This window comes from Coffea eugenioides, chromosome 6 (assembly GCF_003713205.1).
Source record: "Coffea eugenioides isolate CCC68of chromosome 6, Ceug_1.0, whole genome shotgun sequence".
Taxonomy (NCBI): Eukaryota; Viridiplantae; Streptophyta; class Magnoliopsida; order Gentianales; family Rubiaceae; genus Coffea; species Coffea eugenioides.
This window is the reverse complement of record NC_040040.1, coordinates 36,501,445-36,573,533: the sequence shown is the minus strand read 5'-3', so window position 1 is coordinate 36,573,533 and position 72,089 is coordinate 36,501,445. Positions and strand designations below refer to the sequence as shown.

The 72,089-nt window shown below is 37.3% G+C and overlaps 3 protein-coding genes across 4 annotated transcripts; all 3 read left to right on the top strand.

Moving 5' to 3' along the window:
* Positions 1–24,205: 24,205 nt before the first annotated feature.
* On the top strand, positions 24,206–37,400 carry LOC113774799 (protein DETOXIFICATION 21-like). Of its 2 annotated transcripts, XM_027319422.1 has the most exons (10): positions 24,206–24,353; positions 28,484–28,562; positions 28,856–29,132; positions 33,129–33,670; positions 34,256–34,342; positions 34,439–34,495; positions 34,731–34,969; positions 35,209–35,327; positions 37,004–37,090; positions 37,172–37,400. In XM_027319422.1, the coding sequence occupies exons 2-10, from the start codon at positions 28,501–28,503 to the stop codon at positions 37,244–37,246; spliced, it is 1,545 nt and encodes a 514-aa protein (XP_027175223.1). In that variant the 5' UTR covers positions 24,206–24,353; positions 28,484–28,500; the 3' UTR covers positions 37,247–37,400. The 2 variants fall into 2 exon arrangements, with proteins under 2 accessions (XP_027175223.1, XP_027175224.1); XM_027319423.1 differs by lacking the exon at positions 28,484–28,562.
* A 7,289-nt stretch (positions 37,401–44,689) lies between these two features.
* On the top strand, positions 44,690–45,331 carry LOC113774123. Its single transcript, XM_027318688.1, has one exon. The coding sequence runs from the start codon at positions 44,690–44,692 to the stop codon at positions 45,329–45,331; it is 642 nt and encodes a 213-aa protein (XP_027174489.1).
* Positions 45,332–46,863: 1,532 nt separating this feature from the next.
* Positions 46,864–47,547, top strand: LOC113774122 (uncharacterized mitochondrial protein AtMg00860-like). The gene has a single exon (XM_027318687.1). The coding sequence runs from the start codon at positions 46,864–46,866 to the stop codon at positions 47,545–47,547; it is 684 nt and encodes a 227-aa protein (XP_027174488.1).
* The last annotated feature ends 24,542 nt before the right edge of the window (positions 47,548–72,089 follow it).

Here is a 72,089-nt window from a genome sequence, read left to right as displayed (position 1 = left end):
TGACTCAAAACTTTAGGCTGAAGGACGTTAATCAAGTTGCCTACACTTTGTTTAAGTCAATGAAGTTTAATGGAGTTGGCCCAATCGTTAGTCCTTTAGTCGTTTGTTATTAGTTGTTTGTTAGTTGGGCTTATCGAGTCATTAGTTGAATTGCTAGCTTAATTAGTAGTTTCATTTGGTTGTGCAAGTCGGCCCACTTTTGCCAAATTGTGGCCCGAATCTCCTTTTCTAGATTAAGTAGATGGGCCGCCAATCCGTGACCGAGATAGATTTGGTCCCTAGGTTTCTAGCCTATAAAAGGCTCCTTTTGTACGAACTAAGGGTAGTCGTTTTATGATAATAAACATAGTTTTTGTTTCTCTTACATTTGAGAGTACAATTCCATTACTTGCATTGGCAAGGGTTCTTGAGCAATCCCGTGATCGTCCTTGATTGTTCATCCGACCTATCCACTTGAGTATTCACCTCGATTGGAATCGTCGTTCTACCACCTTCAACCAATTCGTGTCATCCGTTTTGGCTTTTGGTCCTGCAATCCAAGCGTTGGACAACCTCGCTAGATCCTTGGGCAAACGTGTTACGTGTCTGGAAACGTGTTGATCGAGGAGTGTATCAAACTCCACTTGGCATGCTAAGTAAACCTGCAAAAAAACAAATAAAAGCAACTACCTCTCTTTTTTTTATCCAATATATAGATCACTCACGCTCGTGTTTAACTCACGCTCGCTGCTCTCTAATAATCTCACAAAGCAATTCCTTGGCTTGCTAGTTACTCGGGTTGAACAAACTAGGCGTCACCGTAAGGATAGTTCTTGACTAGTCAACAAGTGACACAAGATGGCAGCAATGAGTGGACAAGTATGAGGTGAACACGCTAACCAAGACTTAAATATTAAGACTAACGAACTGGACACAAGATGGACTAGCAACTCACGGCTGAAATTTTAAGAAAACCTAGACAAGACTCTAAGAAAGAGCGACTTATTGCTGGAAATCTGAGCTACGGTTTTCTTGATGTTTTTGGTCAAGACTTGCTGGGTTTTTGGTACTTTATGGTTGCTATTTTGGTGTATAGGTCAGCCCTTAAAATTCAGTCAAATCGGATCACAATGCGCTGCTCAACCGATTCAAGAATACGGGCTGTTTTGGCTCACAAGGTGTGGCGGTTGGCTTTGGGTTTTGGAAACGGATTTGGGGTACAAGGTAGGCTGTTTTAGGTCGGTTGGAAGGGAACTTGGGCCTTTGGCCGATGGGTTCTTGGCTGCTTTTAATCCCAAAAGAATTAGGATTAGTTGGAGTCAAGGTGGAACTTGGTTCACAATTAGGAAACTAGAGCCAATATCTTTCTTTCCCTTTTTTCTGTCTTTTCTTTTTCATTTCTTTTCTTTCCCTTTTTTTTTTGGCTCAACAGATTCTTTCAAGTAATGTAATTCCAGTCCCAAAAGCTCCTTGAATTCGGATCTAAATTCAAGATTTGCCAAGACAAGATTGAAGATTGTTTCAAGTATCAAGAACCCCCACGGTTTGGAAGGAAGGTTTCAAGAACTGCCCCAAGGCAGTCTTTGGTGGTCCAAGAACTTCAAGAAATCCGTTCAAGAAACTCAAGAACTTCCCCAAATATGTTTTGCTGTTCAAGTTTTGGCAAGATGCAACACAAAAGTCCGAGAACAAGGACAAAACAGGTTCGGCAGTCCCAAAAACAATTTCCAGCAAACGACTCAAGGACAATGAGGTATGTGACACTTTTTTTTTTGACTTTTGTGGGGCTGTTTTCATGACCCAAACAAGAACAATAATCAACAAGAATTATACCACAATCTAGACAAAACTAGCAGCAATTGATGAACAAGAAAATCTGGACAAATTGCAACACAAGAACAAATCAATCTTAAGGTGCGACAAGAAGAGGCCAAAACCCTAGTTGCCGCAATATTTTTTTTTTTGTTTTGTTTTGCAACTCCACAACTCTAACACAACTAGACCAGATTCATGGATGAACTGTGGACAGAATACTTGTGCAAACACGATTAAAGAGGCGGACAGCAACTAAGAAAACAAACACGACAACGACAATAAGCAAAACAGATTTCGGACTTGACAACAAGAAACCAACGACCCAACACAAACCCTAACACTGTAGCTACAAATTTTGGAGGACAAAAACAGATGCAAAAACAAGAAAAAGGGATATACGTGATACCTCTAACTAGCTCTGATTACTAACTGATGTGATCCTTGATCTACAGGAACCAAGGAGACGACGCGCGGAAGCAAACCTTAGACCTTAGAGGACACGTTGCGAAGTTGATGGAATCGAACCCAAACTTGGACCACTCGAGAGCGGACTTGACGGTAGAGGACGCCACAATTAAGTATGTGTGCATGATTGATAAGTCAAGAAACAACCTAGGATCAACTCTAGGGTGTTCAACTTAGCTTTCACAAGTTAAAGGAAAATTGCTTCAAGGAAGACAAAATTCTGGAATTTCGTTTATTCAATGTGAAAAACTGGATGTAAACATCAACTTGAGGCTATTTATAGCCTTGTCTAAACCGAATAAAACTTGGAAACTACTAAGGGAAACTCGGCCAGCCCTTGTTCTTTCCTTTGGTCGAAACTAACCTCCTTAACTAACAATTAACGGACTAACTAACGCATAATTTGGAACTAAGGCCCACATGGCCCACATGGCCAGCCCTATAAGCTCAACATGAGCTAAATAATCTCGGCCCAATTGTCAATTGCAGCTTGATCACTTGCACCTTCAATTGTAAGCAACATCTTGGTAGTCTTGCAAGGATCCTCCATGTCAATTCCGTCGATGCATGGTTTCTCTTGAGCTTGAACAACATGAACTAATGCTTGAAGCGACTCTTTGAACCTCTTAGCTCGTGCACGTGTCACTGGGCCTTGAGGGACCTTCACAGGGTCTACTTGAACACCATAGGAAACTTGCTCATTCACATCAAAACATCTTGTCAAAACTAGACAAAGAAAGTACAGGTGCGTGTGTGAGTTTATGTTTAAGTAATTGAAACGCCTTATCTTGGTCAGCTCCCCAATGAAATGCACCATTCTTCTTGATTACTGCAGTTAATGGGGCAGCAATTATGCTAAAATCTAGCACAAATGTCCTATAAAAGCTGGCTAACCCATGAAAGCTCCTTACCTCACTCATAGTTCTTGGTGTAGGCTATTCTTGGATGGCTTTCACCTTGCTTTCATCTACCTGTATTCCCTGTGCACTAATACAAATCCTAGAAAAACTAATAATTAGTGCAAAAAGAACATTTTTGCAAGTTAGCATACAAGTTTGCTTGGCGCAAGGCACATAAAACAGAACATAAATGCTCCACATGCTCGTCAAGATTTTTACTATAGACCAAAATGTCATCAAAATAAACTACCACAAATTTACCAAGAAAAAGGCGTAAAACATGATTCATTAGCCTCATGAATGTACCAGGGGCGTTAGATAAACCAAAGGGCATAACTAACCATTCATACAATCCATAGGTTGTGTTAAAAGCTGTTTTCCATTCATCACCCTCTTTCATGCGAATTTGATGGTATCCACTTTTTAAGTCAATCTTTGTGAAATTACAGCTCCATTTAGTTCATCTAGCATGTCATCTAACCTAGGTATAGGATGACGATACTTTACCATTATAAAGTTGATGGCTCTGCAATCCACACACATGCGCGAGCTTCCATCCTTCTTTGGCATCAAGATCACGGAGACTGCACAAGGACTTAAGCTCTTACGTGCCCAACCCTTCTTAAGCAATTCGTCCACTTGTCTCTGAAGTTTCTTGGTTTCTTCTAGACTCATGCGATAAGCAGCCTTGTTGGGTAATGGTGCATCTGGAATGAGGTCTATCTAATGTTCAATGCCACGGATTGGAGGCAGTCCATCCGGGATTTCCTCAGGTAACACGTTCTCAAATTTCTGCAACAAAGACATAACACAGGGATGTAAAGAGTTAGTAGAATCATTAGAAGTGAACATAACCTCTTTGCATACTAACACAAGTAGAGGTTGGTGAGAAAGTAAGACTCTCTTCACATCATGACTTTTGCAAACATGCTTTGTTTTCTCTCATTTTTTCCTCTAGGGCTGAATCATCTAATGCCTTTTTTTCCTCATTTTTCTCGACCCTCTTCACCTTATTTTGTTCCTCACTTTCTTGTTGCAATCTAATTTGGTCTTCATGCACTTGTTTAGGAGTGAGAGGAACAAGTGTGACTTTCCTATTACATTGCAAGAAAGTATATTTATTGGTGAAATCATCATGGCTAGTTCTTTTGTCATATTGACATGGTCTCCCCAATAGTACATGAGTAGCTTGCATTGGCACCAAGTCACAGAGGACTTCATCCTCATACCGACCAATGCAGAAGGGGATCACTACTTGCTTCGTGACTCGCACATCTCTACTGTCATTCAATCATTGGAGCCTATACGGACGTGGATGCTTGATTGTAGGAAGTGAAGCCTTTTCCACTAGCGTTACATAGGCCACATTTGTACAACTCCCGGGATCAATTATAAGACTACACACCTTGTCTTTTATATGACAACGCATGTAGAAAATATTTTCCCTTTGTTAGCCATCTTTCTCCTTGATTTGAGTAGCTAACACTCTTCGAACCACCAATCCAAGCTGCTCATTTGTTAGTAGCTCTTCACTAGAGTCAACTTCCTCCTCTTCCAAAGGGGGCATCCCTTCATAGCCATCTTCGTCATCTGTGGCCACTTCACCATTTTCAAGCAAGAGCATGGTTCGTCGGTTTAGACATTGAGAAGCAATGTGGCCGAACCCTTGACATTTGAAGCACTTGATCTCACGGTTACGGGCCTTAGAGGTGTCAGTCATGGCCTTGGTTTCCTTTTTGAAGCCCTCGGCCTTAGCTTCAATCCGCGAAGCTCCACCCGAAGCTCCACCCGAAGCTCCCATAGTTGGTTTCTCCTCTTTCTTGGGTGGGTATGATCTCCAATTGGAACTAACTGGTGTACTAGTTAGTCGTGTAGTATCCTTCCTCTTGAGGTGGAGTTCCACCTTTGAAGTTTTATCTACCATGTCTGTGATCTCCACGTAGTGGTGTAATTCAACCACCTCAACAATCTCTGGTCTCAATCCACTTAGAAATCTAGCCATTGTCGCTTCCCCGTCCTCCACAACATCCGCATGTAGCATGGCTATTTCCATCTCCTTGAAATAATCATCTACACTTCGAGAACCTTGATTCAAGTTTTGCAACTTCTGATAAAGGTCTCGGTGGTAGTGACTTGGGATGAATCTTTTTCTCATCAACCTGCGAAGTTCATTCCATGTTGTCACAGCTGGTTCTCCACATCTCCTTCAGCTAAGTTGCACTTGGTCCCACCAAATGATAGCATAATCGGTGAATTCAAGAGTGGCAAGTTTCACCTTTTGGTCATCCCTATAATCTTGACATTCGAAGACCATCTCAATGCGCTTTTCGCACTCCAAGTATGCATCCGAGTCGGATTTCCCTTGGAATGAAGGGATTTTGATTTTGATCCCTTTGAGGGCATCATCATCTCTCATTTGGTCCTTTTGAGCATACCTAGGCCGTCGGTCATACTCCTCTCCCTCATGAGTAGGTCCGGATTCATCCCTATTACTTCCCCCATGAACCGAATTACTCCTTAGTTGATGGTTCTCAAGTTGATCTATACGTTCATGTACTAATTCAAAGGAAATGTCCAGCCTCCGTTGGAACTCACTCATCAAGGCCTCCATGTTGAGTTTATTGTCAAAAGTGTGAGAATCCATGCTAGGGTAACCTGCAAAAGAAGTTAGCAAAGAAACAAGAATATATTCCCTTTCACACTCCCTTATGTGTTTACGCTTAACACTCGTGTTTCACTCAAAAATTATTCACTCTAATGCTCTCACAAATAGCTCTTATTGGCCTTTGTTTGCTCCTCTTGAAGAAATCAGAAAATTTCCTCCAAGAAGCTTCAATGTCAACGTTCAATCACAAATCAAACAAGAATGAAGCAAGGGTAAAACTGGAACAAATTCAGGTTTATGACACACTTGAGATGCTATTTTATGACTCAAATATTGTAGGAAACAACTCTAAGATGATCGACACAAGAGACAACACAAGACTCAAAAGCTGAAATTCAGAATCCTAGAAATACTCTACCCGAAACTGGAACTTTTGAGCTGTTGTTTTGCTGAGTTGCTGGTAAGTATTTGGAGGATGAATGGTGCTTTTAGGGTGTTCAAATGATGTAACAATCAGTCCTCAAATTTCAGTCAATTCGATTTGCAAAAACTAGCTCAACAAATTTTGGAAACTCAAGAATTCAAAGGCGGTTTGGCTAAGGTGTTTGTGGCAGTTTAGGTTTGGTTTTGGAAACTGATTTGGGTGCTATTGGGGCTGGCTAGGTCGGTTGGGATCTTTGGAAATCAATCAAGATTTGGAGACTCAAGATTTGGAAACCAACCAAGATTTGGAAATTTGATTTCCTTTGTGTGAGAGCCGATTCCTTCTCTTCTTTTTTTGTTTTTTTTTTCTTTTTCGTTTCTTTCTTTGTTCTTTGTTCAAGATTTGGCTCTTCAAGGAACACAAATTCAGGTCAAGCCAACAGGATCAAAGAACGGATGAAAGGTTATGCAAGTTTCAAGAAAACCCTAGTTCTTGATTTATTGTTTTAAGAACTTTCAAACAAGTCTTGGTGGTCCAAGAACTTCAAGAATCTTGTTCAAGAAGCTCAAGAACTTCCACAAATTATGTTGTGGTGTCCAAGGTTTGCAAGAACAACGACCAAACTCAAGAAATAGGCAAAACAGAATTCAGTAATACTCAATAGAAAATTCCAGCAACTTGAACACTAAAAAAAGGTACATGACTTTTTTTTTTTTTTTTGGACTCTAACGATTCAAACACAAAACTAACAGAATCAAGAATGAAATTTGGGCAGAAAAAACACACGAAAATGCTGAAACAATTCTGGAAAAATTCGGACAGCACACACCAACATGAACAAAAATTCAGACTTCACAAAAAACCTTTCCCACGATTTGACACAAAACCCTAATGACCTAGCAGCGAATATTAGGGATAAAAACTGACTCAAAACAATAAAAAGGATATAACATAATACCTCTTTAACTAGCTCTGATTACCAACTGATACAAACGTCGCCAACTTGTGACGAAACCCGTAAGAGACAAGCTCACAGGATCTAGAGGAATCGGAACATGCTTGGGGTGGTTGAACCTTGACCCGTTAATCACGTGGCTAACAAACCGTGTTATGGGGTAGATGACGCCACAATCTAGTGTGATTCTAGATTGATAAGCCTAACTTGAAGATCCTAGGGAATTAGTCTAAGATATTCCAGAGAAGCTCACAAGAAGCCAATGAGAGAACTCTCAAGTTTTTGTTTATTCGCAATCTGCCAAATAATATAAGTAATAGCCCTATTTATACTACTACTAGGCGCAAGACAATCAAGAGGGATTAGGCTTCACGTGAGGCCCTTATCCCTAGCTAATCTCGGCCCAAACTAGCAAGACTAAGTCGAACATCCTAAGCTCACAAACGAGCTCTTGGTTCGGCCCTATGCTCAACATGAGCTTATTGATCTAGTCCAACAACTACTACTAATTAAATACTCAAACCCTAAATAACTAGGCTATTAACCACACGACTTAATGGGGTCTGTGGCCTTCAAGCATGACTTCCTTCATCGAACAAGGCCTCTAACAAGATGATTTGTCTTTCATTCTCATACGCAAGGCCTTCTATACACTTAGGCCTCCCGACTTGCTCTTGGACAGCTTTAATTAGAAGTTGAAGCATATCCTGCAGTCTCTTGGCACGTGCTCATGTGACGGGACCTAGAGGCACTCTCACTTGTTCTACTTGCATGGTTTGAGCTGCACTTCCATTCGCATCATAGTGTGAAACTTGGTGAAAAGTTTGATTGAATCTCATTGAGAAAATTCTGATTTCTTCAAGAGAGGCAATCAAGTGACTTGAGAAGTGATTGGAGAGATTATTAGAGTGTGTAAAATTTGAGTGATACACGAGTGACAAGTGCATACACGTGAGCTTGTGTGTTATGAGGAATTTCTTTTCTTTGCTAACCAATTTTGCAGGTCACTTAACCATGCCTCGTGGAGCTGTATCATCAAGAATTCTTGGAGTACGAACCTTTCAAGAGGAGGGGTTTTGATCACTCTAGGTCCAAAACTTCTTCAAGATTGTCACATTCACAACATGAGTTTCGTTCACTTCGGGAGGAAATGGATCATTTCTGTGCTTTGTCTGTATATAAAAGGCATAAGCGTACTTGTGATGAGTATGAAGAGGAGCAAAGCAGTTTGCATCGAGTATCTAATTCGAGGTCATCAAGCAAACGAAATTCTTCTAAGGAGTTGTCATGACAATCGAGCCATGGAGCCTAAGAATTCTCGGATTGAGTCAAAGCCTCATGAACCAAAGGATGATTTCCAAAGTTGGACTAAAAACTAGGTTGATTCTATGAAGGAGGAAATTAGCCAAGTGCTGAATTCATACTTTGAGCAACTCAATCATGTGTCAATTGATGGTAATAAAGGAGATGTTCCTTCTAGTCCGCCATTGATTAAAGAAGTATCTATGAATGCTAGCAATGAACTTGAGCTTGAAAACCTTGAAATTCCATCTATACAAGTTAGTTGTCATGAGCTAGTTGAGAAGGAAGAAAAGGGAGAAAGTGCACTAACTTTGGGCAAAAATGCAAGGGCTTATTTACCTAACGAACTTACCTTTGCTTTGTTTAGTGTTTCTTTTTTTATGCAGATCAAGCAAAGTCAAGTAGAGTTGATATTGATGTGTTCCATTCCAAAGTCAATTGTACACTTTGCAAGTTTCCATGGAGTTTGTCTTCTAGGAGTTAAATTCCTTTAGTATCAATTCATTGAACAATATCAACTCAAATCTGTCCATACCAATGGACAGTTAATTCGAGCTCATTTTGAAGGGAACATTCCAAATTTTGGGGCTATTTGTGTATCAAGTCGTTTAAACAATGAGTTCCTCAATGATCATTGCCACTACAATTATCGTCTTGCCCTTAGTCCACGTGAAGCTCCAACTCCAACAAAGCTGCCTTGGTGTCTTGCAAGTGTATTCGAGCATGAGTTCGGTTTCATGAGATACACGTCACACCATTTTGACGATCCTTACCTCATGATCACAAGCGATCAAGTTGAGCATACATTGAAGCTACTTCGTGAGATTCAAGGTTCAACAAGGGTTGTTTTTCAACTTAGCAAGTGGTTTTTGCATTGGATGAAATTTGCAATCATCATAACAAGATTGACTCGAAGGCATGTAACTCTTCTTGTCATCATTCGTGCTTCAATTTGTAGGCAAATTGCTTTCAAGAGTAGGGGAATGATGAGAACATGAAGATCCAAATCCCCATTCAAACACATGAAGAGTTAGAAGCAAATTAGTCTACTTAAGTTATTTCCTTAGTAGTTGTGTCGTTTGATTAAAATAGTGATAGCAAAGGTTTAAGTGCTGATTTATTTGCTGTTTTAATTAGTTTATCTATGTAACTAAATTCGGCCAGCTTAGTCTCTCAAGTGAGCCGAATTCCTAGTTGCTAGTTTTAGGAAAATAAGTGATTCCAAATCACATTAGGATTTCTAGACAATTCTAAAGCACATTAGGAGCTGATACGAACCCGCCTGAAGGTATGAACTCGTATCCCACCAAACCCTGGATCTAAACGAAAATATCAAGTTGGGGTGCGGAATAACACTTGACCCCTCTAAACCACGAAACTATGAACCAAGAAGAATTCTTGACCCACAACCTAATAATTTAGTGAACCAAAAGTGTAGGTAGGAGAATGCCACAACCAAGGTGTATATTTGATTGATAAGTTCGAATTGAATAATTCAAGAAAAACTCTCAAGTATTCAAAGAAAACTCTCTTGGACAAAAGAAAGTGAATAACTCACAATTTTTGTTATTTTCTCATTAGTTAAAAACATTTGGAAGGACTAGGCTATTTATAGCCTTACATGGATTTAAAACCCTAATGTGTTTTGGAATTGTCTAGAAATCCTAATGTGATTTGGAATCACTTATTTTCCTAAAACTAGTAACTAGGAATTCGGCTCACTTGAGAGACTAAGCTGGCCGAATTTAGCTTCAAGCGGGTTCGTATCACTTAACATTCCAACCTCTAGTGTCCTTACAAAAGCAAAATATAAATTAAAGAATAAATCTTGTATATACTGACAGGGCATACACTATCATGATTAGCTGAATGTCGCCACATAGGTAAAATTTAGACTTGAAATTCAAATTTAGCATATATGGCATTCATCCAAGTATGACAGTGTATACACTCTTAGTGTATAGAAAATTAATCATAAATTGAAATAAAAGTATGCAAAAGGGAAATACAATCAACATGAAAAGTGAAAACATCATTGTAAAAAACACAATTTAAAACATCATTGTAACAAACACGAAATTTGAGAGAATCTTGTTTTCAACTATTGGTCTTTAGACTCCTACTCCAAGTCATGTTTTATAATTTTTTCTCTAGGAATTATTGGATTGTATTTTTTGTGACAGCGCCACCTCCCCCTAAGGCGAACCAAAGAGTTCGGCGGGCCGCCTGCCCAGCTCTCGCCGGGACTCAGTCGTTCACTCACACAAATCAGAAATAGAACCACAAGAAAGAGCAAAACGAGGATCCAAAACTTACAACAAAGCTTATATACATTGCTATCTCAGAAAGAAGTACAACCGTCGAGAATACAAAAGTTCTCAAGTCACCATACAACCAGCCCGTGCCAAGCACTAGGGCGAGAACCAAAACAAAACCAAAACTAGACCCAGCCAGTCGATATAGAGCTCTCGCCCTTACTCGTCTTCCCCTGTTAAGGAAAACAAAACTAAAGGGATGAGCTAAAAGCTCAGTGAGGTTCCGAACATAGAATCAAGCCATAAATCAAACAATAAGTCAAGAAACATTTACAACATGTACAATAAACCATACATGAAAAGGATACGTTCGTTCGTTCATTTGTTCGTTCGTTCGTTCTCCTGTCATTCCCCTTTCCTTCATTCATTTGAAAATGCACTTTTCGTTTATACATAAAACTCTCGTTCGTTCGTTCGTTCGTTCATTTCATTCACCATCTCCTGGACATTGGCCAGGCTCCACCAACCTCCACCAACCTACAAGGTAATACTCGAGTATACCAATCGTTTACCCAGGTCACCATATCGCCCGACCGAGTCCGCTTCTGGCTCGAGTCGATCGGTAACAAGGGGCAGTGGCCAGTTCAGCCAAAAGGCTTACATTCATGCACAAGTAGCATTTCAATCGTTCAATCATTGAAAAGTTCACAATCATTTAGGCTGAGTGCGATAAAGTACACAATCGCCTAGAAAACTCGTTTTAGCTAATCATTGAAAGCGTTTAACATGTTATCAGTCATATATACAAGCCATATAATCAAGAAACATAACAAACAAAGAACACTCACCGAATTATGCTAAATAACGTCCAAAATGTCCTATCGGATTTTACCCTCGGTCACCGAAAAAACCTATGATTCAACGAGAAAGAATATTACAATTCATCTAGCAAAACAAGTAAGTGGAATCAAGGAACTCGACTAGTTACGAGTACAACGGATAAAAGTGACTTTAAAGTGAAAAACAACCATGTGGATCTGTGGACGGAAATAACTAGGGTGTCATAAACCAAACTCAAAGGGTTATAACAGTTCCAATGGAAAACACTTGAATCAAAGTCAAGTCGGAATCCAACTAGATAGGCTCAGAAATATTATTTTTCGGAATCGTGTATGTGGTTCAAAATCGATATACATTCCAGTAGGTATTATGGCCTACACGTCTTGACTGAGAAAACCTTAGGTCATACCTCGATATTTTGGTATGAAGTAGTAAATAAACATTTGAAGGTTCAAATGGAAAAGGTATCATGTTTTAAGATGGAAAACGGGCATAGTATTTGCCAAACGAAAAATAGACAAGTTGAAATAGAAACTTAGCCCTCGAGCGAAAATTTGGGCAGCACGCCCTTTGTATTTTCCTATTTCCAGCCATTTATGGCTTCATTATTTTTCTCATCCAGTCCCAAAGTCACACACAAAATAAGTTCATTCAATAGCCGTTCAGTAAGCTCCAAGTAGTACAAGTACAATTCAAGTTAGGGAAAAGTCCGGAAATGAAAGTTAAGCTCTAACCATAAAAACAGTTTTTGACATCATTTTGCGGTCTTGGCACCATTGGCACTACGATTATCGGATGGAGGTGAAAGATACACCGTTTCAAAGCTAAGAGATAGGGCTACAATGTTGAAGAAGGCCACTCAGTCCAGTTTGTAGTGCAACTAGGTCAAAATTGAAATATAAGAAACCAGAATCTCACAAACAGGTTGGCTAACCGCACAATTGTTAAACAGAAACAACTCAGGCTACCGAAGTCCGATTGAAGTGTATCTTATGGTGTTTCGAAGCTAAAACACAACCCTACATTTCTTATGAAGACCTCCAAGGCCAAATCATGCATTTTCATGATCAAAAATGGAAAACTACACGAAAATAGAATTCTGGGAGCGAAACAGGTTTCATGGACAGTCAAGGGTATTTTGGTTATTTCACATGCTACAGTAGTCGGATCAAGCTGAAATTTTGTAGGCAACTACTTTATACTATTGGATACAATTTTCATGTTTTGGCCAAAATCTAATTCGGTAAGGATCATGGTGAAAAGTCACGGTCCGATTGGGTAAAATGACAACCCTGTTCGCTGAACTCCTACCTAGACCAGTCTGGGTATTTCCGTCTTATCTCAGGTTACCGAGCTCGGATTGGGCTGAAAATATACAGACATCTATAAAACATCATTCTATACAACTTTCATGTTTTGTACTAAGGCCAATTCAGCCTCTAACCTGGTCGAACAGAAACGGGCAGAACAGGGGTTAGTGAAACCCTAATCTGGATTCATGCATTCAAGTGCTAATCTTCCACAAAACAACATCTAAAACAACTAAAAACCACTAATAAGCAATTAATTGAAGTAAAGAGGATGTTCTTAGCAAAATACCTTAAAACCACAAGAAAGGTAGGAGCTTAGGCTTTGTCCTGCAAAAATCCTTCCATTCAAGTTCCTAATCTTCCTTAACTAGCACTTTGTATGGAGTAATTTGAGTTTCCAATGGTTGGAACTTAAGATTTGGCTTGGATTTGAAGTTGAAGATGAAACTTTTCCTCTCTTTCTCTCTCAAGTGTTCAGCCAAGAAGGAAGAAGAAATGGGATATTTTTGGTCAAATTTTGGTATTTAGTAAAGGTAAGAAAGTTAGTCAAAATCCAACTCCAATCGGGTCGCGACACCTAGCACCTTTTAATCGTAACACTTATCCTTTTGTCTCTCCATCATTAACCATCTAAGCAACCTCTAATTATCTCTTAACATCTAGCAAATTAATCCCAGTACACAAAACTTAACCTAATTGGCCCAATTTTATCGAACTTACTGCACTAGCGGGTCCCACGCCCGGTATACGCTCCAAAAATCTCATGAACTAAATTATACTAGACAAATAATTTAAAAACCCTATTTGGTCATAAAAATTATCTAGAAAATTTTTCAAATAAAGAAAAGGCATAAGAAGCGTGCAAATAAATAAAATAAAGCCTAGAAAATAAGAACTTTGACGGGTTCTCACACTCTCTCCCCCTTAAGAAATTTCGCCCTCGAAATTTTTACCTTCATTTGCCTCAGACGAGTCCGGAATTGTTTGGGTGCCTAACGCATAAGCTTTTGCTGGCCCACTAGTTCGGTTCCCTCTTTCATTTGCTTGTTTTGTTTTAGCTCCCTCCAGTTGCGGAATACTACCTCCGCGTGACTGTTTCCTCGGACAGTTGCTAACTTGTGCTCACCACTCCCACAAATCAAGCACTTCCGCTCCTTCCGCCAACAATCGTTCTCGGTATGATTGGCCTTTCCGCAATAACCACAAGTCAAGTAGGAAGCCCTCTTTCGACTTTTTGGAGAAGTCTCCCCATATCCGGTTTGGCTTCCTTTGGTAGACCTTTCATTTTCCGCCCCTACTGTCCATGGCGGGTAGGACAAAAAGTTCACTTTCTGCATTTTAGAAGGTGCTATTGATTCACTAGGAGGTTCTTCAATCACACTACCAACTGCACCTCTTTTCCGAGTTTGGGAGGCTTTTACTTGTGCCTTTGCATTCTCGATTCGTTGAGCCTTCTCAAGGGCCTCCGTAAAAGTATTCACTTGGATGTCCAAATTCAGTCCCTGTATAAACCGTCTTACTCCTCACCGTTCAGTGGCTACCAGTTCAGAAGCAAACTTGGATAATCTTGTAAATTTTGTTTCATATTCGGCCACACTTAACGTTCCCTGGCGTAACCCAATAAACTCCTCCTCCCTCCTTTCTTGGACTAAAGGTGGGAGGTACTTCTCGTTAAATTCTCTTATGAAGTTCGCTCATGTCCAGATGGTCTGTTCTCTTTCCCACTTTGCTCTAATTACGTTCCACCATGATCGGGCCGGTCCCTCAAATTGAAATATTGCAAAGTTCACTTGCCTTTGCTCAGTGTAGTTTAGGGCTGTGAAGATATTAACCATGGTTTCTATCCATTGTTCAGCCACGTCCGGATCGGGCCCTCCAAGGAATTTTGGCGGAGCAAATTTTTGGATCTTTCAAGAGCCTTATTCTCGCCCATCTCAGGGTTCCGATTTTGGTTTACGGGTATTTGGCCTTGTTGATCCACCAGTCTTGCCAAGATATCCGTCATTTGTTGCGTTGCCGTTGCCATTTGGTTTCCAGTCGCAGCTCTTGATCCCTGCCCTTGCTCGGCTGACGTTTCCCTTTCTCCTCTTGATTCCGGGGTCCGCTCAGTTTCCCGGCCTCGACCACGTCCACGACTACGTCTCCCGTCCATAGATATATTTTTCCCTTTCTCTTTTCTTTTCTTTTCTCCAAAAGGTATTTTAGTGAATAAACACAGTAAATTAACTAAGCACCAATTCCAACATACCAAATACACAAGTAAACATATACGCACATAACACGCCAGATCAAGGAAGCAGATAATCAAATACACAAATACATATCAAGTTTGACAGATAAATGAATTCACATGCTAACGTCATGTAGTAGCCATATATGGGTGCATCAAAAGAGAAGGGATACGTTGCCCCACACCCTGTTAACCCCGTCCGGTCTCTCACGTCATTTTCTATCCAACTAGATGTCCATTGGCCTCTTGAAATCATTCTAGCCAGACCAAGCCTGTTCATTTCCCAAAATGCGAATCTCAAATACTGAGCATCGCCTCAACGCCAGAGTACTCGGGCACGAGAATCCGAAATAAGACAATTCACATCTCGAGCTGGCCAGTCCCAAGAGTAAACTATCTACAATCGAAATTCCTACCCGACATATCTATCTATGGTCCTCAGATACCATGAGAGTGGTTTAAGGCCTATAACATTCGCAATTCATAGCTTATGCTCAAATGAGCACTTAGTCCTTTATACTCATTCACCACTTAGTCCAGGCTCACTCCGCGCAGAGACCACGCGAAGCAGGCTCTGATACCAACTGTGACAGCCCCACCTCCCCCTAAGGCGAACCAAAGGGTTCGGCGGGCCGCCTGCCCAGCTCTCGCCGGGACTCAGTCGTTCACTCACACAAATCAGAAATAGAACCACAAGAAAGAGCAAAACGAGGATCCAAAACTTACAACAAAGCTTATATACATTGCTATCTCAGAAAGAAGTACAACCGTCGAGAATACAAAAGTTCTCAAGTCACCATACAACCAGCCCGTGCCAAGCACTAGGGCGAGAACCAAAACAAAACCAAAACTAGACCCAGCCAGTCGATATAGAGCTCTCGCCCTTACTCGTCTTCCCCTGTTAAGGAAAACAAAACTAAAGGGATGAGCTAAAAGCTCAGTGAGGTTCCGAACATAGAATCAAGCCATAAATCAAACAATAAGTCAAGAAACATTTACAACATGTACAATAAACCATACATGAAAAGGATACGTTCGTTCGTTCATTCGTTCGTTCGTTCGTTCTCCTGTCATTCCCCTTTCCTTCATTCATTTGAAAATGCACTTTTCGTTTATACATAAAACCCTCGTTCGTTCGTTCGTTCGTTCATTTCATTCACCCTCTCCTGGACATTGGCCAGGCTCCACCAACCTACCAAGGTAATACTCGAGTATACCAATCGTTCACCCAGGTCACCATATCGCCCGACCGAGTCCGCTTCTGGCTCGAGTCGATCGGTAACAAGGGGCAGTGGCCAGTTCAGCCAAAAGGCTTACATTCATGCACAAGTAGCATTTCAATCGTTCAATCATTGAAAAGTTCACAATCATTTAGGCTGAGTGCGATAAAGTACACACTCGCCTAGAAAACTCGTTTTAGCTAATCATTGAAAGCGTTTAACATGTTATCAGTCATATATACAAGCCATATAATCAAGAAACATAACAAACAAGGAACACTCACCGAATTATGCTAAATAACGTCCAAAATGTCCTATCGGATTTTACCCTCTGTCACCGAGAAAACCTATGATTCAACGAGAAAGAATATTACAATTCATCTAGCAAAACAAGTAAGTGGAATCAAGGAACTCGACTAGTTACGAGTACAACGGATAAAAGTGACTTTAAAGTGAAAAACAACCATGTGGATCTGTGGACGGAAATAACTAGGGTGTCATAAACCAAACTCAAAGGGTTATAACAGTTCCAATGGAAAACACTTGAATCAAAGTCAAGTCGGAATCCAACTAGATAGGCTCAGAAATATTATTTTTCGGAATCGTGTATGTGGTTCAAAATCGATATACATTCCAGTAGGTATTATGGCCTACACGTCTTGACTGAGAAAACCTTAGGTCATACCTCGATATTTTGGTATGAAGTAGTAAATAAACATTTGAAGGTTCAAATGGAAAAGGTATCATGTTTTAAGATGGAAAACGGGCATAGTATTTGCCAAACGAAAAATAGACAAGTTGAAATAGAAACTTAGCCCTCGAGCGAAAATTTGGGCAGCACGCCCTTTGTATTTTCCTATTTCTAGCCATTTATGGCTTCATTATTTTTCTCATCCAGTCCCAAAGTCACACACAAAATAAGTTCATTCAATAGCCGTTCAGTAAGCTCCAAGTAGTACAAGTACAATTCAAGTTAGGGAAAAGTCCGGAAATGAAAGTTAAGCTCTAACCATAAAAACAGTTTTTGACATCATTTTGCGGCCTTGGCACCATTGGCACTACGATTATCGGATGGAGGTGAAAGATACACCGTTTCAAAGCTAAGAGATAGGGCTACAATGTTGAAGAAGGCCACTCAGTCCAGTTTGTAGTGCAACTAGGTCAAAATTGAAATATAAGAAACCAGAATCTCACAAACAGGTTGGCTAACCGCACAATTGTTAAACAGAAACAACTCAGGCTACCGAAGTCCGATTGAAGTGTATCTTATGGTGTTTCGAAGCTAAAACACAACCCTACATTTCTTATGAAGACCTCCAAGGCCAAATCATGCATTTTCATGATCAAAAATGGAAAACTACACGAAAATAGAATTCTGGGAGCGAAACAGGTTTCATGGACAGTCAAGGGTATTTTGGTTATTTCACATGCTACAGTAGTCGGATCAAGCTGAAATTTTGTAGGCAACTACTTTATACTATTGGATACAATTTTCATGTTTTGGCCAAAATCTAATTCGGTAAGGATCATGGTGAAAAGTCACGGTCCGATTGGGTAAAATGACAACCCTGTTCGCTGAACTCCTACCTAGACCAGTCTGGGTATTTCCGTCTTATCTCAGGTTACCGAGCTCGGATTGGGCTGAAAATATACAGACATCTATAAAACATCATTCTATACAACTTTCATGTTTTGTACTAAGGCCAATTCAGCCTCTAACCTGGTCGAACAGAAACGGGCAGAACAGGGGTTAGTGAAACCCTAATCTGGATTCATGCATTCAAGTGCTAATCTTCCACAAAACAACATCTAAAACAACTAAAAACCACTAATAAGCAATTAATTGAAGTAAAGAGGATGTTCTTAGCAAAATACCTTAAAACCACAAGAAAGGTAGGAGCTTAGGCTTTGTCCTGCAAAAATCCTTCCATTCAAGTTCCTAATCTTCCTTAACTAGCACTTTGTATGGAGTAATTTGAGTTTCCAATGGTTGGAACTTAAGATTTGGCTTGGATTTGAAGTTGAAGATGAAACTTTTCCTCTCTTTCTCTCTCAAGTGTTCAGCCAAGAAGGAAGAAGAAATGGGATATTTTTGGTCAAATTTTGGTATTTAGTAAAGGTAAGAAAGTTAGTCAAAATCCAACTCCAATCGGGTCGCGACACCTAGCACCTTTTAATCGTAACACTTATCCTTTTGTCTCTCCATCATTAACCATCTAAGCAACCTCTAATTATCTCTTAACATCTAGCAAATTAATCCCAGTACACAAAACTTAACCTAATTGGCCCAATTTTATCGAACTTACTGCACTAGCGGGTCCCACGCCCGGTATACGCTCCAAAAATCTCATGAACTAAATTATACTAGACAAATAATTTAAAAACCCTATTTGGTCATAAAAATTATCTAGAAAATTTTTCAAATAAAGAAAAGGCATAAGAAGCGTGCAAATAAATAAAATAAAGCCTAGAAAATAAGAACTTTGACGGGTTCTCACATTTTTAATCATTAACTATTAGTTCTTTAAATAATTATCCTTTATCTGAATTGATTATTCTTCTTTACATCTAATTTTGATGGAATACAATATATTGAATAGTTTAATTTATTATGTTATTGTAACAATGAACCAAGCTTAATTTGCTTGAAATCTACAATTTTTTTTAACAAAAAGTAAAACCATGTAATAAAATAGAATTGTTTAAGAAATTGATATTGATTCAATCATACATAATCTATCAGACTAAATGGAGTGTCAAGCACAATTTTCAATGCTTGGCAATGCTAAGAAAAAAAGAAGAATGGTAGAGATTTTAATTTTTTATATTTAAAATTAGACTTTGTCGCGTGCTATTGGTCCATTTGCGTACTAGTTATAGTATTGTAAATTTGAAACCATATTTGTTATTACTTCTTTGCTGCATTGTTTTATATTATTATTATATACTCAATATTCACTTCCTTCTTGAAGTAAAAATCTTGGTTTTGTATATAATTGTTAGACGATGGTAAATACACTACCACCTAGTATAGTGGCTGAGGTATATGTTGTGTATATAGTGTTTTATTTGGTTAATTTTTGCTAACACTATATTAATTGAACTCTTTTAAGCGGAACAAATATGAGAGGGCAAATATTTTGTACATTTGACGGTAACAAGGTGTGCCTATATGAAATAACATTCAGTGTACATCTATTGCAGATTTGCAAGATTTGTAAGTTGTAGCAATAGATTAATACTACGTTAGAGGTGCAATATATCAAAGTTATTGTAGTTTCGGGTGCAAAGTGGAAATTGATAAGAAGTTAGGGGTGCAAAGTTAAAATCGACCTACCATCTAATAGGCGCCTCGTGTGCACGCTTAGAATCCGCTTAGTCACCAACGGATATTGATGTAAGTGAAAGAGGTTTGCATCCCTTAACCATGAACTCTCGGGTTCGAAACCTATTGGAACATGAAGGACAATGTTAGGAGAGTTTCCCCCCGCAAGGGACCCGACTCGACTCGAACAAGATTAATCGTAAATTGTAAAATTGATGCGGACACTTGTGGGTTATACAAAAAAAAATGAAATCCGTTTAGTCCACATGACCCCGTCAACCATTGAATAAAATGGGGCGAAACTAAAAATTTAGGATAGAATATGTTTGGAATTGCTATTCTTATTGTATGGTGAGAATCATTCACAAATTAGTGGATGCAATGCGGAATTTGTCCTTCTAGAGTTACCAGCTGTAAGCTACATGTAACAATCAGTATCCCTTATTCTTTTTTTTTTTTGGTTGCTAATTTCTTTTTGAAAGTCACAATATATTTAGTAAGGCAATAAGTTTTTGTGCATATATTGACCAAAAAAAGAGTGTTTCTGCACGTAGAAACATCACGCATGTGGGCTAAATTGGGGGAAAAATCATGTGGCTCTTATTACTTAAGAATAATTTCAGAAACCTCCCCTAAGTTTTTTGATAATTTTACTAGTTTGCCTTGATGTTTGCAAAATTTCCCTGAGGTTAAGGTTTTGATAATAAAATTAATCCAATTAGTAAAAGTAATATTAAAAAAATATTTAAGGAGAGAGATGAAACTTTTATTTTACCACTTATGCATGTATTTAAGTTGTATTAGTAAAAAAAGTTAAAAATAATTAATACACACATTTCACCACTCAAAAAGTTAACATTTAATAAATTAAATAACACAAATAAGCAACAAAACTATACTAATGATCACAAGATTTAACAAAATAGACTAGGGATCTCTTTTGACATGATATTTGCTATAATTATTGTGATTTTGAACAGAAAAATTTTTCGAATTTTGCTTTTCTTTTCCTCAATTCTCCTTTACTAATATCTAATGATTAAGTAATTAAAGCACTAATTAACTATTAGTAACTAATTAATGAAAATAACTATTGAAGATTTCTATAATGATTGACTTGTATTTACGAAATAATTCAATTGATATACCTAATGGCGGAAGGAGGAAAAAGAAAGGTAAAATTCAAAAAAATTTCTATTACAAGAATTATAACAAATATCATGTCGAAAGAGATGACTATTCTATTTGTTGAATCTTGTGATCATAAGTGTAGTTTGTTGTTTATTTGTGTTATCTAATTTATGAATAGAACTTTTTGAGTGGTGAATGTGTGTATTAACTGTTTCTAACTTTTAATTATTTTTATTCTTTTACTAAACAACTTAATAATGCATAAGACTATGATGAAATATTTAACAATCTCTCTATTATCTACTTTTAATGTTACTTTTTCTAATTGGACTAATTTTGAATCAGATCCTAACTTCAGAGGAGGTTTTCTTTTCCTCAATTCTCCTTTACTAATATCTAATGATTAAGTAATTAAAGCACTAATTAACTATTAGTAACTAATTAATGAAAATAACTATTGAAGATTTCTATAATGATGAACGATGACTTGTATTTACGAAATAATATCAATTGATATACCTAATGGCGGAAGGAGGAAAAAGAAAGGTAAAATTCAAAAAAATTTCTATTACAAGAATTATAACAAATATCATGTCGAAAGAGATGACTATTCTATTTGTTGAATCTTGTGATCATAAGTGTAGTTTGTTGTTTATTTGTGTTATCTAATTTATGAAATATGAACTTTTTGAGTGGTGAAATGTGTGTATTAACTGTTTCTAACTTTTAATTATTTTTATTCTTTTACTAATACAACTTATATATATGCATAAGAGATATTTATGAAATAAAAGTTTCATCTCTCTCATTAAAGTACTTTTAATGTTACTTTTTCTAATTGGACTAATTTTGTTATCAGATCCTAACTTCAGAGGAGGTTTATATAATTTTACAAATTTTAGGAAAAACTAGTGAAATTGTCAGAAACCTTAGGGAGATTTCTGAAATTATCCCTATTATTTATCCATTCAAGAAATTTTGTTTTGCGGACAACAAAGCAAAATATATAAGGAAATGTTAGTTGCACTCCACTTTTTCTCAATTATACTCTTATCATTTGTTTTTTCACATAATCTAATAAATGAAAATCATATGATAAAAATAATAATAAAAGTTCGATTAATAAAAAGAAAGTGTAATTAAGATTTCTGACAATCAACACCTCAAAAAAGGATTTCTGAAAATATATTAGGGATAATTTCACAAACCTCCCTTGAGGTTTTTGACAATTTCACTCGACTCCCTTCAAGTTTAAGAAATTACATTAACCTCCCTTGGTGTGATAATATGACTATAATGTCTTTCACTTAATAAATAATTCACAATATGATGTAAAGGTTAAATAAAACCAAGAAAAAGAAAAAAGAAAAAGAAACCCTACCTCTTCTATTCTCTACCAACAGCCATTTTTTCTTTCTTCCTTTCTTTCACTCTTGTAAACAACGATTCTTTTTTCCTTTCTCTTATTGTTTCTTTGTCTTTTCTTTCCTCTTACCTTTTCTCTATATCAACATTTCTATTTATCTTAATGATGACCTATCATAACATAACCATTTCTATTTATTTGATGAATATGACACTATTTTACTTGCAGGAGTAGATTTCATTGTCAACTAAAGAGAAATGAGTATGTTTGTAGTGATGATAAAAAAAATAAAAAATGCAATTGATAACTAAGAAGCATGGAAGATAAGGATTGTTGGGTTGATTATTATCCTGAAAACTTGTATAGGATGTTAATAAATGTATTTTATTTTCTTTACTTGATTAATACTGTTGGTTCTGGTTTTGTTATGAATGGTTTTACTCTGTTTTACAATGTTAATATATATTTCTGTGGAGGTTGGAGTATTATTCTACTGGTGGTGGTCGGTTAGATTATTATTTGTTTTGCGACAATGCTGGGTATTGAATTAAAGTTTAGGGTGTGAGTTTAGTTGTTGGTTGTCAAGGGAGAATTGATTTTTCAAAAACATAAGTTGGGATGAAATTACAAGACAGATTTTGGGATTTTTGGAGCCGCTAAAATTCTTGAACTGTTCAAACTATTTGCTTAGTAGGTTTGTCGCATATTTGAAAATAATTAGATTTGACGTTGAAGTTTGAAGTGTTTGCTTGGTGGTGGTGCTATTGCAAATTTGGAAGAAAGTGTTGAGGAAACTAGTTTTCTTTTGTTTATTATAGAACAAGGGTGATTTAGGATATTTGAGGAAAAATCTAGCCCGATGGACCTATTTTGTTACCTAAATAGTAAAATCAAGGGAACTAGGTGTAATTTCTAAAAATTGAGAGGAACTCTCCGTAATTGTCATATACTTTGGGGAAGGTTTGTGAAATTATCCCAATATATTATACATGTGAGACACGAAATCCATCGTCACACTGCCCAAACAACGAAGCCATAAATGCTAGGGATAATTTCATAAACCTCCCCTGAGGTTTTATGAAATATCATCTAGCTCTCTTGAGGTTTTCAAAATCTCACTTAACACCTTTTGAATTGACATTTTGGTAACATTGGAAGCCCTTCTAACCAAAAGTAATATTAAAAAGTTCATGTTTGAGAAGAGAGATTATTTTAGTGCCTTTAATACCCTTAGTCTATAAAAAAATGAATATTTTACAAACCAAGGAAAAAAAGTACTAAATTGGAACAATCTTAAAAGTGAGGAGATGAAAATTGGTAAGATTTTATGTTACAACCAATAGTCACTTCTACAGTGGGAAGAGATAGTAAAAACAAATACTATTTTTTAAACCATTTCTATAAATAGAACCCTTCATAGTGTTGAAGGTAATTAGCATGTAAAATCATACATTTGAGCAAAAAAAACTTAGTAATAGATGAAATTTAACTTCAATATCATACAAAATATTTACTCAAAATAGACAGACTTTTTTATGGGTGTGAAATATGAAAATTTTATTATAGAAAAAGTCAGAATTTGAAAAACTATTTGGAGTTTCAATTACTTTATTTCTCTTGCGCTTTACATGAATAGGAATAAATAAATAGATAAATAAAGTTGTGAAACACCAAAAAAGGGACAAAATAAAAAGAACCTGCAACTATTCTTCTCCAAATGCATTGAATATTTCATTGATTAAATCCTATATTTCATTAACATTTGCAATTTAATTATACATACATATGTATATATATAGGTATGTATGTATGTTTGTATAGACATTGTTAAACAAAAGTAGGAAATTTAGAGAAAGAAAAATAAGTTTAGAAAATTTGAATATGAGGGTATTATTGACAATTCATCACATTTGATATTAGTATATGGCCCTACTATCACTTCAAGGGTACTAAGTGAGAATTTAAAAAGTTTAGAGGAGCTAGGTGATATTTCATGAAACCTCAAGGGAGGTTTCTGAAATTATCCCTAAATGCTATTAACTCCCTTGAAAGCTTCCTAAACCACCAGCTCAACTGCTCAAGACTTCCCCTGCCGTTCAACTAGTGCAGATCCCTTTTCCCCTTTCTTTTTCTCCAATCACTCCTGGAGCCTGCTTTTCAACAGCTACACCGCTGCATCTCCTGAGTTTCCTGAGTTTTGGTCTGAACTGCCTCTTCACTCTTTTCTCTCTGGTCAGTTTGAAAAGGACTCTACTTTATCTTCTTGCTCTTTTTTTTTTTTGGTTAGTTTCCTTTGTTTATAAAGACAGATTGATGATGGACCGATGGCTTTAGTACGTGTTGATGTTTGTTGATCGTTGGCAAGTTTGGCAAATAAGTCACTTTTCAATAAAGCTGTGCAAAACGTACTTCTGGAACTTTTAATCCATTTTTCTGGAAATTTCAATCTCCCTTCATGAATATCATCTCATATCGCTGCCTGTATTGAATCTAAGTTGGTGTAAATTATCGTAAATTTTGCATATGTTATACTGAATTACTAAGTGTACTCTTATCAACATGGTTTTTTTAAAAAAAAAAAAAAAAATCTCTCGACCCTCTCCGCACCGGTCATATCCCTAACTGTGAGGCATAAACGTGGAACGCTAGAGGCTGGTGCTTTTTGATTAGATTACTTGAAAGCTCTTTTTTCATATTACTATTATCTTACAAGATTAGTCTTTTTTTTTTTTTATTTTTTGAGGGAAGATAGTGGGTTTGTTTGGATAGGGGATTATTTGTCAAAATTTATTTGTTTACATAATCATTACAATTTTTATTTTTTTATATCACATATATCACATCACAAAAAATGATACAGTAAAAATATCTCAAATAATTTACAACTCAAATAGAGCAAGTATTTTTTTTTTCCATTCTCAACTTTCTACAACTACTCCATATATATTACACGGGAGGAAACTAATTTACCTCGAAAGTAGACGAGTGCGTTACGGCGCCTATTAGATTTGAGAAAAAAAAATTCTGGACGTTTGATACTGGTAAGGAAATTTAATCTCCGAGCGAACACCATAAAAAGGACTTAGGTCCTGTTTGGATTATAATTTTCTCAAATTTTTATAGAAAATGTATTATAATGATTTAATATAAATGATGTCAAAAATAATTGAAAAATATGATTACAAAATACGTATATTCTCTCTGTCTCATATATTAGTCATATTTGAAAATATGTGCCTTTTATGCATAATACATTTCATCAAAAAGTTTTTTTTTTGTTCTATCATAGCGATTTGATATATATATGATACAAAATAATTGAAAAATGTTCTATCTTAGCGATTTGATATATATATGATACAAAATAATTGAAAAATGTATTGATGAAAACAGGTGTTTGAATTGAGATGATTTGAGATAAAATAATTTATTTTACAAATTTTAATTATTTTATTATTTTTTTTAATTATTTTTTTATTTTATATACTTCGTATCATAAAAAATATTATAGTAATTATTTCAAATAAATTATTCAAATAAATTTCTATGCAAACAATAAATTTTTTTGATGAAAGATGACTTTCCAAATAAGGCCTAGAGTTCCTCCTAATTGCCACCGAACCAACCGTCGTTAGTCCGGTGGCTGGGGGAGTAGATTTTCTTAATTGTCAGTCAATGGATGTTGAAAGCTGAGGCACTCCTTGTTAGGGGTGGCAATTTTCGACACGACCTGAAAACACGACACGAACCTAACACGAAATTAATGGGTTTGGGTTGAGGTTTCGGGAATTCGGGTCAGAATCGGGTTGGACCCGATGAACCCGAAAAGAAAACAGGTCGATTTCGGGTCAACCCGTGATGACCCGATATGACCCGTTTACCCGGGATTAGCGTGTCAATTTTTGTTTCACACCACCCCTATTAAAGGCACCTCCGAGAAACGTGTCAACTTTTGTTGTTGCAGCGTTTGTCGTTTTATGTTTAAAATTGTACTACAATTTGAAAGTTTGAGACTGACCCTTTTTTGGCTAGACAATTAGTTTTGACCCTTTTCGAACCATAACGTCTAAAACGATGATGGAATAACTTTATCGGTATTGCACTTAATGTATTGGTAGTGCACAATTTTAAAAACATTATTATTCAACATTTGAGAAAAGCTATTGGCACTAAATTTTGTTTTATATTAGATGTGTTCACATTTTAACGTAGACAATGTACATGTTTAATTGTAATTAATAAAAATGAAAATGGTAAAGTTTGATAACAATATTCTTTATTAGTGCCGTTGCATATAAATTTTTGGAAAGCAAAATATTATGTTCCTAAATTTTTTTTAAATGTAAAATGGATGTATTTGGAGAGAGTGTTATTTGAAATATTATGTAAAATAATTATTATATCATTTTTTATAATGTGATACATGTGAGATAAAAAGATGGTGAGAAAGATTAAAAAAATGATTCAAAAACGTGTTTGCGATGCAAGTACAAATATTGTTTTCAATAATCACATGTCAACACACTCAAAATTTATTATTTACATATCTACTTCAATTTGCTTGAATTAAAATAATGTGGCGATCCATTTATGTTTGTCATTTATTGTCACCCCTGTTTTATGTATGAATCTCGAAAAATGTGGTTCCATGATTTTTTGGTAAAATGTGTCAACAGAAACTTTTTGATGCCAACTTTGCAAATTTAACATAGCTTATGTCTTTCCTGTTTCTTATCATTTCTTGATAAAATTGCTAAGAAAAAAGAAAAATTTTTAAATTTTTATCATCTCTTTCTTGTATATAAGATAAAAATACTGCATTGATTTCGTTCTTTAATTATGGAAAAGAATTTATCTTTTTTAAGTAAAGTTACATTTTTTATATTACTAGCTAGCCCAAACATGTCAACTAATTAACTTAATAATGTCAATTCCCAAACTTTTGTTGTAGTTGAGATTGTCTTTATATGCTGTTAAAAATAGTTTAAGGATTGGCTCTCTGCATCTTTGAAAAAAATAATATTTGAAGATGTTCTTAAAAATAGGCTTGAAAATAAATTTTGTATCAGTTATTTAAAACTAAATTAAGTTTTATTCTAAATGAATACATAAACTATTTTATACACTCGTGCAAAGCACTTGATAAGTTTACTCGTGCGGTTTGCAACAGTGTAGTCAGAAGAGGCGGCAAGATTAATTACTAGACTTGCTAAATAGTTGGTTTGCATTGAGATAAAAGTTTCCTGTCATCAGTCATATGCACTTGTATTTTATTGTTATTATTTTTGTTTACAAGTTTAACAATGTAGTAAATGATTGTTGTCCATTAAACGGAGGCTGCCTTTTAAAGAAAAAAGGTAAAACTCCTGTTAGGGTTTCTTTTAAAAAAAATAATGTAAACAGAGGCCACCTTTTTTCTCAATAAAGGAACAGGCTCCAATAAGCATTCTCTAAGAGGTGTCTCAAGTGATACTTTTTAAAAGAGCAAGTATAAGTCGAGAAATTACATAAATTTAATGTGGCCCAATAAATGTGAGTGCCTGAATTTAAATTAAGTGTAAATATACTAATAAGCATCCATTGGAACTCATTAAAAAAATCTTAAGAAACATTAAGACTAACTGTTGTTAGACAAGTTTTTAACAGAAAGTACTTGTGGCAACAAAGGCACTATATTCATTATTTTTTTTAAGGGAATACCACCTGTTTTGGCTTTTTTTTTGGGGGGGGGGGGGTTGGGGGGGGGGGGTGGTTGCATAACTGACATGATTTCTTATGTATGATATTTTCTAAAACTATGATAATCATACTCAAAGAATCATAGGCATTAAATCACATTTAGCTGCTATAAATCCTACTTAACTAGCCATTATCCATTTTGTTGTATATTCCTTTCTTTTTCTTCTAGTAGATGAGATAGCAGAAAAGGTAACATCAACTTGATAACGAGAACTTAAGAATTTATTACTGGGAATGCTTATAGCTTAGATTCTGTACAGATAATTTCTGTTTTAGGTGGACAGTTCGTTCTTAATTGGTTTATGCCAATGAAACATTTCCATTTTATTCAATTGGAAAGAAATCTTTGTAACCTATTAACTGCTGCAATGTAGGTATTGACTTAAAATCTGAACAAATGGATTCAACATTTTTACATTGTTAGTATAAAGATATTTGACATGGGTCTAAATGCAGGATATATAACCTTTATTCAAATTCTAAATTTTCTTTTTTCATATGTGACTTGCATGTACACTTGCTGGCATTAATAAAATGGGCACTGGCAAAGTAAGAAAGCTTAATCCTTGTTCAATTGCTACCGAGAATAGGGTCTGCTTGAGTTATATAATTGTTAGGTGCAGGTAACAAAATCATCTTGATGTGGTGTTTCTTCTTTGGGAGGGTGTTAAATCGGCAGGCCTTGCACCTAATCATTATGGAGTAAGTTGGAGTCATTGTCTTCTCTGCGTTCCAGTTAAAAAATCTAATTACTTGTGTTCAAGAACGACTTACTTAGGTAGGACATGTTTACTACGCACTGTTAGACATTCTTACATGGGGCCTTCACTTCAACAACTGTCATTGCTGCCCGTCAAGCCTCCTGATAGCAGTCCACAGGCCAGGAATGTTGACTAATTTGAGATGCAATAATCCCAGTAGCACTATCAGCAGAAAGTCAATTGCTTTTCTTAATTTCGAGTAGCTAATTTTCTTTGTTTTAATGCATGTGGCAGAGACATAACTAAAATGTCTGAAGATGTCAGCAAGAAATTGTTGACAGAAGTTAGCCATGGTGAAGAACATCTTAACGAGGAAGAGAAACTCAAGGACCGGATATGGAGTGAATCGAAAAAAATGTGGGTTGTTGCAGCTCCAGCAATATTTACCAGATTTTCAACATTTGGGACTAGTGTCATCACCCAGGCATTTGTTGGTCATATTGGAGCTACACAGCTGGCTGCTTACTCTTTGGTCCAGACTGTCCTTTTGAGGTTTGCCAATGGCATCCTGGTAACTATTTTTAACATCTTTCTATGTTGTCATATTTACAAGCATTTTTCCTTAGTTTCTGATTTCAAGTTATTCTCCATCTTGTTACAAAAATTTGGCAAATGGCAGTACAAATTAGCAAACTTGACCCTGTGGAGAGCAAGCCACTATTCTGCCTGTATACCAACATTAATATTTTTCACACTTTTACATAGATGACCAACAATTAATACTTGTACTATCAGTTTAAGCTTTCTTTGGATCCATAAAGAGTCGAGAAGGTTTCCACTTCATTGATCTATTTAGGAGCTTGATAGTTTGGTATTACCAGATAGTTTCTGGCCTATTAAGTGGAAGAGCAGCTTATGCAGAGAAGAGATCCTGTAAAATCTTACTCTATTTTAGGAAAAGCATAGCTATTATGCTTGTCAATGTTTACTAGAATTTTTCTCCTTTTTTTTTATTTATAATGAATTTATACAAATATGAATAATTTAAATACAAAAATTAATAACAATACTACATGTTCGTTCATATTAACTTTAAAAAATTAATGCATTCTAAATGTTCAATTATTTACTAATTTTTAAAATTTTGTTTACATACTTTCACAATAATATGATAGTATACCTCAAATAATGTATCTCATATCAAAAATTTCGTAGATATTTTTTTTATAAATATTCTTTTAGATAATTTAAATTTTTATAATGACCATAAACTTAGAACTATATATTCACATTTAATTAAGTAGAAAAAATCCAGCAATGTGCTTTTTTCATCAATAAATATTTAGTTTCAAGCAATATTGGTAAATCTGTCGATGTAATAGTATATTCTTTGTTTTGCACTAAGTTAATTCAAAATTAGGGGAAGAGATGATGAACAATTTAAATACTAATTAATGATATGGTGATGAAAGGAAGTAATTTATGGAATATGTAACATTTCAATAATTTGTGATTTGAAAAAGGTTTTACTATAGTTCTTTATGTAATAATTTGATAGAAAATAGAATCATTAAAATAAAATTAGTTGATTTTTAAAGCAATATCATTAAGATAACATTAATTATTTTTTAAAGTTATTTTAAAATTAGAGATAATTTTTAAACATATAATATAATCCAAATAGGATTCAATATAGGTAAAACCCAAGTGACCCATAACCCATTAATTCTCTTCAATTAGGTATGTGATGTAGGAGTGAGAAACAACTCTGATTAAAATAGCTACTTTCATATATATATATATATATATATATATATATATAAATGAGCTTTAGCCAAATATGATTATTAAGTTCCTATGAATGCTATACTACAAATGGGCAGTAGGAACAAAATATGAGGTAGACAGTATTTAACACGTCAAATCAGTGTATTTGGCGTAGTATTAGACATCTCAAATTGATTCTAGTTTTCTATATTTTTCATGATATTTTGCATTCCCTTACGCATTTGGCATAAAAGAAAGGGATAATTTCATAAACCTCTCCTAAGGTTTCTGACAATTGCAGCTACCTCCTTTGAGGTATGAAAAATTACACTTACCTCCCTTGGTGCTATGAAAAGACTATAATAGCCTTAACAACTTTACAAATCCTAAGTGAAAAGTGGGTGTAAGAAGAAAAGAAAATCACATTTTGCAAATAATTATTTATTCAAAAGCCTAACTTCATCTCACTTAATACATTATATTCCATTCCTGGATCATTTAAATGGACTTCTTGCTTAGTTTTATAAATAGCCAACTAGTAGGGATGCATTTGTTAAAAACAATTTCTTTACAACTTACTTAGTAAAAGAAAAAAAAAAGAAATCCAAACGTTAAAAAATAATGCCTTAAAACATGGCCTAAATTTTACTATAAAGAACCACCTTAAAATTTTTTACTTAGCAAGTAATGCTGATATTTTATTTCTTTTATCATTCAATTTATTTTGTAAATCAAATAGGGGCAATATAGGAGATATTTTGTGCTTACATCACCATTTGTTATTAAAACTTACTTTTCAGGGGAGGTTTCTGTAATTTTTCAGATCTCAAGGGTGGTGATTGCAATTGCCAAAAATCTTAAGGGACGTTTCTGTATTATTCCTAAAAGAAAAGGCATATGACCTGATATTATTCTCATATGTGGTGATTGATGTAGAACGATAGTGTTCACGCTGTGGTTGGTGCCGCGACTTTCAGACCTTGATCATAGAAACTGAATATTATACTAGGCTCTTTTTCTTTGACCTATCTTAGCATAGATGGTGGATCTTCTTTTATCATTGTTCATGCAACTTCCTTGTGTTATCAAATCGAAAAACATACCCTGATGAATGCAGTAGTGAAATACCCAACAGGTTGTCGGTCAGCTCACTGTATGACATTCTTGTGCAATCTGCAGCATCCAAAAATTCTACCAAAAAGATAAAGGAGATAAATTTATGTCTATGGAGAGGCAATTTATATACATACACAAATATGTGGGAGAAAGGGGAATGAATATCAATAATATATCAATAATTATATATAATAACAAGACTCTCAAATTTCACTCTTCTCAATTGATAACAATAAGACTCCTTAAAATTAGATGACTTGGCAAACAAACCTTACAACTACAAGAAATTTTCTAATAAAATATTAATTTTTAAATAATAAAACTATTATAACTTGACTCTAACAAAACTAGTAAAAAACTTGATTTGATTAAAACACTGTTAAATAACAATATAGAAACTTCTATTTTTAGACTTGATTTAAAATGCCAACATTGGTCCTTTAAATCGAGTTCTCTCTCGGATTAGATTTGATACAATCACGAACATTAATCTTCCTTGCAAATTCAGTCAATGTCACTTTATACTAGTTTTTCATTTACTTTTTTTCGTTGCAGTAATCCATGCACCTGAATAGACTGTTTTTCTTGACACAATTTGATGTCAATTTATTGACAGCTCATCACTTTGTAATTTTTGTAATTACAATTCAACTGACAAGACTTTTCTCCGATCTCTGTCTTCATATAACAATCAATCTAACAATTTTTGAATCAATCTTATGGTCCAATTTTCACAATTGGTTAATCCCTGACCAAATTTATGGTCTAACTCAATCAACTGACTTCTTCTAATATAACCTTGTGCCCCAACTCTCTTATAGCAAAACGTGTAGGATTAATTTCGTAATCAGGCCAATTCTTCAATATTCATAGGCACTCCATAATCAATTTCTTGAATCTAGGGCTCTGATCCTAGATGTAGAACCCAAAAAAATTCCACCAAAAAGCTATAGGAGATAAATTTCATAGAATCAATATATATGGGGAGACAATTTACGCACATACAAGAGAGGAATAAATATCAATAATATACCATTGTAACTTGGCTCTCAAATTTTACTATTCTCAACTAACAATAATAAAACTCCCTATTTATACATTAGATGACTTGACAAACAAGTCTTGCAACCATAAGAATTTCCTAATAAAATACCAATTTCTAAATAATAAAACCACTGCCCCTAGCGGATAGTTCAACTGGTTCCGTAGCCTAGTAGTTACCAACAGGTCCTGTGTGTGCTACCTCACTGTGTATCCTTAGGGTAAAACTCTATACAGACTTGGAGGATTAGTCTGGCCGAGAGGTTGGGATACCTCTAAATGAAATAATAATAATAATAATAAAACTACTATAACTTACCTCTGACAAAACTATTAAAAACTTGATTTGACTAAAACACTGCTAAATAAGAATACAAAAACTTCTATTTTTTAGGCTTAATTTAATATGTCAACACAATCCCCTTCCTAAAAAAATTTTGAATTTTTGCATATCGAAACCATTGTTTATTGTTCAGTATGCACCTTTTTACGCATTTCTAAGGTGGTGGTTTTGGTGATATTGTAAAATTCAAATTGAGCAGTGGAGTTTCCATAGATCAGGCTAGTGCAATACTTTGGAACATGTAAACTGAAGTGGTCTTTAAGGTTTCTTTTCTTCTGTATGCCAAATTTGAATATACAGTTGGGCATGGCTAGTGGATTGGAAACTCTTTGTGGGCAAGCCTATGGTGGAAAGCAATATCATATGCTTGGAGTCTATCTGCAAAGGTCGTGGATTGTCTTATCTGTGACATCAACTGTGCTTCTACCAATTTTCATTTTCACTGCCCCAATTTTAAGAGCTTTAGGACAGGAAGAAGCTATTTCAGAAGCGGCAGGAACTATTGCTGACTGGTTAATTCCTGTGCTCTATGCATTCGGTGTATCATTTACCTGCCAAATGTTCCTCCAAGCACAAAGCAAGAACATGATTATTGCATATGTGGCAGCCTTTTCTCTATCAATCCACGTGCTTCTCTCATGGCTTTTAACAGTGAAATACAAATATGGAATTCCTGGTGCCATGATTTCTACAATCTTGGCTTTTTGGCTTCCCAATGTTGGCCAACTTCTGTTTGTTCTTTGCGGAGGCTGCCGGGAAACATGGAAAGGTCTTTCATCCTTGGCTTTCAAAGATCTCTTGCCAATTATTAAGCTTTCATTATCATCTGGTGCAATGGTATGGTAAGATAATTCTTTGGTTACACTCTTAAAAACTCTAGTATCTTGGAAGATTTGCACCTACTGTGACAACGAAAGAAAGTGGTGCCAATGCTTTAAAAAAAAAAAAAGAGCTCTTTATTAAATCATTGCTTGAGGAATCTCTTTGGGAAATTTCAACCTTGTTTAAAGAAGCAAAATTTTTGTGTGGAAGAATAATAAATCTGTTCATGATGTGTCACATCGGTAATCAAGCAGTGTAAGCCAAGCTTGTTGCTTGCCATTTTGGATGGTAATAAACTTTTGTTATTGCCTCACCATGTGAAGCAAAGTTGTGTTGCAAAATCTGCATCATTAAAGTACCAATTGAGCAGATTTTATATGAGTGGATCTAGTTGGGGAAACGATTATTCCTCATTTTCATCTTCCATCTGTTTTTATGTGAAAATATTGGAAACACGGTAATCTTTCTTATAACAGGGTGAAAGTTTTAATCCAGTGTGCAAACTATTCTTATGCGAACATGAAAAATACCTTCTTTCGTAATTGACATATAGGTATTTCCTTCTTAGACGTTTTACTTGTATAATTTTTGGACCTTCTATGCAGTCTCGAGCTGTGGTACAACACCATATTGATTCTTCTTACTGGAAACATGAAGAATGCAGAGGTTGCAATTGATGCTCTTTCTATTTGGTATTGATTTCTTCCTCTTTCTTAAAATTCTCTCCTTTCCGTACTTGCGTCAAGTTCTAGTTTATCAAACCAGCAAAAAATGTTTTCCTTTTGCAGCCTAAATATTAGTGGCTGGGAGATGATGATTTCTCTTGGCTTCATGGCTGCAGCAAGGTAATTCCGCTACAAGTTCGCATATGCATTGAGCTCTTTTCTTTCAACATTAAATAAGTCATAAAAGTGAAATGATTTGCTAAAGCCTAAGCGGGCTTTCACAATGCCTGTAACTTGCAGCACTTTTTTGACTTATTTTGTTTCTCTTGATGATGAATCACATAATGTTCCATTCTGTTCTCCGTAACAGTACATCCTAAAGACTACTAATCATTTACCCTCCTCACATATATAGTGTACGAGTTGCGAATGAACTTGGAAGGGGGAGCGCTAAAGCAGCAAAGTTCTCCATATGGTTTTCAGTTCTGACATCTTTGGCCATTGGATTTGTGCTATTCATATTCTTTCTCTTCTTTCGAGAACGTGTATCTTACATATTCACCACAAGTCCTGATGTGGCTGTAGCAGTTGGTCAGTTATCGCCATTGTTAGCATTTTCCATACTTCTGAACAGTGTTCAACCGGTTCTTTCTGGTAAGCTTGTTTTTTTTATGTCATATTGATGGTTGTTATCAGTTATAGAAAGAGTAAAATGAAAAAATCAAGATGGTTCTGGTTCCACCAGATTGCTCTAAAGATGTTGTGACCTTGTGAATTTTAAGTTTTAACATCTCAAAAGAAATTACCAAAAAAGAAAAAGCAAGTTTTCTATTTTTTTTGTTATTTTTTTTTATATAAATGATACTATATGAAATAATTCTTCCTTTTTCAAGGGGTTGCTGTGGGGGCTGGATGGCAGGGAACTGTGGCATGGGTCAACGTGGGTTGCTATTATTTGCTAGGCATACCCATTGGAGTGGTGCTTGGTTACGTTATTAAATTGCAAGTACAAGTAAGTTCTATTTTGGTACCCATTCTTAGTTACAGCACTAGATAAATGGAAGGATCAGTTTGTTGATTTTTGGTTTGTTTCTTGTATTCTTTTACAACAATGAGTGGAGTATAAAGGACAAGCTTACAAGTAGTGGGATACATTCAAGGGATAATTTTAGAAACCTCCCTTGAGGTTTTTGACAATTTCACTAGTGTCCCCTGAAGTTTGCAAAATTACACAAATCTGTCATGAGATTAAGGTTTTGCTAACAAAATTAGTTCAATTAGAAAAAGTAACATTAAAAAAGTACTTTAAGAAGAGATATGAACTTTTATTTCATAAATGCCCCTTAGGCATATATATAAGTTGTATTAGTAAAAAAATAAAAATAATTAAAAATTAGAAACAATTGATACAAACATTTTACCGTTCAAAAAGTTCATATTTAATATATTAGACAATACAAATAAGTAATAAAATTATACTAATGATCACAAAATTTAACAAAGCAGACTAGGCATCTCTTTTTACATGATGTTTGTTATGATTCTTGTGATTTTGAATAGAAAATTTTTTAAATTTTGCCTTTCTTTTCCCTCTTTTCTCCTTTACTTCCACGAAATTATTTTACAACTGTCACAATTTTAAGAGTTTCAAAGAAAATATCCTCATGAACAATCTTGTTTTGCCCTATATTTTTTTCTTCTACCAAAATTCTTCTTTCCACATTGTGTACAACTGATTTTTTGGTCATTGTCAAATTCTATCTATAACAAAATAGTATCAATTGATGTTATTTTGTAATTACTAGTCATCGTTCATCATTAAAGAAATTTTTAACAGTTATTTTCATTAATTCGTTATTAATAATTAATTAGTGCTCTAATTACTTAATCGTTAGATATTAATAAAGGATAAAGGAGGGAAAAGAAAGGTAAATTTTGAAAAAAAATTTCTGTTCAAAATCACAAGAATCATAGTAAACATCATATCAAAAGATATGACTAGTCTGTTTTGCTGAATTTTGTGATGATTAATATAGTTTTGTTGCTTATTTATGTTGTCTAATTTATTGAATGTGAACTTTTTGAGTGGTGAAATGTGTATATTAGTTGTTTTTAATTTTTAATTATTTTTATTCTGTTACTAATACAACTTATATACATGCATAAGGGTATTTATGAAATAAAATTTCATCTCTTTTCTTAAAATATTTTTTTAATGTTACCTTTTCTGATTGGACTAATTTTGTTATCAAAACCTTAATCTCAGGGGAGGTTTGTGTAATTTTGTAAACTTCAAGGGAGGCTAGTGAAATGTTAGAAACCTCATAGGAGGTTTCTAAAGTTATCCCTACATTCAAAATAATCTTAGACAGGCAATCCCCATTTTTAATAAGTGCATTAAATTACATTGAATGAAACTAAGAAGGTGAGTACCATTCGTGCTGTTGCATCAATCGCTAAATCTTGTCATTGGATCAAGGTCTCAAAATATTAGGGGTCTCTAATTTTTTTCACTCTGAATTAGAATCTACTCGACTTATACACCCAATAAAATTTCTAAATAAAAAAGAACCAGATAAGTAAAAGCAATTGTTTTTGCTAAACACTTTCGTGTTGTCCACCTTTTTGCTTCGCTGTTTCTTCCTCACCTGTTTAAACGAATGTGACAAATTGAAGTTTATTTTGTAGGGTGTTTGGATTGGAATGCTAATTGGTACGCTAGTCCAAACCATTGTACTTGTTGTAATCACATTGAGGACAGATTGGGATCGACAGGTATTTCATTGTCCAATTTGTTCCTTTTTAATTCTCCACTTTTGATAGTTAGTTTAATAAAATTCTTACTTTGGTTTGCAGGTATTGATTGCACAACAACGAATCAATAGGTGGTTTATACCATCTGAAAATGACAATAGATCCGAATCTCTCTGATATATTTGATGTTTTCGTCTTTTACTTTGTCATTAAAACTAAATTAAATGCTTAATTGCAGCACAACAATAATTAACTCTACATTATTCTGTAGAATGCAAATGATTGAAAAAGGAAGAATTATTATAAATATGTTTACTAGACTATTTTGATCCTTCTGATGCCTAGATAACACTGATTAAGCATCTTAGACATAAAAATAAATCGACAAGAGCCAAAGTAGAGTGTTCAATTGATGGAGACAAATATGCTATTCATTTATTACATGATTTGGATTTCAATAAGATTGTTCTAGAAGAAGATGGACAAAAGGTCATCAAAATGCTGGATCATTTAGAATTTGATGATTCATCATGTCTCGTTTGTTGATTGATGATGTCATTTTCTTATGTCAAGATTTCGTGTGCTAGTAAGCATCATGGATTCTTAGATCTTTTAATGTTTCTGATCATCACCTTGCTAAGCATGCTATTAATCTTTTAGATTCTTGCATATATAGAAATTCTTCTCTATCTGTTATTAGTTCTGCACTTCTTGTGATACGAATCCCGTCGAAAGCGAAACTTGTATTCACAAGCCCCAGACCTAGACGATTGATACCCGACGGTTTGGCAGTGGAAAATTTGACCCTAATTAACTTTAGAAGTCACGAACAATATTGATACTATCTCAACCCGTAACTAATCGAATTAATGAACCAAAGTTGTAAGATAGAGGAACGCCACAATCAAGGAGGATATTTGATTGATAAGTTCAGTTGAATACTTTCAAGAATCTCAAGTATTCAAGAAAGGCGCTCTTGGAGAGAGAAAGTGAATAAATTCACACAATTTGTATAAAATTCTCATTAACTAAAAACATTGGAAAAGACTAAGTTATTTATAGTCTTACAATGACTCAAATCCTAATGCTATTTGGACTTGACTAACCCTAAAATAATTAACTATAATTCGGCTTACTTAAAGAGTAATCTTGCTGAATATTAACTTAATAATTAAACAACTAAAACAACAATTAAATTGACAATTAAACCTTAACTAAACTAACTTGCTTCTATTTTTTATGAACGACAAGAAGTTGTAGTAAAGTAAAACCACCAATTCAGCATTGAATAATCTTTATAGATTGAGAAGGGAGCCGGTTCTTCATGTTTGCATCATTTCCCTCATCTTGAAAACAACTTGTCCACAAATCGATGGTGCGCTTAGAGGATAACAATGTTGGAAATAGATGAAGGATCATGAGCCAAGCTATATGTCCAAAACCAGCTTGTGTATAACTTGTGGACATTCCATGTTGCACTCCATAGCTCTCTAATCAGCCTTTGGTCATGAATTTTCACATTGGGACTTTGATTGTGCAAAGGTGTAAAACCCATTAGTAGTTGACATTGATTTGGATCATCTCGCATGGCCAAAACAGGAGCAACTTGTTGCATGGATGCGGCACTAAACAACTCGTGGCTTTGGGATTTTGCGTGACACACAAGTTCTTATCTTCCAACATATGAGGCAGCAAACAATTGAATTCCACTTCATGAAGGTTAATCAAACTAGTACAAGTTGAAGTTGACAAATTGAGCACTTGGCCACCAGCTTTTGAACATGTGAATAAGCATGAAAGATCACCACTTTTAGTTGGAATAAGCACGAAATCGGCTTGCAAGTCTTTAATCAAGGTTGGAAAATTTTGGATAGCTTTACAACCTACAAAAACAAAATAACCTTCAACTTGGAACAAATCAGAAATTGGATAAAGAAACAATGGGACATCATTAGCTAAATGATAAGAAGGTATAGAACAAGATTTAAAAGTGAAAACTCCCGTTGACACTTCATTATCCCTTCCATTAACTATGAGAACCCTCACTTAAAAATATAAATTCTCCTAAATTACTTGCATTGCCCTAAAACTAAATAAATTATAACATTTCCTTGCATTGCATTCTACATGATTTGTAACATCTCCTTGAAGTGGTACCATTTTATTTCGCTTTATGCATTAGGACCAAATACCTTTTAATTGTGTTTGAGACCTTATGTCAGAGTTTAAGGGTGTTAATTAGACATTTGTAACACTTGGAGGGAAAAAACCTTATTTGGCAAAGTTTAGAGGAAGAATGGCCAAGATTGAGACAAGTGGCAATGCCCTAACCATTCAACTTATTTGACCAAGGAAATTAGTAAAAATATAAACCTTGTTGGCTCCATTTTTCTCCTCCTATGGCCGAACCTCTTGAACTTCCAAGAGAAGAAGAAAAACTTCATTTTCTTGCTTGAAAATTCTAGCTTGAACTTTGAGCAAAAACCAAAAGAGAAGGAACCCAAGTTAGTTGAGTGAACTGTCTTCAAGGCTTGTGTGTGATTCAAACTTGGAGCTCTTGTTTGGTGGACTTTTGGGTGATTCAAGTTTCACTTAAGAAAGGTGAATGATCCATAAATCTTAGCTTTATTGTGTTATATCAAGTGTTTGAGGTTTTGATGACAAATTAGAAGTTGAGTTGATGTTATTTGTGATTAAACTCCTTGAGCTAAACAAGTGGAAGTAAGGTTGGTTGTATGGCATGCCATGTGTTTGATTCTTTGTCTATGCTTTGTTTATGGTTTTCCTTAATGTATTAACATGTTATTTAAGTTAAGTTAAACAAGTGCATTGTTGTTTAAGTTAACAATAATGAAAGGATGGAGGTTGGAGTTGAATGTGAACTTGGGGACTGTTTTCTTTCTCTTTGCTGTCCAGCCATGGAGTGGAGGTTTTGCCTTGATCTTTGTGACTTATTGAACCTTAATTAAGTTTAAGAAAACTTGGTTAAATATTGGTCTAAGCTTATGTGTGAGTTGAGGTGAAATAGAGCAAGTAAAGTAGTTGTTTTGGACAAGATAGCGGACTGTTTTGGTTCTTCATTGTTGGCTGGATTGTCTTGGTTCATTTCCTCATTTTGTGTGTTGAATTTAAAGCTTAAATGGTGCTATTTAACTTGACCCCTGTATTATAAACTTTAAAGGATTGAATTGGATGAATTTGAGCCAAAATGAATGAGATTAGAAAGGAGAAATGGGGTAAATTTTGTCAATGTATTGAGCTGATCAGAGTAGAAAAATCAGTCAACTTCCTCGAACTTCTGGTATTGATAGGAGAGGAACTAGAGTTTGCATTTTCTACAGTGAGATATGGCCGTTTTTCCGAGATTGCGCTACTGTTTACCCGCAAAGACGCTTTTGAACTTGAATAAGACTTTTCTTTTGCTCAACTTTCTTGCACTTGTCAAACTCCTTTTCTTATGACTTTTTCTTACATTTTGGGCCTAACTTGCATGGTAAATTGAGTCAATTAACAATTCACTTGGTCACCTAATGAACTTACGTTTGGGTTGACAAATGAACCTAGATTGTTAACGATTTTCACTTGTTGCCCTAGGACTGGGAAACGGAGGTGAGCGTAACCAAGGAACTTGATGAACAAGCTCTGCATTTCTTAACAGGTGAGTGTTCCACTGCCTGTTCCCTGTCTATGTGAGATATCTGAATACTTGATCTATGATTGTTTGATCTAAACATTTGATTTGACAAATTTGAGGTGAGCGTATACTTTATCACACTCGACCTCTTTCGATTCCACTGAGGCTCTGTATGTGAAAACCCTCACTTTAAAATACAAATTTTCCTAAACTACTTGCCTTGCACTAGGATTAAATCACTTGAAACATTTCCTTGCATTGTATTTTATTGCTCTTGCTTGAATTGTAACATTTCCTAGACTTGCCAATTTTTTTTATGTAGTTCACTAGATATATTTGGCCAAATATCCTTTATTTGTGGTTGGAACTTTATATGATAGTTTAGAGGTGTTAAATAGACATTGAAACATTTGGAGTGTAGAAACTTTATTAGTCAAAGATTAAGGGAAAAAGGGCCAAGATTGGGCCATGTGGCAAAACCCTAACCATCCACCTTGTTTGACCAAAGGATTAGAGGAAATTTAAACCATCTTAGAGCCATTATTTCCCTATCTTGGCCGACCCTCTTGAAGCTTCCAAGGGAAGGAAGAAAACTCCATCTTCTTGCTTTTTAAATCCTAACTTGATCTTGAACAAAAATCAAAAGAGAAAAGGCTTGAGTTAGTGGAGTGAACAACCTTCAACCCTAGTGTGTGTTTCAAGCTTGGAGCTTTGGTTTTGGTGGTTTGTTTTGGTGGTTCAAGATTCACATAAGAGAGGTATATGGCTCTTAAATCCTAGCTTTCTTGTGTTATATCATGTGTTTTGAGTTTTGATGGTAAACTAGGAGTTGAAAGGATGTTGTTTGTGGTTAAAATTCTTGAACTAAACAAGTGATAGTAGGGTTGGTTGTTTTGCATGCCATGTGTTTGATGAATTGCTTGAGCTTTTTTCATAGCTTTCCTTCATGTATTCACATGTTTTGGACCCTTTTTGAGTTAAAGATAACACTTAGTATGATGTTTAAATTAACTACAATGAAAGGATGAAGGTTGGTGATATAAGTGAACTAGTGGACTGTTTTGTTTACTCTTGGCTGACCGGTTTTGTAGGAGAGGTTTCTCCTTGATTTTGTGGTTCATTTGCACCTTATTTAAGCCTAAAAAACATGAATAAACATTGGTTTAAGGTTTGGTGTGAGTTAAAATGGAAATTAAGTAAGAAAAGTGGTTGTTTTGAGCAAGTAGTGGACTGTTTTGGTTCCTTTGATTGGCTAGACTGTTTTGGCTCTTTTAATCCATTATGCGTGTTGCATTTTGAGCTCCAATGTTACTAGGTAACTTGCTTCCCTGTATATGAACCCTAGGAGATTGATTTGGATGAATTTGAATCAAAACAAGTGAAGTTAGCATCAAGAACTAATGTAACTTTGCTAGGGTTTTAGAGCTGATTAGAACTAGAAAATCAGCCAACTTCCCCGGATCACTGGTACTGATAGGAGACGAACTAGAGTATGAATTTGGTACTGTTGGAAAGCCCTTTGAGTCTAGTTTCCTACACTGCTAACGACACCTAATTCCGACCTTCCTACAGTGAGATATGGCCATTTTTCCAAGACTGCGCGGGCACGACTGTTTTACCCGCAAAGACCATCTTGAACTTAAATGAGATTTTTCTTTTGCTCAACTTTCTTGCACTTATCAAACTTTTTTTCTCATGACCTTTTACTGCATTTTGGGCCTAACTTGCATGGTGAATCGAGTGAATTTAACCACTCACTTGGTCACCTAATGAACTCATATTTGGGTTGGAAATGAACCTAGATTGTTAACGATTTCACTCGTTGCCCTAGGATTGGGAAACGGAGGTGAACATAACCAAGGAACTTGACGTTTGATCACTACATTGCCTGAAAGGTGAGTGTTCCACTACCTGTTAACTGTCTATGTGAAATATCTGAATACTTGATTTGCGACCGTTTGAGCCAAACATTGTTTTGATAAAAATTGAGGCGACCGTGTATTTTATCGCACTCGACCTCCCTCGTTTCTACTGAGGCTCTGTATGCTGCTATTATGAGATGTGATTTCTCTATATATGACTGTGTTTGAGTTATTTGGGTGATTCCCCATCAACTACTATTACTATTTGGGTACCCAACCTCATAAGTGAGTCGGTTGTATCGAACCAGTAAGGGCTTGGTCGAGAAGGCCGAAAAACCTTGAGGACTGTTTACTGAAAACTAGAAACTGGTATACTCAAGTATTGCCTACTTACTGTTTGAGGAGTTCGGGCCCGGTAAGGGGGTTGATTGGTGGACGGGATTTGGAGAAAGTTGTGTTCTACGGAGATTGTATGCTTTAGATGCAAACGTTGACGGAGAGTCAACGGATTCTTGTATGATCAAGTTCAAGGGGATTTGGCTTTTGGAAGCCACTCATATTCTTGAATTGAACTGTGATTAAATTATATAGAACAATACTGTGTTTACTTGTTTACATTACATCTTTATTTGGTTATGTGCTTACATGTTTATTTGGAACCTCACTGAGTTTTAGTTCACCCCACTTCTTTTGTTTTCCTTAACAGATCTGGGATGGATCTATGGTCAAGAGCTTTTATAACTTTATCTTTTATTTTGAACTTGTACTTTGGATTGTAACTTTTTGTTTAGAAGACCTTAATTTTGACTCTTGTAAGCTTGAATTCATAAGTTCGACGTATGTATGTAAACTAAGTGTGGAATGGTAAGTTTGATACTTAGCTCGATATTCTAAATTTGGAAAGTTGGCGTGGTGATTATAATCCCATTAGGGTTTGTATTCCTTTTCTTGAAGATATTGTGTTAGTTATATTGAGTTACTAGTTCTTTAATCGACCGAGCCCAGACGAGAGTTGGGCAGGCAGTCCACTGATACCTTGGGGTTCGCCCTAGGGAGAGGTGGGGCTGTCACAGGTGGTATTAGAGCCTAGGTTTGAATTGGCCTGGGCGTGTTAGAAGTTTTGACTTTAGGGTTATGCTTGATTATTTTCCCTTCAGAGTACTTAAGTTGTATCTACACTTTGTGTAGGATGGACGGACATAGTGACCCTAGCGATAAAGATGAAGGCGCACAGCCTCGTGCTCCATTACCTATGTTTAGATACCAGATTCAGTCAGGAGGAGCTGTCGTGCATTGGAGTCCAGCCAACCGCCATCGGCATTGCAAGTGCCGCCATACTTATGCCTATCCCAATACGGTAGTTCTGGCTGTGGTGGAGGAGAGAAAGGCTCTAGCAAAGGATAACGCTAGGCTTGAAGCTGAAGTGAATCAGTTAAAGGAAACTATTAAGATGCAAGTCGATCGGATCAAAGAACTTGAGTATGATGTAGTTGAGGGTCTAGAAAGGGTTGATGACCTCTGTGCGCAGCTCGGAGAAGCTCAGGAGCGCATTGTTAAGGGGGCCATGAAAGTGAGGAATAGAGCGGAGTTCATTCTAAATATTTGTGATGACCTACTTGGAGATGTGAGCGATGAGGCTTCCCACATCGGAGGCGAGGCAGGAGCTGAACCTGCCCAGGATGGAGGGTCAGCCAGTCCCATGGCGGACTGAGCCTTGACTGTTAGGTTACTATTATGGGTGATTTTGACCTTTGTAAATAGAAATGATAGGGGATGTGGTGACTTGGTGGTTGTACAGTTTTCTTTTGACTACGTACACTGGCTTTTGCATGACATGACTTGATGAACTGTGTCTGTACTTTTGAGACTCGTACTTGATACGTTTGGCCTTGTTAGCTTGTAAATGACTGCTATGAGCCTTTGAATATATAATACTTTGACTTTGACCTTGACTTTGACTTGACTTTATTTCGAATTGGCATTTTCTGTTTTGTATTTTCACTTGCTTATCGTGATTCCGATTTCAATTTTTTTTTGAATTTCGATTGTGAATAAGTATATATTATACACCAATATTTGTTACCCATTAGTTATAATACTTGGACCCTAGACCAGTGAGTGATAATGGAAGGTAGACGACAATATGGTTGGGGCCGTGGGCGTGGATCCAGGCAAACCCAGGACCAAGAGAAGGAACAAGGGTCAGTAGCAAACCAGAACCAGGGACCCAGAGGTAAAGGAGGGGACCAGGTTGATACAACTATCAATGGTATGACTGATTTATTAGCTCGATTGGTTGACCAGCAAGGTCAAGTACCTAGTAACCAGCAAAGAGACCCTGAAATTGGTGAAGACAGGGCCCTTGAACGATTCCAAAAGTTCGCTCCTCCTAAATTTTTTGGAGGACCAGATCCCGAAGTTGCCGAGAACTGGTTTGAAAGAATGGTGGACATCTTTGCTGCGTTGCACTACACAGAGAAAAGGCAAGTAACCTTCGTCGTTTTCCAGTTGGAAGGCGCAGCCCGTTCCTGGTGGAACGTAGTGAGGGCAAAGTGGGACAGGGAGCAAACTCCCCGTACTTGGTTTAATTTCACTAGGGAGTTTAACGAGAAGTTCCTCCCGCCTTTAATCCAGGAGAAAAGAGAGGATAAATTTATCAAACTGCGCCAAGGCACTTCGAGTGTGGCGGAGTACGAGACCCAGTTTATCAGACTCTCCAAATTTGCTCCGGAACTAGTGGTTAATGAGCAGAAACACATAAGGTGATTTATACAAGGTTTGAATGTGGAAATTCAAAAGAACTTAGTTGCAGCTCAAATCGACACGTTTAAAGATGCTCTTGAGAAAGCTCAACTAGTGGAGCAAGCCAGATTTCAAGTTCGAACTTTTCAAGCTAAGAGATGTGGCGCATCTAGTAGTATCGCCGGGCGAGACGATCAGAATGTACCGCTTCCCAAGTTTGGAAGAGGTACGGGTGGAGTTCGAATCTCAGGGACACCGAGAGGAACTCCATCCAGAGGGGCTCAAAGTAGAAGGGGACAGCAGAGGACTGTCTCCCAAGGAGGTCCGACACCCACCCCTCGAACAAGCTGTGGATATTGTGGTAAGACAAACCACACCGATAATACTTGTTGGCGAAAGATGAAGAAATGTCTCCATTGTGGAAGTTCCGAGCATCAAATCGTCACCTGTCCTGTTAAAAATCATGAAGGAAATGAGGGTGTGCAGCCAGAGAAGTCAAACTCTAAACAACCAACTGCTAGTGGGAGTAGACCGAAAGCCTCTGCTAGGATTTTTGCCTTGGACTATCAGCGAGCCTCTGAGTCCTCTGAAGTAGTGGAAGGTACGATCCCTGTATTCCACCGCTTAGCTAAGCTTGTAATTGACCCTGGGGTAACCCATTCTTTTGTGAATCCTGCTTTTATGTGTGGTATTGATGTGAATCATATTAAATTGCCCTATGACTTGGAAGTTAGAACACCTATTGGGGATCAAAGCCTAATTACCAATATGATTTATAAAAATTATGAGATTTGGGTAGGAGAACGGAAGTTGGTGATAGACTTGTTAAGTTTAGATCTCAAGGGGTATGACGTGATATTAGGCATGGATTGGTTGGCTCATTATAATGCTCAGTTAAACTGCAAGACTAAGGTAGTGGAGTTTTGTATACCCGGAGAGGTGACCTTAAGATTAGATGTGCGAGGTAGATTAGCCTCGTCTGCACTTGTTTCGGGAATTCGAGCCAGAAAATTATTGAATAAAGAGGCGCAGGGTTACTTAGCTTTCTTAATTAATACTCCTGGAGATAAGGTGAAACTAGAGGATGTGTTAGTAGTAAAAGAATTTCCTGATGTTTTTCCTGAGGAGTTGAAGTCGATCCGCCAGAGAGGGAAATAGATTTTAAGATCGATTTGGTACCTGAAACTGCTCCTATTGCAAAAACACCATACCGAATGACCCCCGCCGAACTTAAGGACTTAAAGCTGCAGTTATAGGATTTGTTAGAGTGAGGGTTTATTCGAAAAAGTGAATCATCTTGGGGAGCACCTGTTTTATTTGTTAAAAAGAAGGATGGTAGTTTGAGACTCTGTATAGACTATCGCGGCTTAAATGATGTCACGGTGAAAAATAAGTATCATTTGCCGCACATTGACGAGTTGTTTGACCAGTTGCAAGGAGCAGTGGTTATCTCTAAGTTGGACTTGAGGCAAGGTTATTATCAGTTATGAATTAAGCAGGAGGATATAACGAAAACTGCTTTTAATTCTAGATATGGACATTTTGAGTTTGCAATGATGCCTTTTGGTCTAACGAATGCTCTAGCTGCATTTATGAATTTGATGCATCGAGTCTTTAAACTTTATTTGGACCAATTTGTCGTGGTGTTCATAGATGATATCTTAGTATATTCTAGGACTCGAGAGGATCATGAACGACACTTGAGGATAGTTTTGCAGACCTTGAGAGAACATCGGTTATATGCCGAGTTTAGCAAGTGCGAGTTTTGGTTGGAGAAAATTTCTTTTCTAGGGCATGTAATATCTAAAGATGGCATTTTTGTGGACCCAGTGAAAGTGGAAGCAGTATTTGATTGGAAACAGCCAGAAACCCCAACTGAGGTTCGTAGCTTCTTAGGTTTAGCCGGGTACTACTGTAGGTTCATCAAAGATTTCTCCAAATTAGCAGGGCCTTTAACTGATCTAACAAAAAAGCATGGTCAATTTTTTTGGAGTTCTAAGTGTGAAGCTAGTTTTCAGGAATTAAAGAAACGGTTAACGTCGGCACCCGTCTTAGCCTTACCAAACGGGAAAGACAGGTTCACTGTATATACTGACGTCTCAAGAGAAGGATTGGGATGTGTTCTAATACAAAATGGAAGTGTAATTGCCTATGTCTCTAGGAAATTAAAATCCCATGAGCGAAATTACCCGACTCATGATTTGGAATTGGCTGCTGTAGTTTTTGCCCTAAAGAAGTGAATGGGGTGACTTTTGAGGTGTATACCGATCATAAGAGGTTGAAATATCTATTTTCTCAGAAGGAGCTAAACTTGAGACAGCGTCAATGGGTCGAATTTCTGGAAGATTATGATTGTACAATTAACTACCACTCGAGGAAGGCCAACGTTGTAGCGGATGCTTTGAGTCGGAAAGCTCAAGTAGCTGGATTAATGGTCAAGGAGTGGAATTTATTGGAAAAGGTGAGTGAATGGAATCCACGGTTGGATCGACAGAGAGTGATCTTGGGGAATATTACGGTGAAATCGGATTTGTTGGATCGAATTAAAGAAGCTCAGAAGAATGACCAGATGGTACAGAAATGGGTGGAAAAAGTGCAAAAAGGAGAAATACCAGACTTTAATGTGAGTTCCGAGGGTATCTTGAAATTTCGTGATCGGATAGTGATACCACAAGATGAAGTGATAAAAAGGGACATTTTGGAAGAGGCACATCGATCCAAGTATACAGTACATCCTAGAAGCAATAAAATGTACCAAGATTTGAGAAGACTGTATTGGTGGGATAAAATGAAGAAGGAAATTGCTCAGTTTGTCCAAAAGTGTTTAGTGTGCCAACAAGTGAAAGCTGAACATCAGAAACCCTCAGGTCTTCTACAACCTCTTGAAATTCCTGAGTGGAAATGGGAACATATTACTATGGATTTCGTATCATGGTTATCCCGTACCCAGAAAGGTCATGACGCCGTTTGGGTAATAGTAGACAGGTTGACCAAATCTGATCATTTCTTGCCTATTAATATGAGATACTCTTTGGAGAAATTGGCCCAACTGTATATGGACGAGATAGTGAGATTGCATGGGATCCCAGTAAGCATTGTTTCTGACAAAGATCCGCGGTTTGTGTCTCGTTTCTTGCAACAATTACAAGGAGCTTTGGGGACCAAGTTGAACTTTAGTACTACTTATCATCTCCAAACTGATGGACAGTCAGAGAGAACCATTCAAACACTTGAAGACATGCTAAGGACCTGCATTTTAGATTTTGATGGAAGTTGGGGACAATATATGGCGTTAGTTGAATTTAGATACAATAATAGTTATCATTCCTCCATACAAATGGCACCGTACGAAGCTCTCTATGGAAGAAAGTGCTGATCACCAATATATTGGGATGAAGTAGGGAAAAGAAGGGTTTTAGACCCAGTTACAGTACCATGGATTGAGGATGCTTATGAAAAAGTGAAGGTGATACGTCAGAGGTTTCAGACAGCTCAAAGTCGACAGAAGAGTTATGCAGATAATCGACGAAAGGACTTGGAATTTGAAGTTGGAGACAAGGTATTTCTAAAGGTCACACCACTTCGAAGTCTCATGGCGAGAAAAGGAAAGAAGCTTCAACCAAAATATGTAGGACCTTTCAAAATTCTTAAACGAGTAAGGAATATGGCATACCGGTTGGAGTTACCAGCAAGTCTATCCAGGATCCATGACGTGTTTCACGTTTCTATGCTGAAGAAGTATCATCCAGACCCCACTCATATACTGAAGCCAGAAGAAATTGACATTGACGAATCGCTGACTTACGAAGAAAGGCCGGTACAGATCTTAGATCGAAAAGTAAAGGAATTAAGGACTAAACAGATACCCTTGGTAAATGTTTTGTGGAGAAATTATGAGGTAGAGAAAGCTACTTGGGAAGTGGAAGAGGACCTTCGCGCAAAATATCCTGAGCTATTCAGTAATCAAGGTGAGAATTTCGAGTACCAAATTCTTTTAAGGGGGAGAGAGTGTGAAAACCCTCACTTTAAAATACAAATTTTCCTAAACTACTTGCCTTGCTCTAGGATTAAATCACTTGAAACATTTCCTTGCATTGTATTTTATTGCTATTACTTGAATTGTAACATTTCCTAGACTTGGCAATTTTTTTTATGTAGTTCACTAGATATATTTGGCCAAATATGTAACGACCCCACCTCCCCCTAAGGCGTACCAGAGGGTTCGGCGGGCCGCCTGCCCAGTTCTCGCCGGGACTCAGTCGTTCGCTACAGTCCTCAATTAAAAATTGAAATAAATCACAAGAATAAATAGGGCATTGATCCAAACTTAAAGCGGAACTTATATACATTGCCAACCCAAAAGAGAATATAAACATCAAATATACAAGGGTTCTCAATCCTTCATACATCCAGCCCGTGCCAAGCACTAGGCGAGAACCACTACAAAAGAAACAAAACTAGATTGGCTAGTCTATCTCAAGCTCACGTCCTCGCTCGCCTTCCCCTGTAAGGAAAACAAAACTAAAGGGATGAGCTAAAAGCCCAGTGAGGTTCCGAACACATAATCAGATAATCAATCCAATACATTAAACATGGAGTATCAATAATTCAAGAAACATTTACAATGGAAAGCGATAGTAACACATTCATTAAAAGGATACGGCTCACAAGGAGCAATTCGTTATTTCATTCATTCGTTCTCCTGACATTTCCCCTTGTTCCTCCAATCATTTGAAACTGCATTTTTCGTTTATCAATAACCCTCGTTCGATCGTTCGTTCATTCATTCATTCATTCACCCCCGTCCTGGCCGTTGGCCAGTCTCCACCAACCTACAGGGTAATACTCGAGTATACCAAACGTTCACCCAAGTCCCTAATCGCCCGACCGAGTCCGCTTCTGGCTCGAGACGACCGGTAACAAGGGGCAATGGCCAGTTCAGCCCAAGAGCTTACATTCATGCGCAAGTAACATTTCAATCATTAAATCCTTGAAAATTGCACAGTTATTTAGGTCGAGTGCGATAAAGTACACACTCGCCTAGGAAGCTCGTTTTGGAAATCATTAAAAGCACTTAACACATTAGCAAATGATAACAACAAGCCATAGAATCAAATAAGGAACACTCACCTAGAAATGCAAAATATCGTGCAAAATATCCTTCCGGATATTACCCTTAATCACCAATGAAACCTAAGGTTGAACAAGAGAACATATTACAGTTTATCGAGCAAAACATTTAAGGGAAACAAAGAAACCCGACTAATTAGGAGTAAAACGTGTAAAGATAATTTTCAAGTAAGAAGAGGGTTGTTTGAACCCACGGATGAAAAATCATGTTTTAAAATGGAAAACCGGTCATGGTATTGGCCAAACAAAAGTATACAAGTTCAAATAGAAACCTAGCCCTCGGGCGAAAATTTGGGCAGCACGCCCTTTGTGTTTACCTAATTTTCCAGCCATTTTGGCTTCATTATTTTTCCTCAACCACAACCCAACATCACACATAAGCAATTCAAGTCAAGAGCCGTTCCATAGGCTCACAATATCATAAGAATAAGAAATACAGTAATAACAAGTGCAGAAATTCAATTTAGCAAAAGACAGATTTGACGTGCGAATGCGGAAATAACATATCCGAGGCTACGCTTATCGGATTAAGACGTAACCTATGCCGTTTCGAAGCTAAGACACAGGGCTATAATGTTCATGAAGGTCACTTAGTCCAGTTTCTAATGTAACTTGGTCAAATTCTCAAATTACTAAACCAGAAACCAATTCGTCGGCTGTTTAAACGCAGACACTGTAATGGTCATAACTCAGTGTACAAAAGTCCAATTCAGGTGTTCTTAGAGGAATTTGAAAGCTAAGACAGAACACTAAAACTTTCATGTTTTGGAAAAAAGCTAAATCCGAATGGGTCCTAGTGAAAAAACGTGATAAACTGGACAAACTGATGAAACGGACTGCTGGGGAAATACTTAAAACAGGAAGGGTATTTTGGACTTTTCACGTCCTACGTTGCTCCGATTGAGCTGAAATTTTGTAGGCACCTATAAAATACCATTATCTACAACTTTCCTTCTTTGACCTAAGGCCAAATCGGCCTCTAACATACAGATATAAATTCGGACAGAATGTTGGGGAAAATTTCCAGATTCTGGAATTTCTAGTTTTTAGTGGAACTTTCCTTAATTTCTCACTCCAATCACTACCAAAACACCTTATAAAACCTCAATTGCAACATATAAGCAGCATGCAACAAATTAGGCAGAATTTCCCCAAACCCTAGTTCATGAAATAAAAAGGGGAAAACTACTAAAACATGATAATCATCCATGATTCCACCACTAAATCAAGTTGCTAAGCTTAATTTAACAAGATTAAAAGTAAAACTTAGAGAGATAAGCTTTCTTACCTTGTCTAGAGGTCACTAAGAGTAGCCCAAGCTTTCTCCTTCAAAAAACTCACCACAACTCACTAACTAGTCACTCAAGAACAAGTTTAATCGGTTTATTTTGTTTGATTCCTCACTAAGTTGTTGGATTGAAGATGAAATGAAATGTTTTCCTTTGGTGTTTTCCCTCTTCTCTCTCTCGGCCAGCAGCAACAAAATGAAGAGGAAAAATGCTAAGTTTTGGAGTTAAATGGATGGTCTTGGTCTTGGGTCAAGAAGCCTTGAGGTGGCGACAAGTGTCGCCACCACCACCTTTCTTTTTTTCTCTTTCTTTCTTGTTATTTCCTAGCCTCAAATTCGGTCAAGCTTGCTGCCAAGAGAGAAGATATTTTGCTCAAGTTCAATAAATTTGTTTGGTAAGGAAATGGTGGTCAAGTGGTGCGTTCAATCGGTAGTGCGCAGGACCCGCCGGTTCGCGCCGTTTTTCTTAAAAACACACGTACTAGGGTTTTTAATTTCTTTTCACTAACTTTTATTCATTGCTTCTAATCACATATTATTTCTCACTTAAAAGTCACTTTTAATCACCAAATTGAATCCTTACTCTGTACCGAAAATTCATCCGGCGAAAAAATCGCGAAAACCCTAATTTTGCTCCAAACTTGAAACCGAAGCGTAAAACCCTATTTTCTAGGTTTACTTACACTTATTGTGAAATAATTGGGTAGTGGGCTTTGATAAATAATAATTTTCAAATAAAAGGGTATTTTTGAGAAAAATACAAGAAATTTGCGAGTCCTCACAAAATATTCTTTATTTGTGGTTGGGACTTTATATGATAGTTTAGAGTTGTTAAATAGACATTGGAACATTTGGAGTGTAGAAACTTCATTAGTCAAAGATTAAGGGAAGAAAGGGCCAAGATTGGGCCATGTGGCAAAACCCTAACCATCCACCTTGTCTGACCAAAGGATTAGAGGAAATTTAAACCATCTTAGAGCCATTATTTCCCTATCTTGGCCGACCCTCTTGAAGCTTCCAAGGGAAGGAAGAAAACTCCATCTTCTTGCTTTTTAAATCCTAACTTGATCTTGAACAAAAATCAAAAGAGAAAAGGCTTGAGTTAGTGGAGTGAACAACCTTCAACCCTAGTGTGTGTTTCAAGCTTGGAGCTTTGGTTTTGGTGGTTTGTTTTGGTGGTTCAAGATTCACATAAGAGAGGTATATGGCTCTTAAATCCTAGCTTTCTTGTGTTATATCATGTGTTTTGAGTTTTGATGGTAAACTAGGAGTTGAAAGGATGTTGTTTGTGGTTAAAATTCTTGAACTAAACAAGTGATAGTAGGGTTGGTTGTTTTGCATACCATGTGTTTGATGAATTGCTTGAGCTTTTTTCATAGCTTTCCTTCATGTATTCACATGTTTTGGACCCTTTTTGAGTTAAAGATAACACTTGGTATGATGTTTAAATTAACTACAATGAAAGGATGAATGTTGGTGATATAAGTGAACTAGTGGACTGTTTTGTTTACTCTTGGCTGACCGGTTTTGTAGGAGAGGTTTCTCCTTGATTTTGTGGTTCATTTGCACCTTATTTAAGCCTAAAAAACATGAATAAACATTGGTTTAAGGTTTGGTGTGAGTTAAAATGGAAATTAAGTAAGAAAAGTGGTTGTTTTGAGCAAGTAGTGGACTGTTTTGGTTCCTTTGATTGGCTAGACTGTTTTGGCTCTTTTAATCCATTATGCGTGTTGCATTTTGAGCTCCAATGTTACTAGGTAACTTGCTTCCCTGTATATGAACCCTAGGAGATTGATTTGGATGAATTTGAATCAAAACAAGTGAAGTTAGCATCAAGAACTAATGTAACTTTGCTAAGAACTAATGTAACTTTGCTAGGGTTTTAGAGCTGATTAGAACTGGAAAATCAGCCAACTTCCCTGGATCACTGGTACTGATAGGAGACGAACTAGAGTGTGAATTTGGTACTGTTGGAAAGCCCTTTGAGTCTAGTTTCCTACACTGCTAACGACACCTGATTCCGACCTTCCTATAGTGAGATATGGTCATTTTTCCAAGACTGCGCGGACACGACTGTTTTACCCGCAAAGACCATCTTGAACTTAAATGAGATTTTGCTTTTACTCAACTTTCTTGTACTTATCAAACTTGTTTTCTCATGACCTTTTACTGCATTTTGGGCCTAACTTGCATGGTGAATCGAGTGAATTTAACCACTCACTTGGTCACCTAATGAACTCATATGTGGGTTGGAAATGAACCTAGATTGTTAACGATTTCACTCGTTGCCCTAGGATTGGGAAACGGAGGTGAACGTAACCAAGGAACTTGACGTTTGATCACTACATTGCTTGACGTTTGTGGTAAGCATGTACTTTATTGCACTCGACCTCCCTCGTTTCCACTGAAGCTCTGTATACTGCTATTATGAGATGTGATTTCTTTATATGTGACTGTGTTTGAGTTGTTTGGGTGATACCCCATCAACGATTGTTACTGTTTGGGTACCCAACCTCATAGGTGAGTCGGTTGTATCGAACCAGCAAGGGCTTGGTCGAGAAGGCCGGCAAACCTTAAGAACTGTTGATGCGAACCCGAATCCCCAAGCTCCCCCTCTTGAAGAAACGAATTGCACAGGCAGCGGAAGGATCTATCTTGATTAGGCTATGGACAAAATTGGTGGATTCTAAACCAATCAAGGACAACTCGAGATTGATTAGAAGGGTAGAATGCGTCACAATTCAACATGGTCTTGAATTGATAAGCCGGTTTGAATCCTCGAGACCAACTCTAAGGTATTCAAAGTCGCTTCAAAGAAGCCAAGAGAAAACTCTCAATTTTTAATTCATCAAATGTCCCCTTATTAATGAAAATTGATGCCTATTTATAGGCTTACAAGACTCAACTCCTAACCTAATTAGAATAAGGAAACTAACAAGGCTTTGCAAACAACTTGGAAACACACGGCCCTTATCTCTTGAGGCTGGCCAAATACCTAAGCTAAAGACTAGCTAATGGATCTACTAAATAATCAAGGATCACATGAATAACAAACTAATGACCGAATTAATCATATGCTCAACATGAGCTAATCACATGACTCATGAACAAGTCATAAAATCAGCTACTTAACCAACTAATGACTTGAACAATTAAAGATGCAAAGTAGCAAACTAATAGACATGAACTCGGTTCTCTCAAAGAATTTAAACATTGGATTTGCAACATGAATTCCTTGTTTTTGACCCTATTCATTGGCCCCCAATGAATCGTTGTTGGATCTAGAAATAGGGCATGAACACCTCCTAGGATTCGTATCATTCCCCTCCTCTTAAATAGATTTGTCCTCAAATCGTCGAACCGCAATAATGATGGAAACACGTGGATGATCACAATCCTAGTGGCATGGTGTTTGGATAACCTCTTGATGCTCACGAACTCTAATGAGGCATAAAACTCAACTTTCGGTGGTAGCAATATGATGGAGTCAGCAATCGTATCTTTATGTAAACAAGGAAACGATGGCAACAAAGCATTTAAGAGCATCGATTGGTCGCAAACCATGGAGGACTGGAAACTGAAAAAGTCGTGGACTGCTGCTAGTTGTGGGACATCAAACTTGGCTGGAACAAGCACAAAATCTGGTTGTACTCCTTTAATCAATGCTGGAAAATTTCGGACAGCTTTGCAACCTACTAAAATGAAATAAGTTTCAGCTTGTTTCGAACCAGCAATTGGATAAAGAATCAATGGAACAGCATTAGCTAAATGGTAAGAAGGTATAGAACAAGATTTAAATGTGAAAACTCCCTTTGGCACTACATTTTCCCTTCCTTCAACCATAGGTATAGAATGGGAAGTAAAATCTGGAATTCACCCGTTAAGATAAACTCGAGTCAATCCTCCAATGGTGCAGACAGATTTGAAGTGACATTGTTCCATGAATTGACACCAAAGAGATTTAACTCCTAGATGACAAACTCCATGGAAGCTCGCAAAGTGTCCAAGTGACTTTGGAATGGAACATGCGATGACCAACTCTACTTGACTTTGTTTAATTTGCACCAAAGAAGAAATACTAAACAAGACACCTGTTAGTTTGTTAGAAAACAAAACGTTCACACTCTTGACTTTTGCAAACATGGCCAACTCTCCCTCTTTATTCTTCACTAAGGCCGAATTACTCCTGCCGTTTTCCACTCTATTACCACCGATTGACACTTGATTAAATTGCTCAAAGTATGAATTCATCACTTCCCTGATTTCTCCCATCATAGAATCAACCAATTCTTTAGTCTGACTCCGAAAATCTTTCTTTGGTTCACGAGGCTTGGTCTCAATCCGAGAACTCTTAGATTCCTTGACTCGTTTGTCATGACACCCCTTAGATGAATCTCGTTTGCTTGAGGATGACCTTGACTTAGATGCTCGGCGCAAACTTCTTTGGTCCTCCTCATACTCATCACAAGTACGCTTATATCTTTCATATACACACAAAGCACGGTCACGTTCTATCTCCTCCCGAAGTGAACGAAACTCATGTTGTGAACTAGATTGCATGGAACTAGAGTACTTGGAAGTATCTCGCTTGGAACCCCTTCTCTTAAGAGGCTCATTCTCCAAGAATTCTTGATTATATGAGCGAGATATAACTCCACTAAGCATGATTACGTGACCTGCAAAAATGGTTAGCAAAGAAAAGGATTTCCTCACAACACACAAGCTCACGTATGTACACTCAACCCTCGTGTATCATTCAAGTGTATAACACTCTAATGGTCTCACCAAATTTCTCAAGGCCTCTTATTCATGTTCCTTGAACAAATTAGAATTTACTCAAGGATCGCAACCAACTAGTCAATTAAAAATCTCAAAAGTAGCAATGAAGTTCATGAATTTTGAAGGATAATAGCAAACTGACTTAGAAAGATTTAAATGACTCAAGTACTGTTGGAAACAACCCTAGATGATCGACAAAATAGACAACTCACAACTTAAAAGCTGAAATTTTGGAAGCCTAGAAAGACTCTACCCGACAAACTGGAATTTTGAGCTGCTATTGTGCCGAGTTCTGGTCAGCATTTTGGTAGGTAAATGGTGCTTTTAAGGTGCTTAGATTAGGTACAAATCAGTCCTCAAATTTCAGTCAAATCAGTTTGCAAGACTTGCTCAACCGATTGTAATGACTCAAGGACCCAAAGGCGGTTTGGTTTGGATTTGGGAATCTGACTTGGTTAGTATGTGGGCGGTGGAGGTCGGTCAAGGCTTTGGGGAATGGTTTGGGGTTTGGCCGAATGGGAAACTGAATTTGGGAAACTGAAGGGCGGTTGGCTTGGCTGGGCGTGTAGGTCGGTTGGCAGGGTTTTGGGAAACTGATTTGGGACACTTGGGTTGCTCCAAATTCGACCTCTTGGAATTCGGTCAGACTTAGAAGTCCGAACTATTCAAACTTCGGCTCTTAGGGTGATCAGATTTGGAACCTGGAGTTTGATCAAAATTAGGAAACCTGGAATTTCTTGTAGAGCCGATTGCCTTTTCCTTTCTTTCCCTTCTTTTTTTTTCGTTTCTTTCTTTCTTTTTGTGGCTCACCAAGTTGCATTTCAAGAAATCAGATTCAGTTCCAGGTATTTGAAGTTTCGGATCAAGTTCCAGATTTGCAAACAAGACCGAAAGTCCTTTCAAGTTTCAAGAATCCCGTGACTTTGTCATTCAAGAATTGCCAAATTAGATTTGGTGGATCCAAGAACTTCAAGAATTTAGATCAAGAAGCTCAAGAACTTCCCAACTTATGCTTTGGTATCCAAGATTAGCAAGGCACAACACAAAAGCTCAAGGTTCAAAGCAAAATAGGTTCGGCAGCCCCCACAAAGTAAATTCCAGCAACGACACAATAAGGTATGTGACTCTCTTTCCTTTTTTTTTTTGACTTTTGCTGAGGTGTTTACATGACCCAAGCAACACAACAACAAATCAGAATCAGACCACAATCTGGACAGAAACTAGAGGCAACTAATGACTGAAATTTTTGGGACAGATTGCACACAAACATAAACACAAAAGAAAATCCTAGTTGCGGCAAGAAGAGAAAGAACCCTAGTTGCGGCTATAATTTTTTTTTGTTTCTGGTCAAGACACAAGACACGGCTACCCAACAGAATTTCGAACACAAAACAGAATTTAGACACAAAACACTACGACAAATCTGGATAGAATTTAACGAAAAACACCAAACAGAATTTCGGCAAAGCACCAAAACTAGCGACTCAAGATTTTTTTTTTGTGCAACTTGGACACGACTAACACACTGATTTGACAATATAATTGTTGGACACAAACAATGGAAACAATAGCAATAAGACACGGACAGATTTGGTACAAGAAACAAATACGATGAGCAACAAGAAACTAGACACAAATAAAGCTATGGAGATTCAAACCCTAAAGTGCAATTTTTTTTTAATTGGGTAGGGTTTGGTAGAAGAACAATGAGTAAAACAAGAAAAGAAAAGGGGTATTAACCTGGATCAAGAGCCGAAACTCTGATACCAACTGATGCGAACCCGAATCCCCAAGCTCCCACTCTTGAAGAAACGAATTGCACAGGCAGCGGAAGGATCTATCTTGATCAGACTATGGACAAAATTGGTGGATTCTAAACCAATCAAGGACAACTCAAGATTGATTAGAAGGGTCGAAGGCGCAACAATTCAACATGGTCTTGAATTGATAAGCCGGTTTGAATCCTCGAGACCAACTCTAAGGTATTCAAAGTCGCTTCAAAGAAGCCAAGAGAAAACTCTCAATTTTGAATTCATCAAATGTCCCCTTATTAATGAAAATTGATGCCTATTTATAGGCTTACAAGACTCAACTCCTAACCTAATTAGAATAAGGAAACTAACAAGGCTTTGTAAACAACTTGGAAACCCACGGCCCTTATCTCTTGAGGCTGGCCGAATACCTAAGCTAAAGACTAGCTAATGGATCTACTAACTAATCAAAGATCACATGAATAACAAACTAATGACCGAATTAATCATATGCTCAACATGAGCTAATCACATGACTCATGAACAAGTCATAAAGTCAGCTACTTAACCAACTAATGACTTGAACAATTAAAGATGCAAAGTAGCAAACTAATAGACATGAACAAGGTTCTCTCAAGGAATTTGAACATTGGATTTGCAACATGAATTCCTTGTTTTTGACCCTATTCATTGGCCCCCAATGAATCTTTGTTGGATCTAGAAATAGGGCATGAACACCTCCTAGGATTCGTATCAACTGTATACTGAAAACTGGAAACCGGTATACTCGAGTATTACCTACTTACTGTTTGAGGAGTTCGGGCCCGGTAAGGGGGTTGATTGGTGGATGGGATTTGGAGGAAAGTGGTGTTCTACGGAGATTGTATTCTTTAAATGCAAACATTGACGGAGAGTCAACGGATTCTTGTATGATCAAGTTCAAGGGGATTTGGCTTTTGGAAACCACTCGTATCCTTGAATTGAACTGTGATTAAATTGTATAGCACAATACTGTGTTTACTTGTTTACATTACGTCTTTATTTGGCTATGTGCTTACATGTTTATTTGGAACCTCGTTGAGCTTTAGCTCACCCCACTCCTTTTGTTTTCCTTAACAGATCTGGGATGGACCTATGGTCAAGCGCTTTTATAGCTTTATCTTTTATTTTGAACTTGTACTTTGGATTGTACCCTTTTGTTTAGAAAACCTTACTTTTGACTCTTGTGAGCTTGAATTCGTAAGTTCAACGTATGTATGTAAACTAAGTGTGGAATGGTAAGTTTGATACTTAGCTCGATATTCTAAGTTTGGAAAGTTGGCGTGGCGATTATAATTCCATTAGGGTTTGTATTCCTTTTCTTGAAGATATCATATTAGTTATATTAAGTTACTAGTTCTTTAATCGACCGAGCCCGGCGAGAGTTGGGCAGGTAGTCCGCTGATACCTTGGGGTTCGCCCTAGGGAGAGGTAGGGCTGTCACACTGTATACTGCTATTATAAGATGTGATTTCTCTATATTTGACTATATGTGTGTTGTTTGGGTGATATCCCATCAGTTACTGTGACTGTTTGGGTACCCAACCTCATAGGTGAGTCGGTTGTATCGAGCCAGCAAGAGCTTCGAGAAGGCCGATGAATCCTAAGGACTGTTCACTGAAATTTGGAATCTGGTATAATCGAGTATTACCTAATTATACTGTTTGAGGTGTTCCGGGTCCGGTAAGGGGGTTGACTGGTGGACAAAAATTGGAGTAAGTGGTGTTCTACGGACATTAAATCCTTGGATGCAAACGTTGACCGAGAGTCAACGGATTTTCGATATGATCAAACTTAAGTGGATTTGGCTTTTGGAAGCCACCCGTATCCTTGAATTGAATTGTGATTAACTTGTTCTAGTATTGTACTGCGTTCACTCGTTTATATTACGTCTCTAATTGGTTATGTGCTTACATGTTTATTTAGAACCTCACTGAGTTTTAGCTCACCCCACTCCTTTTGTTTTCCTTAGCAGACCTGGGATGGAACTATGGTCAAGAACTTTCATAGCCTTAACTTTCATCGTGAACTTGTACTTTGGATTGTAACCTTTGTTTAGAAGACTTTACCTTTGACTCTTGTAAGCTTGAATTTGTAAGTTTGCCGCATACTATGTAAATTAAGTTTGGAGTTATAAGTTTGACTTTGAGCTCTATATTCTAAGTTTGATAAACTGGCGTGGCGATTATATTTTCATTATGGTTTGTACCCTTTACTTCGAAGATATTTCGTTAGTTTTCTTGGGTTGCTAGTTCATTAGTCGACTGAGTCTCAGCGAGAGTTGGGCAGACAGTTCACTAATCTTTAGGGTTTGCCCTGAGGAGAGGTGGGGCTGTCACATCAACCAATTCAACTAGATGAGTCATTGCTGGCTCTTTACACTTTTCATCAAAATTTACATAAAAACGACAAGAATTAGGACTAGTAACATGCTCAAAATAAGACAAAATTGATGAATAAACCATAGGTAAAGGACAAGAAGTAAAATCTGAAATTCCTCTTTTAAGATGAACTCGAGTCAATCTTCCAATGGTGTGGACAAGTTTGAATTGACATTGTTCCATGAATTGATACCAAAGAGATTTAGCTCCTAGAAGACAAACTCCATGGAAACTCGCAAAGTGTCCAAGTGACTTCGGAATGGAACATACCATGAACAACTCTGCTTGACTTTTTTTAACCTGCACAAAAGAAGAGATATTAAACAAAACACATGTTAGCTGGTTAGAAAACAAAATGTTCACACTTTCAACTTTTGCAAACATGGCCAACTCTTTCTCTTTACTCTTCACTAAGGCCAAATTATTCCTGCCTTTTCCCACTCCATTCTTCTTGGCCCATTTTTCACTCATTGCACTTGAGTTTTGATTTTCTTTGTCTAGCTCATGTTTATGGCTTGGCTGCAACTCATTCATATGTGGCACTTCAATCAACGAGGGACTGGAATGAATTTTTCCTTCATTACCACCGGTTGACACTTGATTAAGTTGCTCAAAGTATGAATTCATCACTTTTCTAATTTCTCCCATCATAGAATCAACCAATTCTTTAGTCTGACTTCGAAAATCATCCTTTGGTTCATAAGGCTTTGACTCAATCGGAGAACTCTTAGACTCCTTGACTTGATTGTCAAGACACTCCTTAGATGAATCTCGTTTGCTTGAGGATGACCGAGATTTAGATGCTCGATGCAAACTTCTTTGCTCCTTCTAATACCCATCACAAGCACGTTTATACCTTTCATATGCACACAAGCACGGTAATGTTCCATCTCCTCCCGGAGTGAACGAAACTCATGTTGTGAACTAGATTGCATGGAACTAGAGTACTTGGAAGTAGTTCGCTTGGAACCCCTCCTCTTGAGAGGCTCATTCTCCAAGAATTTTTGATTGTATGAGCAAGATGCAACTCCACTAGGCATGATTACGTGACCTGCAAAGACGGTTAGCAGAGAAAAGAATTTTCCTCACAACACACAAGCTTACGTATGTACACTCTACTCTCATGTATCACTCAAGCTTATGACACTCTAATTGTCTCACCAATCACTTCTCAAGTCACTTGATTGCCTCTCTTGAAGAAATCAGAATTTTCTCAATGAGATTCAATCAAACTTTCACCAAGTTTTCACACAAGATGGTGGCAAATGAATGCTGGAATTTTGGAGTGAAATTGGACCAAAATAAAGGCTCAAAAGAACTATTAACTATGCTGGAAAATTACCAGATTCTGTCTGCACAAAAGTGACTCAAATTTTGGAAACTTGGACTTCGACTAGAGACTCAAATTAGTAAACTATCAACTAACTAAATCTTAGACTGATTTGGACCTTTTATGGGTACTTTTACGCACGAAAACAACCTGATACGAACAAGAGGAGCTACTGGAGTAAAGCCATGAGTTTTTCTTGGCTGGTTGTGAGCATTTTTCAAACTAACCAAGAAACATGTAAGTCAATGTGTGGTGGCGTTCGATTTGAGGATTCATACTACCAACCCTTGTTCATGTCATTCATTTCCATCCAGATTTGAGGACAAATCCTTCTCAAGTGGAGGGGACTGATGTGCGCACGGAGCTTAGCCCAAGTAATGACCCAGTCCGAGTTCCATCACGTGCACGAGCCAAGCTCTTCAAAGAATCCCTCCAAACCCTTGTTCGAATTATCCAAGACCAACATAGAGTCCATGAAGGCTTGGAATGAGACAATCAAGTTATCTACGCCATGATCCAAGCCCATGAAGACTCAAGTGGGCCTCCAAGAGAATCGGCCGAGTAGGGCCTTAGTCTTTGATATTTATTAGATTGGATTAGTTTGCTTAATAGAATGGGCCGGCCCATCTTTACACCAAGATGGCCGACCACCCCTTTAGGGTTTCCTTAGGGTTTCTTTTATTGTTACCTCTAGCCTATAAATAGGCTTGCTTTGTAAGGTTTAAGGGTAGACGTTTTATCAATAAAGTTTTGCATATTTTCGATTCTTCTTGAGAGAGAGACTCGACCCCTTTACTTGCTTTGGCAAGGGTTTTGAGCAGTCTTGCGTCTCGTCCTAGATTGTTCTACCGACCTATCCCGTGGAGTATCCACCTTCATTGGAGTCGTCGTCCTACCGTCTTGAATCAAATCGTGTCGTCCGTTTGGTTCTAGATCCCGCAATTCCAAGCGTTGGACATCCTCGCTAGATCCTTGGGCAAACGTGCTACGTGTCTCGAAACGTGTTGATCGAGAAACGTATCAGTTGGCTTCAGAGCTTTGGTAGAGGCACTGTTCACCGTTACTGTTCACAGATACTGTTCACGTTACTGTTTATCGAATCCAATTTCTGTCCATTCGTCCGTAGTTGTTGTGACCAATCTGTCCGCAAGTTGTTTCGTGGTATTAAGTCGTTTGTTGCATCGAAATTTCTGGTCATTGGTGTTCCAACATTGCTATCAAATTCTGTCCAAATCGTTAGTCATAGCCGAAGCAACAAGAAAACAAGAGGGCGACGACTAGGGTTTCCTTGTGACGGCTACTAGGGTTTCTTTATCTTGCTAGGGTTTCCTTCTCTTGCTAGGGTTATCCTTGCGGCTAGGGTTTTCTACTTGCGGCTAGGATGTCTACTTGCGGCTAGGGTTTCTTTGTTTCACTTGGACACTCTCCTATATTCTCTCCTATATTTTGGGGCACTCTCCTACATTCTCTCCTACATTTTAGGAACACTCTCCTATATTCTCTCATCCATTTTAGGAAACTCTCTTATATTCTCTCATCCATTTTAGGAAACTCTCCTATATTCTCTCATCCATTCTAGGAAACTCTCCTATAATCTCTCTTCCATTTTAGGAAACTCTCCTATAATCTCTCATCCATTTTAGGAAACTCTCCTATATTCTCTCATCCATTCTAGGAAACTTTCCTATATTCTCTCATCCATTTTTGGAAACTCTCCTATATTCTCTCATCCATTTTTAGGAAACTTTCCTCCATTCTAGGAAACTCTCCTATATTCTCTCATCCACTTTCGGAAACTACTCCTACACTTTAGAACGCTAGGGTTTCCTTTTCTTTGTGACGCACATACCATTGCTGACCACCACCAACATCCCTTCCAAATTCATCCATTTCACTTCATTTTGCACCCATATTTGTGTCTTACCTTCTTGGGTACTCTTATGGCAAAGGTGGTGACAATTATTGGACTTGAGTGGCATTTCTCAACTACTTAAACCAACAGGTAAAGGTATTTGGTAAGTCCCTTAGAGTGTTTTATTTGAGTGATACACACGAGGATGAGTGATACACGAGAGTAGAGTGTACATACGTGAGCTTGTGTGTGGGAGGAAAATTCCTTTTCGTTACTAACTTTTTGCAGGCTCCCTCATACATCATGGCGAGTACAACACACATAAAAGCTAACTCACAACATTGTCTTCCTGATCCTAAGGGAGTCAAAGAAGTGGCGTTACGTGGCTTAGATGAGCAATTGGACATCGTCAAATCGCAATCACTTGGTTGGTTTTATACTCGTTGCGGTGTCAAAGATAAAATTTGTAGCTTGGCCATTGATGAGAGTTGTGAAGTCAATCTTGCAAGTGCTATCATGGTTGAGAAATTAAATCTTTCAACCATTGATCATCTTCAACCGTACAAGTTGACGAGCCCTCATGGTGATGTTTGGGTTACTAAGCACACACTTGTACCTATTCAAATCGGCAAATATGTGGATGAGGTGTTGTGTGATGTAGTCCCAATTCAAGTGACACACGTGTTGTTGGGCAAAGCATGGATGTCGAGGCGAGAATTTAAAATTGACGGACATACTAATAAGTATTCCTTCTTATTTAATAGTCGTCGTCTTGCACTTGTATCACTTACTTATGACCAACTTTGTATTGATCTAGCATGCATGAAAAGTGAGCTTGAGCGTTATAGAATGGAGAAAAAAGCTAGATGAGGGAATTGTGCCTGCAGAGGTAAAACCCGAGGAAGTTGAAAGTAATGAGATGAAAGGGTCAGCTGTTGAACTAGAAAAAGAGATGAAAAAATCTAATGAGATGGGTGGTAAAAAGGAAGAAAAGAGAGAAAGTGGGCTGATCTTGAGCAACCCGGTGAAGGCCTATTATTTTCTTAACAAACTTACATTTGCTTTGTTTAGTGTTTCTTCTTTTATACAGATCAAACAAAGGCAAGTTGAGCTGATCTTGGTGTGTTCCATTCCAAAATCAATTGTAGACGTTGCAAGCCTCCATGGAGTTGGTACTCCAAGAGTTAAACCCCGTTGGTATCCATTCATGGAACAATGCCAACTCAAATCAGTCCACACCAAAGGGGAGTTGATTCGAGCTCATCTTGAAGGGAACACTCCACATTTTAGGGATGGTTGTGTACCAAGAGTTCGTTTAAAGAAGAAGTACCTCAATGACCATTATGATTTTCGTCTTGCTCTTAGTCCACATGAAGCTCCAACATCATCAAATCCGCCTTGGTGCCTTGCAAGTGTGTTCGAGCAGGAGTTCGATTTCACGGGATACACTTCATACCACTTTGAGGACCCTTACCTCATGACCACAAACAATAAAGTTGAGCATACATTGAAGATGGTTTGTGAGATTCAAGGTTCGACGAGGGTTATTTTCTAACTTAGCACATGGGCTTTGCATTGGATGCCATCTGTAGCCATCATAACAAGATTGAGTCGAAGGCATGTTACTCGTCTTGTCACCATTCATGCTTCAATTTGTGGGCAAATTGGTTTCAAGAGGAGGGGAATGATACGAACAAGAGGAGCTACTGGAGTAAAGCCATGAGTTTTTCTTGGCTGGTTGTGAGCATTTTTCAAACTAACCAAGAAACATGTAAGTCAATGTGTGGTGGCGTTCGATTTGAGGATTCATACTACCAACCCTTGTTCATGTCATTCATTTCCATCCAGATTTGAGGACAAATCCTTCTCAAGTGGAGGGGACTGATGTGCGCACGGAGCTTAGCCCAAGTAATGACCCAGTCCGAGTTCCATCACGTGCACGAGCCAAGCTCTTCAAAGAATCCCTCCAAACCCTTGTTCGAATTATCCAAGACCAACATAGAGTCCATGAAGGCTTGGAATGAGACAATCAAGTTATCTACGCCATGATCCAAGCCCATGAAGACTCAAGTGGGCCTCCAAGAGAATCGGCCGAGTAGGGCCTTAGTCTTTGATATTTATTAGATTGGATTAGTTTGCTTAATAGAATGGGCCGGCCCATCTTTACACCAAGATGGCCGACCACCCCTTTAGGGTTTCCTTAGGGTTTCTTTTATTGTTACCTCTAGCCTATAAATAGGCTTGCTTTGTAAGGTTTAAGGGTAGACGTTTTATCAATAAAGTTTTGCATATTTTCGATTCTTCTTGAGAGAGAGACTCGACCCCTTTATTTGCTTTGGCAAGGGTTTTGAGCAGTCTTGCGTCTCGTCCTAGATTGTTCTACCGACCTATCCCGTGGAGTATCCACCTTCATTGGAGTCGTCGTCCTACCGTCTTGAATCAAATCGTGTCATCCGTTTGGTTCTAGATCCCGCAATTCCAAGCGTTGGACATCCTCGCTAGATCCTTGGGCAAACGTGCTACGTGTCTCGAAACGTGTTGATCGAGAAACGTATCACAACCTGGAAAAAATACCCAAAGACATGAATTTATATGGCTGGACAGATTATAGAATGCAACTAACAAGAACAAGAATGGCAAAAATTTTTGGAACCTAGAATAACTCTGTGAGGACCCGTACTTTTCTTAATTGCACGTTTTCTGCATTTTCTTTATTAGAAAATTTTTCTAGATCAATTTTATGAGTAAATATAGTTTTTAAATGATTTTTCTAGTATCGGTTAGTTTTTGAGAAATTAAGAGCGTATATCGGACGTGGGACCCGCTAGTGCGAAAAATTCAGAAAATTTCGGCCAGTTAGGTTAAGTTTTGGATACTGGGTTTAATTTATCGGGTGTTATGAGATATTTAGAGGTACCAAGTGGATAGGTGTGAGAAAGACAAAAAAAGTTAGGCATGACATTAATGAGAGGGACAAGTGTCATGAAACCATTGGATGGGGACTTTGACTAACTTTTCTTAACTTTACTAAACATCCATTTTGACCAAATGTTTCTTCATTTTTCACCTTGTTGGCTGAAATTTTGAGGAGAGAAAAGAGAGGAAATCCTTCATCTTGTACTTCAATCCCTTGCTCCAATCTTGATTTCTAACCATTAAAAGTGAAGATTACTCCATCAAAGTTACTTATTAAGGAGGATTAAAGCTTCTAGTGGAGTTGTTTTGGAAGAAAAATTCCTAAGTCATCACCTTTCTTGATATTTGAAGGTATCATGTCTAGCCATCCTTCCTTTGTTCTTGATTATGTTAAATTAATGACTTGTGATAGATAAAGAGATGTTTTAGTGGAAAATTTCTGACTTGAATGCAAAAATTTCCAGTTAAGGTTTCATTTCCTCAATTCTGCCCGTTTCTGTTTGACCAGGTTAGAGGCCGAATTGGCCTTAGAACAAAACATGAAAGTTGTAGAGAATGATGTTTTCTAGTTACCTGTAAATTTTCAGCTCAATCTGAGCTGGGTAACCTGTGAAAATACCGAAATACCCCTGCTACACTGTTTCTATCCGAGAATAATAATCAGCTTTGGTAATTGGGTAGTTTGACTGGGAATACTACCGATTTGGTTGTTGATGTCTTCTTAATAATCATAGCCTTGTATCTTATCTTTCAAATGGCTTTGGAATCACTGGAATTGGAGTTGTATATGCTGAGATAATTCGGAAATACCCAGACTGGTCTAGGTAGGAGTTCAGCGAACAGGGTTGTCTTTTCACCCAATCTGACCGTGACTTTTCACCATGATCCTTACCGAATTAGATTTTTCCCAAAACATGAAAGTTGTATCCAATGGTATAAAATAGTAGCCTGTAAAATTTCAGCTTGATCCGACCACTGTAGCATGTGAAATGACCGAAATACCATTGACTGTCCATGAAACCTGTTTCGCGCCCAGAATTCTGTTTTTGTGTAGTTTTCCATTTTTGATCATGAAAATGCAGGATTTGGCCATGGAGGTCTTCATAAGAAATGTAGGGTTGTGTCTTAGCTTCGAAACACCATAAGATACACTTCAATCGGACTTCGGTAGCCTGAATTATTGCTGTTTAACAATTGTGCGGTTAGCCAACCTGTTTGTGAGTTTCTGGTTTCATATATGTCAATTTTGACCTAGTTTCACTACAAACTGGACTGAGTGGCCTTCTTCAACATTTTATCCCTATTTGTTAGCTTCGAAACGGTGTGTCTTGCACCTTCATCCGATAATCGTAGCGCCAATGGTGCCAAAACCGCAAAATGGTGTCAAAAACTGTTTTTATCCGGACATGTTTCTAGCTTGATTTTTGTATTTATTTTTGTATTTACATGACTTTAAGCCTAGTGAATGGCTTTTGGACATGAGATTATTCTATATGAGATGTTGGGACTGTTTTGAGGAAAATAATGAAGCCATTAATGGCTGGAAAATAGGTAAACACAAAGGACATGCCGTCCGTTTATCTTCTTGTAATGTGAGCAAGTTAAAGTAATTTTTGCGAATGTATTTTGTGACAAATTGGACGTATTTACTGAAAATGTTATCGGCTCTTTCAAAAGGTGGCCGAGGGCTAAATTTCTATTTGAACCTGTATATTTCCGCTTGGCAAATAAAATGATCATTTTACTATTCTAAAAGCTAATACCTCTTTGGGTTGCAATTCCAAATGTTTACTTACTGTTTACCAAAATATAGAGGTTGACCTAGGGTTCTCTCGGCCACAAGTGAATAACTTTTAAGTGAAGTTTTAAGAGTGAAAGTGAGATAGTTTTGCCACCTTTTCATGATTTTCATCAAGGCATAGAGTCTATTGATTTTGAGCTACATAAACGATTCCGGAAACAACACTTCTTAGCTTACCTTATTGGATTTTGATTTGTCGTTGGTTAAAGTGTTTTCTGCCGGAAATTTCATAACCTTTTTGTGTTTGGTTTCGCGGTTGGTTTATGAACCCTAGTAATTTCCGTCCACGGATCCATATGCTCTTTTGACACTTTAAAAGTCATTTTATACGTTTACTCGCGAGTAGTCGGGTAATCCTTGATTTCATCCAAATCATGCTAGATGGATTGTAATGTGTTCTTTGTTTACTTTTAGGTTTCATTGGTGATTGAGAAGTGGACGTTATTTTGCGTGTATAGGTGAGTGTTCCCTGTTTGATATGTTTCATGATTTTATGGCTGGTATGAATGATTGATAACATGTTATATGCTTTCAATGATTGTTAAAACGAGTTTTCTAGGCAAGTGTGTACTTTATCGCACTCGGCCTAAACGATTGTGAAATTTTCAATGATTGAATGATTGAAATGTTATTTGTGCATGAATGTAAGCCTTTTGGCTGAACTGGCCATTGCCCCTTGTTACCGGTCGTCTCGAGCCAGCAGCGGACTCGGTCGGGCGATTAGGGACCTGGGTGAACGTTTTGGTATACTCGAGTATTACCTTGTAGGTTGGTGGAGGTTGGTGGAGCCTGGTGAATGAATGAATGAACGAATGAATGAATGAGGGTTTTACTTATATACAAATGCATTTTCAAATGATTGAAGGTATAAGGGAACGAAGGGAGAATGAATGAACGAATGAATGAATGAATGGCTCCTTGTGAGCACGTATCCTTTTAATGAAGGTGTTTATCGCTTTCTTTTGTATTTGAATTATTAGTAACGTGTAATGAATGCATTGAACTTCTTGTTGCTTATGTGTTCGGAACCTCACTGAGCTTAAAGCTCACCCCTTTAGTTTGTTTTCCTTAACAGGGGAAGGCGAGCAAGGATGAGAGCCTGTATAGACTAGCTGGGTCTAGCTCTTGGTTTTCTTTTGTAACGGTTCTCGCTCTAGTGCTTAGCATGGGCTGGTTGTATGGTGAATTGAGAACCTCTGTTTATTGACGGTTGTACTTCCTTCTAAGATATCTATGTATATAAGTTTTGTTTTAAATTTTGGATCCTCGTTTTGTTTTTTTTTCTTGTGATTCTATTTCTGATTTGTGTGAGTGAACGACTGAGTCCCGGCGAGAGCTGGGCAGGTGGTCTGCCGAACCCTTTGGTTCGCCTTAGGGGGAGGTGGGGCTGTCACAGTTGGTATCAGAGCCTGCTTCGCGTGGTCCTTGCATCAGTAGGCCAAGCAAGATCTCTCCAATAGATCAAGCTTATCATGTTATTCTCATGGCTCACTGAGGTTCCCGACCAAGCCCATGCCGGCTCGAGTCCCAAGGTTGGCTTATGAGTTTGGGCGTCCCCATGTAACATTTGTGAGTCGAGGAGATTCACTCCACGACGTATGCAGCCATAGCATACTATTTCATGTCATTCAAGCATTCAATACATTCAATCATTCATTTCATTTCAAGCAAGTCATTCATGAGTTATTCATTTCAAATTAGAACGAGTGTGGTAAAGTACACACTCGACTCCATTTTCAAAATTTCCAATCGACAATAACAATTGAACATGTGTCACGTTCCCATAATTTCAACTATTCATGCACTTGACACTCACCAAGTAACTCAAGAAGTAAAGTACACTTGAGGGTTCAGGCGTCCACCGTGGGATCCTCTCGAAGGTCCTCTAGAGTGCCTGAGCAAATGATAATAACTATTACACATTATCGCTTAAGACCCCTAATTATCGAAGAAGATTGTACTAGTGTACAATCTAAGAAGATATCACGAAAATGAGCCTTAATTACTCGTAAAGCGAGACTCAAAAGTGAGCTTTTAAAACACAAGCGAAATCTGATTTTTATCTTTGAAATCGAGTGCAAAACGGTCAAGTGGTATCGAAGGAAAAATGGAGAGTTCTGAAAACTCAATTTCCTTTAAGTTTGAAAATTTCAGATTTGACATGCAATCTTTGAAAAATCGTAACTCACACTCTGTAAGTCCAAAATTGGAAAACTTACTACCGTTGGAAACTACTTCCAAAGTACTAAAAGTTCCTAGAAGGTACTTTTCGATGATTCCAAATGGAAGACATTCAAATTTTGGGTCCAAGATGCTGTTTTGGAATACCAAGACAGATTTGTGTTGATTTTTGGCAAAGTTTGGAAATTCGGCAAAATTCACACAATGCGAACTAGTCTATGAAATTTGGAACTCAATTAGAGTTACAATCAAAGTTTAAAATACAACAAGTGGAACAAGAATCGGAGTTTCGAGCACCAAGATATAGTGGCTCAAAATTACTGAAATTTCCTCACCAAACAAGGGTTTTCCAGATTTAAAATGGGAAATTTAAGACTTTGGTTGAGCATCGAAATGGACCTGGAAGGGCATCAAATTTGGTAGTATTACCCTACCATATGAGGGCTATTCCTCTGTCAATTTTCATGTAAAAATTCGCACGGAAAGTTGGGTAACAAAGTCACTAAAGTTCCATGATTTCCTAAGGCAAATCTGTCTTGCACTTTCGTTTTTCTTTTCTCAATCATTTGGCCAATGAAATCTTTTCAAACATGGTCCATTTCTGAAGACAATGTCTAAGAGACCTCAAAAAATGTGTTTGATAGGTGATTAACACCAAGAGTTTCAAAATAACAACTCCCAATCAAGATTAGCCATTGACCAGCCCAAATTTACGGTTTCCAAGCAAAAAGGCAGGTTTGAAATTCGGCCATAACTCACTCAATTCAACTTGGAATTGAGCGTGGTTGTTGGTGTTGAAAACTACATTCATAAGGCTACAATTTCACGGAAGGAATCATTTTAAAATTCTGTCCACAACTAGCTCATATTTGAGCATCAAGTTGCAGCTCATAACATGCACTCCAGTAAATCCGTGAAACAGGACAGGCATCTTCAAATGATTGGTATGGTTTACTCAGGTAGAATCAGGGGATGTATTTTATACCAATGGAAAAATGGAAATGTCTAGTTTCTATTGCCACAAATGGCACTCGATTTTGATGTCGGAGCAAAAATTTATGGTCGATACAAAATCACTGCCAGAGAGACTCTGGTCACGTTTTCCAGTTTTGGTGAAATTTCGAAATCTCAACTTTTACCCAACCAAATCAAGTAATTTTTTGAGGAAACTTTCTACACAACCTATATTACACATTTACATCAAAATCAAGTCAATTGGACCACCAAAATTGCACTAAAGGGGCACGGCAAAACAGGGGCAGAACCGTCCCTTTTTCTCATTTCACTCCCTTTGAGTTTTCTTCCACAATACAACTTATATCCACTAGATTAAG

Excerpts from the sequence above, each read along its gene's own strand:
- LOC113774122 (XM_027318687.1), top strand. The coding sequence starts at position 46,864 with ATGCCTTTTGGTCTAACGAATGCTCTAGCTGCATTTATGAATTTGATG.
- LOC113774123 (XM_027318688.1), top strand. The coding sequence starts at position 44,690 with ATGGAAGGTAGACGACAATATGGTTGGGGCCGTGGGCGTGGATCCAGG.
- LOC113774799 (XM_027319422.1), top strand. The coding sequence starts at position 28,501 with ATGTGGTGTTTCTTCTTTGGGAGGGTGTTAAATCGGCAGGCCTTGCAC. Across the intron at positions 34,970-35,208 it reads TGTTCAACCGGTTCTTTCTG|GGGTTGCTGTGGGGGCTGGA; the intron begins GTAAGCTTGTTT and ends TCCTTTTTCAAG. Across the intron at positions 37,091-37,171 it reads GGACAGATTGGGATCGACAG|GTATTGATTGCACAACAACG; the intron begins GTATTTCATTGT and ends TTTGGTTTGCAG.